This window comes from Diabrotica virgifera, chromosome 2 (genome assembly GCF_917563875.1).
Source record: "Diabrotica virgifera virgifera chromosome 2, PGI_DIABVI_V3a".
NCBI classification, from domain to species: Eukaryota; Metazoa; Arthropoda; class Insecta; order Coleoptera; family Chrysomelidae; genus Diabrotica; species Diabrotica virgifera.
The window spans coordinates 271,664,828-271,736,916 of NC_065444.1; the positions used below are offsets into that span (position 1 = coordinate 271,664,828).

Sequence of the window (72,089 nt, forward strand, 5' to 3'; positions counted from 1 at the left end):
CTATAAAATTTGTTTAAAATAGTTAACTTTTTGGTAATAGACGAAAAAAGCGAAAATTTACCATTTTTTTGATCTTCATTTGCTTGTAACTATGTATACGAGTATCATCAAAACCGGCTGCAAGAAACATATAGGTTATTATTTTAGATGTCCATACTACTCAAAAAATTTGGTTTTGCCCTGAGTGGGTTGTGTACTATATTTTTTTCGTTATTTCTCTGAACTATTAACCCTTAATTGCTACAATTATTATAATTAGTCAGTAACAATTTGTTATCTTAACATTAGATATCTAATTGAGTAGTATATGAGCAATGTTTTTACTTTTCGAACACTTTTGTAAGGGGTGGAGGGTTCGCTGATTTTTACCAAATTTAAGGCTTTTGTTGTAGGTACCTTAAACACAACCTATTTTAATTCTCTAGGTGATCCTCGGTCTGAGATATGCCTTTCAAACAGGTCAAAAATAACCCTTTTCGCCCTATATTCGAAGAGCTATATCTGCAAGCCCAGTGGACGGATTTTAGCGCACAACAGGTAATTTTTGAAGTTATGCTTCTTTAGGCACGAGGGTGAATTTTTACATTCCCTGGCGCATGCGCACACCGAGAGTATGGTATTAGTCACTACATCTTTATGTAGCGCAAATAAGGTGTGCGTGAAAAGAATATAATATTAGTGTTTTTAGTAAATATATTTATTATAATTTTTGTATCTTTGGATTTGTCTTCCTCGGGAATAAGATATTTTATAATAATAGTAAGTATATTTAAAGTATTTTTGTATACTTCACTTGATCTATTAAATTTGTCAGTATGTATGAGAAATCTTGTAACCTGTCAAAGCAAAGAGAATATAGCTCAGTAGTAGAGCGTGTGACCGGATATCGAGAGGTCTCCGGTTCGAATCCGTGTGTTTTCTATTTTTTTTTATTTTTGGTATTGTTTTAATAAAAATTATTAGAAAGTAATAAGTAAAAATAAATTTAATCTTTAAATAAAATACAAATAACCTGTTGAAAGTATATTCATTTCGTTGAAATCATATAATAGAAGTATAAATTCTTAGGTGCGTACAAAATACACACACATTCTTTTTTTTTTGTTATAATGTCAACTTTTTGATGAAATAATATGCAAAACCGCAAAAGATAGGTTTATTTTATTGATCATAAAGAACAGGATGATCCTAAGCGGGGGGTTACAACTACTGGAAAAGGGGGTTACAACTACTGGAAGGTCTCTGAGGGGTATGGTGTTAAGCGTATAGAGCTCAAAGTCCATCCCAATGGGGGGGTTTATAAACCCCAAAACCCCCCCTGGTTACGCCTATAATAAAGAACAAGCTCACAAAGTTTTGGTAATGATGACTATTACTATTTTGGTAATTACTTAAAAACATTGAGAATGAGTGAGGCAGGAATAAGTTAATAATTTGATAAATTCAAGAAGATAGAGTGTCTTCATGAATGTACAAGAATGGCTGAGCAAATATGGCAATCGTATACTAACATACATTTACATAAATTATACAGGCATGAGAGCAAATAATACTAACATGCATTTTGGGTACCGTTTTTAAATTTTGTGTAGGTTTGTGTAAAGTTCGTGTTAAGTATTTTAGAAATTATTTTTCGTAAATATGAGTCTACTGTAATATTTTGGATCACATTGCTTCCGCAAAAACTTAAAAGCTAATTTATTGGTTATTAATGGTATTTTTATTCACGTCTTTTCTTAACCTTCCGTGACTAACATTTGGTCTGTGAGACGCACCGCTTATAGTCCATTCTTTCACAGTTTTTGCTCTGAATTTTAAAGAACCGCTTGGTTTGACATGAAATTTGGTATACGTATAGCTTACATGTCAAAGAAAAAAAGTGATATTGTGCCGATGTGTGCTTTTGCCCTGGGGGTGACTTGCACCCCCTCTTGGTGGTGAAAAAATATATGTCCAAAATAAGTCCGGAAATGGGTAAACTGACTAATTTTAAGTAACTTTTGTTCTATAGAGCTTTTTCGCCAAGTCAACACTTTTCGAGTTATTTGCGATTGAATATGTTCATTTTTCAACAAAATAACCACAATTTTGGACGGCTTTTCGCAAATAACTCAAAAAGTAAGTACTTTGTCGAAAAAAAAAACGTTCTTAGCAAAAATATAGCACATAAAAAAGTAAAAAAATGGTGTACGCGTCTGGATCTCGTAGGACCAGAGTTATAGCCAATGAAAAATAGATAATAAAATTTCATATTCACCAAATTTCAAATAGCATATTTCGACGTGAAATATCCAAAAAATTAAGCACTTTTTGGGGAAAACCCATTATAACATTTTAAAGTGTTTAAAAAAAGCTTTATTTCTATTTTTACAAAAAGTTGCTAGCATTAAATTTAAGCAAGTTACGCTCAAAATAAAGTTGGTTCCATTTGTTTTTGCAAAAAAAAATCGGGAAGACCACCCGCTAATTAGCAACTTAAATGAAATTATTAGTTACCGATCCACAAATTATTTTACTTATGTTGTGTTTATATGATCTGTAAGTTTGATAGGGTCAAAGTGCTTATTTCTGAAAAAATTTGGTTTCAAATTAAAATTTTTAAAAATTTAAATTTTGAAAATATGCTTTTTTCAAAATAACTTAAAAATTGTTCGCGATACCAAAAATCTCGAAAAACAAGAAAAGTCAGATCTGCTTTTCTAAATATCATGTATTTTTTTGTTTTTCTGTTTGACAAAAATTGATTAAGATTTGGTGTTTCTAAATTTGCATACATTCGTGATCAGTGACTCGTTCAACCCCTTTTAACTACAGCCCTTTCAATAATAAGGACTTTCAACCGATGAAACTTACAGATCATATAAACAATATATACACGAGTCAAGAAACTTGTGACGTCGTAACGATTAAGTTCGTTTAAGATACTAATTAGGGGGTGATTTTCTCGATTTTTTTACCAAAACCAAAAGGGACTAACTTTATTTTGAGCGTAACTTGTTTAATTTTGATGTTAGAAATTTTTTTTATAAAACAAAAATAAAGCTTTTTTTAAACACTTTAAATAAGTTGTAATGCATTTTCCCCGAAATGTGCTTAATTTTTTGTTATTTCACGTTAAATTTTCCATTTGGAATTTGACGAATATGAACCTATTTTTCATTAGCTATAACTCTGCTTTTACTAGGTGTACAGACGTGACATATAAACCATGTTTTTAAATTTTTTACAGGCTATATTTTTGGTAAGAATACTTTTTCGACAAAATACTTACTATTTGAGTTATTTACGAAAAAACGTCTAAAAGCGTGGTTATTTTGTTGAAAAAATGAACATATTCACTGTCAAATAACTCAAAAATATTGACTTAGTGAAAAAACTCTATAGAAGTAAAGTTACTTAAAATTAGCCGGTTTATCCATTTCCTGACTTTCTTTGGACAAATATTTTGTCACCCCCAAGAGGGGGTGAAAACCACCCCCAGGGCAAAAGCACATATTGGCACAATATCACTTTTTTTTTCTTTGACTTGTTAGCTATGTGTATGCCAAATTTCATGTCAATCCAAGCGGTTCTTTAAAATTTAGAGGTTTTGCAATATTTTACCGTTAAAGAACGGACTATTAGAGGTTTTACGATTATATCCAAATTGTTCGTTATGTATCTTCGCCGCCATCAGTAGTTGCCTGATTCAGGGGCCTGTTTTTAGTGTTGAAGTTTGAGTCTTCATTGTCAAGTGATTATGCAATTATTGGCAAATTTTGTCTAAAAGACCGACGTTGGATGTGACATGCTCAATGAAAAATATAGAAAATATAACAAAAAAACGTACGAACAAGTGCTGGTAATTTAGTAACCCAATTGCCAGGAGTAAAAGGTGAAGCTAAGTACAAAAAAACAGCAGTGGAAAAATTGAGATTTTTCTTCACAAATGAGATGTGATATAATTGTTTTATTTTCTTTGGTATTTTGCTAATATTTAAGAGGTTTAATAAATTAAAAATAGGTATCATTCTTATTTAATTTCACTCCTTTAAGGAGTAAACACATCCCTACGCTTGAAAGTGTGTCACTGGAAACATTTTTTGTCGGTCTCTGACACCGATGTTAGCTTTAAAGTCCAGAAAACCTATGTTGGTTGTAGAATGTTAATCTAAGGTTATTGTAAAAATGTATTAAAGAAATTGCAGTTTAAATTTATTGGCGTTATTTTACTTTAATACAACCTATCCTTCGCATACCTATTTCAAATGTATGGATTTTTCTATCATTGCAGTGGTCTATGTAGGACAAAAAATTTTATGTCGCATATTTTACATAAAACCACATTAACATACCAAATAAATTAATTGATAAAAGTCAATTGATACACAAAAATATTATCATAATGGCTATTATTTTTATATGTCAATGTAAAGACATTGCAATTTGGAATTTGGAAAACTTCAAGGAATATCTAGTGGTATATACAGTGCTCAACAATTTATAAGGATCTAATTATTGTTGAAATAAAGCAACATAAAACTATGTTCTGCAAAATCCAAAAAAACGAGGTAATTGGCGTACAAAACTTCTAATTCTAATATTTTATTGCACCTCCTCGTGAACGGATTAAACTTCAGATGATCCAACACCAACGTTAGTTTTCTTATTATAGCGGTCCAGATATATGTCCTATGAAGTTCATATTTGGTGACCGAGCTGGTATTCTGTCAATACTGTGATCTTTCGTTCACAAATCTTGCACGGTGGGGACGAGCATTGTCGTCAAAAGGACAAAACTTTCTCAATACATAATTGGTTTTACAGCCATATCTCAATATCTCTGAGCCGTCATCGTAGCATTTGTCAGATCCATGAAGTCGGTGCGGCCGTCATAATAAATACCACCCCAAACGCAAATACAGCCTTCCCCCAAAGCAGTTGTAAGCACAATACCGTTCATTAGATATACCTCTCGCCACGTTGCCTCCAAACCAAAATGTGAACATCGGAATTATTTATATGAAATATGGACATTCGTTGATTGTCCAGTTGCATTGTTCTTCTGCTCTGGTTAGTACTGGATAAGATGAACATCTTCTGGCTCTTAAGCCAGTGATAAGCAACCTTCTTCTGTTTGGTTTAAAATCATTCTTCCCGTGGAGTTACACATTACGCAATTCACATTCTTTCAGAGGAACGATTATATGTATAGTTGTTAAAATACTTCTTCTTCTTCTTGTGTCACTCCTATCGGAGATTGGAAATCATCAAGGCTACCCTGACTTTGTTTACAGCTGACCTAAAAAGTTCATTAGTGGTGCAGCCAAACCACTCTCTCAAATTCCGCATCCACGACATTCTTCTACGGCCTGGATTCCGTTTTCCTTCTATTTTTCCTTGCAGTATATTTTGAAGTCATGCGTATTTATGACCTCTCATCAGGTGACCCAAATACTCGAGTTTTCTTCGTTTTATCGTTAACAAAATTTCTGGGTCTCTTCCTATCCTTCGTATTACTTCAAGATTTGTGATTCTTTCAACCCAACTTATCTTCAGCATTCGACGGTAGCACCACATCTCGAAACTTTCAATATTTTTTATGTTGTTCTGTTTGAGAGTCCAGGCCTCTACACCGTATAATAGCGTGTTAAATACGTAGCCTCTTAGCATTCTTAATCGTAGAGGGATGCTTATATTTGTGTTGCAGAAGAATTTCCTCATCTTTATGAAGGTGGCCCTGGCAATTTCGATACGTCTTTTTATTTCATTGTTTTGGTCTCCAGTTTCGTTTATTAAAGTTCCCAAGTATTTATAACTTGATACTTTTTCAATTTGAGTGCCGTTTTTACTAATATGTGCTGGTTGTGTCCTGATTTTACTGAAGACCATATACTTGGTTTTTTGATATTAATGTTTATGCCATAATTGTTGCAAGCAATATTTATGTTTGTAAGTAATCGTTGTAATTCTTCTACTGTTCTTGCAACTAGTACAGTGTCGTCTGCGTATCGAATATTATTTACAACCTCTCCATTGATTCTTCCATGTACTCCATGTACTTCTCTCCATGTACTTCTTGATTAACGTCTAGGCATCTTTGTATAAGAACATTCAAACCGAAGAGAGCTTCTCGAGTACCTAGTCCTTTTCTGAACCCCATCTGTGTATTACTAATATCTGACTCCAACTTTTGATAAACTCGGTTGTGGATGATTTTTAGAAATATCTTTAGTAGATGGCTCACTAAAGATATTGTTCGATGTTCTGAACATTCTTTTGCATTAGATTTCTTTGGCAGTGTAACGAATGTAGACAGCAGCCACTCTTGAGGTATAATACCAGTATTGTATACTGTGTTAAATAAGTGCAATATTATACCTATTGATTCATCATTCAAGAGCTTTAGTAATTCAGTAGGAACCTCATCGGGTCCATTTGCCTTTCCCGTTTCGGAATTTCTAAGTGCCATTTCTAATTCACATTTTAGGATTTCAGGTCCCGTTTCACCATTTTCCTTGTCAATGTTATTTCTGTTGTCCTCAAACAATTCTCTTATGTATTCATTCCATCTATTAATTTTTTCTGTTAAGTCTATAATAATATTTCCGTCTTTGTCCTTAAGCAAACTTATTTGATGTCTTCTTTGGGTTCCTGTAAGTTCTTTTACTTTTTTATGCATATTGAATGTGTCATACTTTCTTTCATAGTCTTCCATTTAAACACATTGTTCTTTAATCCATGATTCTTTGGCCTTCTTTATTATTTGCTTTATGTTCTTATCAACATCTCTGTATTTTTCTGAATTATTCTTCAATTTGCGTCTTTCATCCATTAGTTCTAGTTTGTCTGGTGTCATCCACACTTTATGTTTATTTGGAGATTTGGTTAGGTGTTTCTTTCCCGTAGTTCTTATTATAGTGTTTATATACTTCAGTTTTTCATCTATGTTGTCTGTTCTGCGGATTTGGTTTTCTGCTACACTGAGGCCGGTATTGATTTCTTCGCGCACTGTTTGTCGTCGGTGTTCACTTTTAAGCTGACTTAAGTATAACGCTGGGATGATTGTTTTTCTCATTTTCTTTGGTCTAGCTTCTAGCACAGATACTACTGGATTATGATCTGAACCGATATCAGTTCCAGGGTAAGTTTTAGTAGATTTCACGGCATTACGGTATCTTTTTGTCACCATTATGTAATCTATTTGGTTTCTGATTACTTTTTCTTGTGTGTGTTGAGGTGACGTCCACGTATACAGTCTCTTTGGGGGTAATTTAAAGAATGTATTAGTTATTATTAAATCTTCGCTTTGACAAAACTGAACTAAACGATCACCCCTTTCATTTCTACTACCTAAGCCGTATTCACCGACATTTTCTCCAACTTTACCCTGACCTACCTTGGCGTTCAGATCGCCCATTACTATGTTAATGTGTTGTCTCTTTGTAGTTCTCATCACCTCTTCTAGGTTATTATAGAATTGTTCTATTTCCTCTTCGTCTTTGTCTGCTGTAGGAGCGTACACTTGTATGATGTTTATTATGTTCTTCTTATCTTTCAGTTGTATTAACATCACGCGCTCTGAGAATGGAGTAAAATTTGCTACAGCATCTTTCCATTTTTTTTGAGATGATGACATCGATGGGTTGTGGTGTCACTTCCGGCATAATAAAACATACCATGATTAGTTGTGGGGCATTTGCCATTTCCTGGCCATTGTGTATCGCTTATGCCTAATATGTCTATACCCAAACGATCCATTTCCAACACGGCGTTATCTAATTTTCCCGAAGAGAATAAGCTCCTCACATTCCACGTAGCAATTTTTATGGTTGTCTTTTTCTTATTACAAGGGTTTCGCAGGTTTACGACCGAAGAAGCCTTGTACTTATCTATTTGTCTTCCTCGGCCGGATCTTGGTATCTGATGTCCATGATCAGTATTTCTCCTTTGCATGTCCACCATGATGATTACTACTAGGGGTACTCTATGAGTCCTTAATGCAGTGGTTCCCCGTTGCCTTCTGCATCCTTATGCCGTTGACCATTCTGTAGGGTTCATCCGCCTTCGAGACCGATTTCTCAGTCTCAGGACAAAAGAGTGCCCTAACACTTACTAGCTCATCCACCCGAAGCTGTTGGCTAGTAAGTGGAGATTGCTTATACCGGCAATCGCTCGGTGGTTACCCTCACTTAGTTTAGCCTACAGACCAATGCAGTTGCCCAGGGTGTGGCACTTGGAGCCATAACTGACAGTTGGATGTTTATGAGGACCAGTTACTTCGAACCATCTCCCGTATATTACGCTCGATGTAGCCGTTCTCATAAAAGGTACTACCTCTATAAAACACCCCAACACCCCTATTAAAATACAGAACGATATAAATATTGGTCGTTAGTATTGAGCAAAATTGTAAGAACGGTTTTTAAAATCGGTATAAGAAGAATTTACTTAAATGAATAAATATGTTTTGGATATGAACCAGAGGCGTAGCTACCGCCGTATCAATTATACGGGGCCCCCGACTTTCAGGGGCCCCAGCTCGGCATGTCGAAACAAAATTCCATTCAAAAAATTGAACAAAATATTCTACAATTATTTCACTATTAAAACACTCTGAAACAGTGTATATTGTTGGGATACAGTTTCGTGTAATTGATTTTTTATCTATATATAAACTATATTTATGTTCAGGTACTTATCTATTTTCTGCCTCTCGTCGTTCTATAATAACAGAGCTTTTTTGTTTTCAAGCTACTTTTTATTGTCTATTCACCGTTGGCTGTGTGTGATACATTGTATAATGTATGAAACATTGAAACACTGTGTATTGTTTGCGTACATTTTCGTGTAATATGTTCTTTATCGATAAATTGTCTTTAGGTATATCTAGGGTTGCTCGCCGTTAAAGAACAGAGCTTCTTTGTTTAGAGGTCTTCCCGTTAGAGGGCGTTCTAACCTTACTCCGGTATAAATAGTTTTATTGTATACCGAGAACTACGGAAGTTTTGATTTAAATTTGTCTTCTTGCATAGCCTCCTTGACAAAAGGTAGACCTAGAAATAGCGCTATCGGGGGATGGCAGGAGACGGATTTAAATCAAAACTAAACCGTCTATTTTTGTATTCTTTGTTTACGCTCATTTTGTCATTTTTAATGTCCATTCACTCTTGGCTTGAAAAAACTGAATCTGTTTTAAAACAATGGGTCTCAATAATTCAAATCTATTTTTCGACTTTGGTTTATTAGAGTTTATTAGGTTTATTATTATTATCTATATTTGGGTGTTATACGAAAAACTTACTAGTTCCCAAGATTGTATTATGCAATTTGCAATTTATGTAAATTTTGTAATATACAGTCTTTAACAATTTTATAAAATTTTTGTCTTTAACTGTTAAGCCTTTTTGACAATGGATGAGTACATTGTGAGGTATTCTAGTAATAAAAGGTACTCTTGCTTTAAGTCGGACACACCGTTTTCTAGAAATATCGATTTAAAAATTTTTGTTTTTTTAAATTTGAGAAAAATTTTCAAAAAAAACTATGAAAACAAAAACGAAAACTGGTACGTTTATTTCGGAGATGAATAGGTTTCATCAATTGCGCATTATAGTACCGGTCATATACTTCCGTTTTGGGTAGGTCAACGGTTATTTTATCGCATTATTCTTTGTGTCTTTAATTTTGAAGCATATTTGACACTATATTAGTAAATTATGAGGTATTCTAGTAATAAAAGTCACTCATGCTTCAGGTCGGTAAAATACATTTTTTTAATTTTTTCAAATTTTATTCAAATTCAAAAAAGAAAAAGTTTCAAATCGATTTTTCTAGAAAACGGTCTATCCTACTGACTTAGAGTAACTTTTAGCACTAGAATACCTCACAATTTAATAATCCAGTGGCAAAAATGCTTTAAAGTTATGCGATAAAATAACCGTTGTCCTACGCAAAGTGGACGCATATGACCGGTACTAGAAATTCGCAATTTATGAAATCGATTTATCTCTAGACGATAAATAGACGTACCAGTTTTCGTTTTTCTAAATAGAAGTGTTCTAGAGGTATTTACAAAAAACTAATTAAAAGACACCATCTTCAAAGAACTCCAGCTCCCTTGGGAAGCATTTTCGGAGTAGGTGATTTGAGTTAAATCTTAATATTTTGAGCTACACACACCTATACATGCTATACAAAACTTAATCTACAGTAAAATATTTCCAATTATTAATGAAACACACTGTATTGTTTTGTTTTATTTCATTATCTTTTATTTTGTAATAATATTGACGATTTATGTAATTTCAGTAAACTATATTTGTTATAGTTTCTTTTCCTACTCTTTGTAAGCTTTGTCCATAAAATGGTAAAATTTTGGGTGACAATAAAGCATATTAAATATGCTTTATTGTCACTGAAAATTTTCTATTATATTCTATACAAGCGTTTTTGCTTCTTTTGTTGAACATTTTTTTAGCATTATGCCATATCAGTGGTGGAAAAGGGTCCCGCGACAAACTTTGATATGGGGCCACTGTGGGACTAGCTACGCCACTGATATGAACGGCTGTATTAGTACAAGATCTATGCAAATATGCGCATATGCGGATGATGTTGCCATAACTAGTCGCAACAAAAGGGTATTAAGCGAAAAATCTATAGAGCTGAAACAGGAAGCTGCTACGTTTAGTCTATATATAAATGTAAATAACAGAAAATAAATGGAGTGCACAAAGTCGAATCAACACGAGAATCTGAAGGTAGGCAACCATACCTACGAATCATCATCATTCTCTTTGCCTTATCCCTATGCTGGGTCGGCTTCCCTGATTGCATTTCTTCACACAATTCTATCTTGGGTCATATCAATGTTAATCCCCTCTACCAACATGTCCTGCCTTATCGTCTGCCCCAGGTCTTCCTTGGTCTTCCTTTCCTACTCCTTCCAGGAATCTTCACTTCAGCTATTCTTCGTATTGGGTGATTAACGTATCGACGTTAAACCATCTTAACCTATGCTCTCTCATTTTAGCATCAATTGGTACCACACCTAAACTTTCCCTAATATACTCATTTCTAATTTTATCCTTCTTTGTTATTCCACTCATCCATCTGCCCAAAATTCAGTTCCGTACATCATAGCCGGTCTTATGGCTCTTTTATAGAATTTTCCCTTCAGCTTCATTGGAATTTTTCTGTCACACAACACACCACTCGCTTCTTTCCACTTCATCCATCCAGCCCTAATTTTACTGCATGCATCTCCATCTATTTCAGCATTACTCTGTAATACCGATCCTAGGTACTTAAAACCATTGCTTCTCACAATCATTTCACCATCCAAAGATACCATTTTATATGTAGTAACTTGATCTTTAAATAAACATTCCAAATACTCTGTTTTTGTCCTACTAAGTTTTCAACTTTTTTTCCCCAGAGCTTGTCTCCACTGTTCCAGTTTTTGGTCTAAGTCTCTTTCACTATTTCCTATTAACACTACATCATCAGCATACATTAGGCACCATGGAATACTATCCTGTAGTTTTGCTGTTATCTGGTCCAAAACTAATGAGAATAAATAAGGACTAAGCACCGAGTCTTGGTGCAATCCTACTTTAACCTGAAATTTATCAGTCTCTCCCACACACAACCATACCTATGAATATGCCTCCAATTTTCCCTACCTAGACTCAATAATAAATTACAACAACATCCCCATCCATGAAATACAAGGACGGATTCTTAGCGATACTGTTTTTATGCATACAAAGACTTAATGAAAAGTAAGTTACTGAATCGTGTGTCTAAGCTTAGAATCTACAAAACAGTAATTAGACCAGTGATCACATATGGATGTGAAACGTGAACCCTCTCAACCACTGGTGAAAATCAATTGAGAATATTGGGGCTCAAATTACTAAGGAAGATATTTGGACCAACACATTGCAGCGATGGTTCGTGGAGAATTAAGATGAACCACAAGCTGGATGAACTAATGGAGAGCGCAGATATTGTTAGATTTGTAATGTCTTAAAGATCAAACTGGCTTGGTCACTTAGAAAAATGCCAGATAATCGAGCTGTGAATGTAATCCAGAAATAGAACCCGCAAGAAATAGAACAAGAGGAAGGCACTGTAATAATAATAATAATAATAATATCGTATGGCATTTTTGCCGGGGAGATCCTTTCGGATAGTTCCAGCGCCAATTACATCTTTAACCCTGTTTCAAGTAACTAGTGTCGATGTACACTAGCCCAGGGGGACCGACGGCTTAACGTACTCTCCGAGGCACGGTGAGACGGCTCGTGTCATTATTGGAAATGAAAATGGTTTGTCTTTGGCAGGGATCGAACCCACGTCTACTGGCGTATGAGGCCAGCGTTTATGCCGTTACCCACGGCCGCTCACGAAAGGCACTGTAAAATATGGATAGACGACGTAGAGAGTGATCTTAAAACCATGAACATGGTTTCATGGCAGAATGGAAGATCATTGATAAGCAGGCCAAAACTCACAAAGAGTTGTAGCGCCATTGGAAAAATAAGAAGAAGAAGAAAAAGAATAAGAATAAGAAGAAGAAGAAGAAAAACAAGAACAAGAAGAACAACAAGAAGAATAAGAAGAAGAAGATGAATAAGAAGAAAAAAAAAACAAGAAGAAGAAATATATCTACACTATCGCAAAGGTTGTTGTCATGTATACTACCAAAAATATGTATTTTGTTGTAAAATATGCAATTCATTTTCATAATAGTTAACAAAATATTTATCTCCTAGGTCTAGCTATTTTTAAAATTCAAAAAACTCATTATTTGTTATGTATTAACATTCTTATTAAAAATAAAATTCACGAGGAATTTACATGTTAAGTAATTATTTATAATTTAATGTATTTAAGGTTAGTAGTCTTTTAACCTAGAATAATAATAAGGAAGAATAATAAACAGGAAAACTTTTTCCTTGTGGATTTTTTAGAATAATATGTTTTATTAATTTCGCAATAATTAAGCGTATTTTCTATTTAAAATTGCAAATTTATTCCTTCAGATTCCTTCTTTGATATATTCAACTAAAACCATAATTTTAAAATACCATACAATTGAATTAAAAAATGCCCTTTATTATATAAATGTATTTTGTTTAGTTGTTTGAAAACTGTTTGTATCAGAATTAATAAAAATGATCCGTTTAATAAGTTTAATTCTCTACTTTAGTTATTTGTGCAAAACGGGAGGTAAACATGTATGTTTTTTTGAAAAAATAATAAAAATACTAATAATAAAAATTTTGTTTTTTAGAATCGTGTGATGGGGATAATCCAAAACTTCGATATTTTTTGGGAGCTAAAAAGGTAAATTGTAAATAATATACTCGTTCTATACAATACAATAATTTTTAAGAGCGTAGGTGCAAAATTTCGCGCCAATGTGTGTTAAATGCATTTTTTTTTTAATTTTAAGAAAATTGATTTTTGAAAAATTTACACGAAGAATAAAATATTACATTATTGTTAACTTCTATAATGTTTATTTTAATTACATACAGGGTTGAAAAAAAAAGAGAAAATTTAGTGTGATTTTTATTTTCAAATATCTCATCTAAATCAAACTTTTTGGTTAATCTAAGCGACATTCGACTTTAGGTAATAATGTAATCTTTCATTCTGGATTCTTTCTCTGGAAGTTTCTCAGGATTCGAAAAAATGAATGCACTTAAAACACATTGGCACGAAATTCTACGCCTACGCCCTTACCTAGCGCCATACCTCCTATGAATGTAAACATAATTTCCAAAGTTATGCATCACACCTAAACTTATGCTCATATTCACAGCTGATTTTTTCATGAATAGATGAACAGATTCTGCTATTTTTTTTTTTATTATTTTTGGCAAATGTTTACTCTTCTACTACATAATAACTCTCCTCCTATTTGTGAAGCATTAAGAAACGTGACCCTATAACCACAAACAAATATAGAGATCGATTGCTTTGTTCACTTTGTTGTATGTGATGTGAATATACCCCATTACTCTGAATTAGCATCATTTAATAACATAGTTTTTAATCAAATTTTAGACCAACATCCAAACTATGTCACAATATACACTGATGGATCAAAAAACACTGACGGCACAGGTTGTGCCTTTGTAATACCTAAACGTATACAAAAACACTATAAGCTACATAAAAACACATCTATCTACACAGCCGAAGCAATAGCAATTCTAAAAGCACTAGAATATGTACAACAGGAAGAGGAACAGAATGCCATTATCTTCTCCGATTCACTTTCAGTTCTTAAAATTTTAAAATTCAACTTAAACACAACAAATGATATTATCTAGTTAAAGCACACGTAGGAATAACAAACAATGAAATTGCAGATGAAATTGCCAAAGAAAGCATATAAATGGGGAACAGATAAATTACCAATTAACTACGGATGAACAAATAAACATATCAAAAAAAAAATTATGAGAAAATGGTCCTACTTTTGGCAAGAATACACCTTTACAAATTCAACACGTTACACCAGACTAGAAACCAAATTGAGGAAAAAACCTTGGTACAATAAGTTCGATTACAATCGCAAAATCATAACCACTATTAGTAGAATGAAGTTTGGTCATGATGTTATCCAGCACACTTACATAAAATCAAAATACTTGAGAGTGATCTTTGTGAAGTTTGTAATAAAATCTGTGACCTGGACCACATATTTTTTGATTGCCAAAAATATAGGGCTCAATCCAATGAGCTGTTTGGAAAACTTCTACAATTGAACATTGAAAGCCCATATAACATAATGTATCTTCTTGCTTTAAACAGAAAAGAAATTTACGACTGTTTGTTATATTTCGTCAGAATAACAAAAATACAAATTTAATAATACCTTTTGCTGCTACCTTATGTCTTTCCTTAATGACCTTATCTATCCGAGGCCTACCTTTGATCGTTTATAAAATGCCCTGATCGGCCCCTGGGCGAGAAGAGTGTAATCCTTGTGTCAAATCCTTGCACTTTCTTTTACAAAATTTGTATCTGGCTGTGTGGGTTTTACCTTAAAGCCAAAAAAAAATATTTACTAAAACTTTTTGTACTTATACTACGACATGCAATACATGAGGATTCCATGTCTTATACTACACTATGATGAAATTATTTCATATGTCACAGTGCGAAAGGAACAAAGTGTTCAAAGAAAGAAAATCTGCGCAATGTACTTCTCGCTATTTAAAGAGCCTCCACGTAGACACCAAATTCGTACTTATTCTCAAGGAAATTCCACCCCTAAATATCACAGAGCCTCCAATAAACAATCTGGTCTGTATTATGTTGCGCTGTGCATAGCGCTCACTTGGGCGGTAGATAACTCTTAAAGTGTCAACCAGAATTGTTAACGTTATGTGCCTTTCCGTTTTTAAAGAATTGTTAACTTTTTTTATTGTTAATTTAAATTTGTTTCAGTTAAACACGTCATGTTAAAGAATAAAAACAAATATTTCTTTGTTGCTACACATATCAGGTACATTCAAAAAACAAAATGTTCACAAAACATAAGACTACAATAATACCATTTAGATGTATACCCATACTTATAAACTGCTCGTCAAAAGTTAGGGATATAGAAAATTCTGCTGAATTTTTATAGTAGATTTTTTCGTGAACAGATTAACGGATTCCGCTAATTTTTTTTTATTATTTTAGACTTTTCTTTAGTATTTACACAGTTATGCAAAGGTTTACACAAACTTTTTTTTATACTTAAACCGGGTGGAAGAAAACAAATGTTTTTCTTATGTTAAGTTTGAGACGCCCTGTAGGGAGGACGAGGTAAAAATAGGAGTATATATCAAAGTCGTATTGTAGTCTTTTGTTTTGTGGACATTTTGTATTGCAATTTAACATGTGTTTTAACCGAAACAAAAGTTTGAGACACCTTCTAGGGAGAAAAAGGCACAAAGGTGAGTATACCTCGATATTTTATTGTAGTCTCATATTTTGTGAACATTTTACTTTTTTAATTTCTCTGATATCTTTAATAACAAAAAAACTAGACGATATTACTCTTTAATATGTGTTTTAACTGACGACATGCGTCACATCACACATGTGAAACATAGAAAAACATATTAAAGAGTAATACCGTCTAGTTTCTTTGTTATTAAAGATATCAGAAAAATTAAAAAAATGAAATATTTAAAAAATATGAGACTACAACATAATATTGGGGTATACTCACCTTTGTGCCTTTTTCTCCCTGCAACGTGTCTCAAACTTTGGTTTCGGTTAAAACACATGTTAAATTACAAAAGGGTCTATTTTTTTTTGTTTCTAAAGATATCAGGGGCATTCAAACAACAGCATATTCACAAAACATAAAACTACAATATTATTCTGAAGTTTACTCACATTTGTACCTCGTTCTCCCTACAGGGTGTCTCAAACTTAACACAAGAAAAACATATTTTTTTCTTCCACCCGGTATAAATACAAAAAATAAGTTTGAGTAAACCTTTGCACAACTGTGTAAATACTATAGAAAAGGATAAAATAAAAAAAATAGCGGAATCCGTCTGTTCGCGAAAAAATCAGCTATGAAAATCAGCATACTTTTCTATATCCCTAACTTTTGACGGGCAGTTTATATCGTCCTCCCTTCAGGATGACTTAAACTTAATGTAACAAAATATTTTTTTCTTTCACCCGGTATAAGTTCGAAAAAGAAGTTTGAGTTAACCTTTGCACAACTGTATAAACATTAAAAAAAATATAAAATAATAAAAAGAATTAGCAGAATACGTTAACCTGTTCATGAAAAAATCAACTCTGAAAATCAATACTTTTGAGGTGATGCATAACTTTTGAAAATACATATGTGCATACATACACTGTTTTACCTAGTAATACACTTGCTTATGTAATAACCTTATACTTATTAGAACATGTCAATTTTAGGTAAATTGGGCTGCCGCAATTAAATTATGTCAAACTGTTGGAATGTCCTTAGTAAGTATTCAGAATAAAGAAAAGAGTGACCAAATTACGCAGTTTCTTGAATCAACAGGCAAGTGAAATAAAATGTCAAGTCAATATTGTAATGTTATCCTAACTTGTTAATATTATCTAAATCTGATATTTAATTCTTCCACATGGCAGAATTCAAAATATGTACAGTTAAGGGTCGTACTTAAAATATGTGCTAATGTAGTATTTATAAAATAAAATCAATTTATTAAATTGTGGTCTATAATCAAATAATTCTTGATGTATGTCTTATTATTTATACAATTTTGATCTTTCTTCATGTGAATCATTTCCGATATACATATTTTATTTAGTTTTGCTCTTTTTCTAAAATCTGTACATTTTCAAAATAAAATGCATTGTTATTTTGATTATTATTATTTGACCATTATTTTGGGTATTGAATTTTTGGCTAAGGTTTTGTTTAATTTGTCTATAATCCATGTTTGTTTGCAATAATCCGTCTATGTAGATATTGATGTGTTTATCCAATGTATGTTGAATTGTAGTCTTTACAATTTATTTTATAAACAACATCGGACTGCTGGTCTTTAGTAATAATGTTCTTAATTTTTAAAAAATAGTTTCCGGGTGTTTTAGACGATTTTTATGTCCAACATTGATATTATATTTGCATACCACCTAATTCCACCTAAGTAGGGTTTCCTTTGACTTTATCTGCTTCTTATAGTCCGATTATTTTACATGCTCTTGCGTGTACACAATTGTCTGTATGTTTGTATTGTGCTTCTATTGATTTAAAGTTTTTTCTGGTGGTTTCTCCTCTAATCTATTTTTGTAGAGTTACACTTTCATGTTCCAAGCTGTCCAGTTTGTATATCCTTTCATCTATTATTTCGTCTTCTTCTGTATCTTTTGGTTCTTGGTGTGTCAGTTATACAATTGCAAGTCTTGATTTTTCGCTTTAAGAAAGTAAGAGTTACTCTTGAAGCTTGGCCCTCTACTATGGCTGGTCCTAAATTTTTTTATTATAGTGCTGTAATGTATTATAGACTTCAGGCCTTCAAAGCATATTCTATATCTATGTAAATTTATGTATCTGATTGTGCTAGTAAAAACCAAAAAACCACTTAATATCTACAGGTTATTTTATTTTAAGGTGTGAATTACGATAGTTATGATACCGCTATTTGGACTTCAGGCAACAGGTTGCAGGATAAAGTCAACTGGTTTTGGTTAGCTAGAGAACCTGTGAGGTTTACGAATTGGGATACTCGGTACAATGAACCCAATAATTATGGGGGAAACGAAGAATGTATAAGCATCCTTAAAGACGGAGCTATTACTACCTGGAACGACATTGCCTGTAATCGAGAATTTTATCCCTTGTGTGAGAAAAGCATGTGCTGTTCTCTTTTAAATTAATAAGATGTTTTAGAATAAGTGTATCTAGTAACTTCTTAATACAGATTATACAATAATACAAGTTAATAAAGAAGTACTTTTAATAATGAGGGTATTTTCCTTTTGTATAACTATATCATATATACAACTAAATCTGCTGGTCCAGATGGATTACCTAGCGAGCTGATAAAGTTGGTCAACGAGAAAAACCTGGACATAATAGTAGAACTGTTCAACGCTCTCTATACTACGGGAATCATCCCTAGAGAAATGTTGACATCAGCATTTGTGTGTTTGCCAAAAAAAGTGAATGCCAAAGAATGCAGTGACTACCGAACCATAAGCTTAATGTCACATACCTTGAAAATTCTGCTGAAAATTATCCACGGCAGAATACACTCTAAACTGGAGCTGGATATTAGTGACACTCAATATGGGTTCCGCAATAGAATGGGCACCAGAGAGGCATTATTCTCCTTCAACGTGCTGACACAGATATGTTTGGATGTTAACCGTTCTCTTTACGTCTGTTTTATAGACTACAATAAAGCGTTTGATAAAGTAAAACATGACCGACTCATGGAAATTCTAAAAACTAAAAACCTAGATGAAAGAGATTTAAGACTAATAACACATCTCTATTACAATCAGCGAGCAATAGTAAGAATTGAAACAGAAACATCTGAAGAAATGGAAATAAAGAGAGGAGTCAGGCAAGGCTGCATACTATCACCTCCATGAAGAGGTAATGCGAGAAACTCTGGAAGATGAAACAGTCGGCATAAGAGTAAATGAAGTCTTAGTTAACAACATCAGATATGCAGATGATACAGTAATAATAGCCGATAATTTACAAGATCTGTAAATACTCATGAGTAAAATAGTAAGGTGTAGTAGGGAGTACGGACTCTCTCTCAATATCAAAAAGACAAAGTTTATGAAAATTAGTAAAAACAGCCATAATACTAACGAAATCTTGATAGTAGAGGGCCAGCAGATCGAAAGAGTAAAAAAGTACACTTACCTAGGGACACTTATAACCGAAAATAATGACTACACTGCAGAAATCAAAGTCAGAATCGAGAAAGCACGTTCTAATTTTATGAAAATGAAAAAGGTCCTATGTAGCAAAGATTTAACATTAGCTCTTAAAGTACGCCCAACAAAATGTTACGTATATAGTGTACTATATTATGGACTGGAATCATGGACGTTAAATGTAGAGACAATGAGACGACTTAACGCCTTTGAAATGTGGACGTATAGCAGAATTATGAGGGTTTCCTGGGTAGATAGAGTTACGAACAATGAAGTACTGAGAAGAATAGGTAAAGAGAAGGAAGTTGAACTTACAATTAAAGAAAGAAAACTACAATACCTCGGACATGTGATGCGGGGCGAGAAGTATGGCATCCTGCGACTCATAATGCAGGGAAAGATAGATGGCAGAAGCAGCATCGGCAGAAGACGAATTTCATGGCTGAAGAACCTGAGAGAATGGTTTGGATGCAGCTCAAAACAACTATTTAGAGCTACTGCCTCAAAAATTAAAATAGCTATGATGATTGCCAACCTCCGTAGCGGAGATGGCACCTGAAGAAGATAACTATATCATATTTTAAGGTTTGTATTCAGTGTTGTCATGCTCTTAGAGCATGTATTTCATTATTGCCATCATTATTTCCTGTATAAAGGCATCCTAAAAAGCGTACCACAACACATCATTTCGCTTATAACTATACAAACACACTGCTAAATCAGTTGTTAAAGTGCTTGTCACACTTTCAAACTAATTTAATCCAGAACGGGGTGTCAGATATGGATGTGTACTATCTCCACAATTATTCCATATATGGGGAACATATCATGAGGAGTAGGGTGGGCCGAAAAAATATTTTTTTATCCGATCGAAACGGGGTAGGTTTTAAAAGTTTTTCCGAAGTGAAAATCTATATGCACTCCCCTAAATAAAAAAAATCATGTTTCTGATTGATTTTTATTAATAGAATATGTTCTCAATAATTATTATAAAGTTTCACAACTGATATTAAAAGCTAAAATCCCCAAATCATAATGGCAATGCATTCGAAATTTAAAGGATATACTCACAACGTGACGTCATACGCGACCTGAACGAAATTAGGAACGCTACTTATCGTATCTTGGGTTATTGTATCATGGCGTCCTCCATAGCGCTTCTCCTCACAGCCTTCACTCGACAATACGTTTTGTCCATCGGTTGTCTTACAATCTGGGGACGTGTCCTGCCCAATTCCACTTTAGCAACGCGATTTTTTCGCGTCATACGTTTTCTTTTAGGTTCTACTATTTAAATTATAGGCTCCTATCGTGCCTAGAATGATTAGCAAATTTCACCTATACCGACTCTTAGTGTATAAGTCGATTGATTTGTTTCATTTTCCAATAACTATAAATCAATTTCGAGCACAGGAACATTGTTTTCTCGGTGTAGAAAAGAAGTCTGGATAAGATCTAGAATACAGTGATTTCTGGAATACCAGAGGCGAGCGTCAGGAATGGTTTTTCAACTTCCAATTCCCAAGGGAGCTGGGTTAAAGAATGGAGAATCGTTGGGGAGGGGCGGGGGGCTAAGAGGTGCCGCCACGCCGATGAGTATCCGTGATTGCTAAGACGTCAAAGAAAATTTAAGTTAATGGTATTGAGATAAAACAAAAGAAGACGATAATAGAACTTTGTTTAAATTAGTTGATGCTTGGAAAGTTTGTCGACAGCTTCTTAGTTGAGTTTCAGATCTGGTTTTCATCTCAGATGAGAAACAGAAACTGATATGACTGTTAAAATCTTGTTTCTGTTTAGAGATGTTTCATAATTCAATTATTAGAATACAACTGGTTTATATTGTACAAAAGATAACTTCAATTGGATGGACAGTCTACTTTACAAATAGTCCAGTCGTCAACACGAGAATATAGCGTATGTATTTGCGGTTTTCCTGTATCGCCTTGAACCTAAGATTTATACGCCCAAAAAATATGCAATTTTGTATCTACCAAGCCCTATAGCTGGCTTATGGGTGGTCGAAAGTCACAAACTACACCAGTTCCGAATCGGCCCTGACCCCCGCTTGAAATACAGAAAAAAAAATCAGATCGGTGTAACTTTTCCACACACATACATTTTCCCCTTTTTAAATAAAAATTGATTAATATTTCTGAGCTCGGTAACTTTTGAATGGTATAACCGATTTTCAAAATTAGACATGCGTTGGAAAGGTAATGATCAGTACTTCAGAAGCCGCAAAGATCTGACTTTGGACTTTGGATAAATGGGAAGGGCCGTAAAATCCACCAAAATGGAGATTTGATATATGGATGGGCGAGTCATTTCGTAAACTTTAAGATGGGATTTGGTCCAATTTTCAATTCTGTCATATTCAGAAAATCGAAAATTTCGTGTAAATATAGTGTCTCATGTAGGGGTATTCTGCGCCACTGACGAGAACTGCCGTTCTCTGTTAATAAATTTTCAGATTATTAACAGGTCTCTATAATCGTATTTAACCATATACAAATATGTTGTGGTGGATTCGACAAATATCCAAAATATCTCGATAAACCTTGGCTTATCGAAAAAGTAATAAGAGGCAAAAAAGTTTTAAAAACATTGTGTTTAACTAATGGTATAACAATAATGGTATAATAACTAAAAAAACACCATAAAATCCTTTATAAAAGGTATATTTGTTAAAATCTCTATACAGGGCTACATCACAGAACAGAACTAGTTTTCAATCGGTTGACCGATTATCATCAGTGTTTGCCTTGACCTTACAATTAACAAAGTTGAGCTTGCTATAATGGTTACAAATCTCCTTTTCTTAAGAACACCTTCCAACGTAAAATTTTGAAAAAGGAGATTTTTGTAACCATTGTAGAAAGCTCAACTTTATTAATTGTAAGCTCAAGGCAAACACTGATGATGATCGGTCAACCGATTGAAAACTAGTTCTGTTCTGTGATGTGGCCCTGTATAGGGATTTTAACAAATATACCTTTTATAAAGGATTTTATGGTTTTTTGTAATAAATGGTATACAGCCAACTACAGGAAAAATTTTTCCTCGTGGGTATAATAACTCTGGGATAGTAAGGGATAGTGATGCGCAATACATAGCCTCTCCTATTCAAATGTCAACCTCACCTGCCCGTGAGATGATCTCGATCATGATCATCCGGTACATCCTGCTAGATAACAAACGAGGCGCTGACGTCCGAGTGATTGCCGGTATAAGCAATCCCCCACTTACTGACCAACAGCTTCGGGTGGAAGAGTCGGTAAGTGGAAGGGCACCTTCTTGTCCTAGAAATGAGAAATCATTTCTAAAGGCGGACGAACCAGGCATGGTCAACGGCGTGGAGATGCATAAGGCAACGGGAAACCAATGCATTAAAGGCTCATAGAGCATCCCTAGTTAATCATCATGACTAACAACATAACCAAACACTCTACTGATCATGAAACTCGGAAAACAAGATCCGGCAGAGGAGGAAACTCACAAGACTGCAAGGCCTCCCCGGTCGTCAACATGCGAAAACCTTGCAAAGTAGCGACGTGGAATGTTAGAAGTCTACATCAAGCTGGAAAAGTACATAATGCCGTTATTAAAATGGAAAGGCTGAATGTAGACATTTTAGGAATCAGCCATGTCCAATGGCCCGACTCAGGAAAGATGAAAATCAACAATAAAACAATATACTATTCAGGAAGTCAAGACGGTTCACACAAATATGGTGTCGGGATAATACTAAACAAACACATGGATAAAGCTGTAGTAAATTTCATTCCATACTCCAACAGAATTATCCTCTTACAGTTAAATCAGAGTAAACCCAAATTAAACATAATACAAGTTTATGCTCCGACTGCGGACAAACCAGAGAGCGATATTGAAACTTTCTACGAAGACCTACACAATATTTTAAAATCCATTAAAACGCAGGATGTTACAATTATAATGGGAGATTTTAACGCAAAGGTTGGAGACGAAAAAGTAGAAGAATGTACAGGAGGATATGGTCTGGGCAACAGAAAAGAAAGAGGTGACAGGCTTATCGAATTTTGCCAAAACAATAATTTTGTCATAACTAATACATTGTTTAAAATGCCAAAGAGAAGACTATATACCTGGAAGTCACCAGCAGATCAAGAAGGGAGAATTGTAAGAAACTAAATAGATTATGTATTGATTAGACAAAGATACAAGAACGCAATTATATCTTCAAAAACCTATCCAGGTGCCGACATAGGATCAGATCACAATCCAGTTGTGACCAAAATTAGGCTCAAAATGAAAATAATAAAACGCAGAACAACAGATGTAACAATCGATACAAGTAAACTAAGAAACCCACTCATAAAACAACGCCTGACAGATGAAATTAATAACCGTTTAATGAATGTTAAAGAACAAATCCAGCAAAATACTGAAACAGAGACAAAATGGCTATTAATAAAGACAGAAATAGATAAATGTCAAAAAGAAATTCTTACACCAACCAGATACAAAAAGAAACAATGGATGACGGAGGAAATCTTAGATTTAATGGAAGAAAGACGTCAGCATAAAAACAAAGATAATCAGATGTACAAAAATGTGGATATACAAATAAAATCCAAAATTAAACAGGCTAAAGAACAGTGGTTAAAAGAACAATGCGCAGAAATAGAAGAACACCAGAAAAGACATGATAATTTTAACACACATAAAAAAATTAAGGAATTAACGCAGATCAACAGAAAAAGAAAACCGGGAATACTAAAAGATACAGATGGGAAACTTGTGTTGAGTACTAACGAAAAATTAAAGAGATGGACAGAATACATAAATGAATTGTTCAAAGACAATAGAATAGAGCAGATGGAAGTCGAAGTAGAAGATGATACGGTTTTGAAGATATTAAAAGAAGAAATTAAATCGGCATTAAAAAACAGCAAAAATGGTAAAGCAGTAGGTCCAGACCAAATCCCAGTAGAAAGCTTAAAATGTATAAATGATGAAACCTTAGACATTATCGTAGACTTGTTTAACACAGTGTACAAAACAGGAAACATACCATAGCAATGGTTACTCTCAACCTTTTGTGCTATCCCTAAAAATACAAACGCTAAAGATTGCAGTGAATACAGAACAATATCATTAATAAGTCACATTCTCAAATTATTCTTGAAAATAATACATGGTCGTATAAACAAAAAACTAGAAGAAGGAATAGATGATAGTCAGTTTGGGTTCAGAAACGGACTAGGAACCAGAGAGGCGTTATTTGCTTTTAATGTGTTAGCTCAAAGATGCATGGACATGAATGTGGATGTGCATGTTTGTTACGTTGATTTTGAGAAGGCTTTTGACAAAGTAAGACATGAAAAATTAGTCCAAATTCTAAAGACAAAAAACATAGACAAAAGGGACTTACGAATAATAACAAACCTTTACTGGAATCAAAGAGCACAAATTGTAATAGATAACGAACCCAGTCCAGAAATTGAAATCAGGAGAGGAGTTCGGCAGGGATGTATTATGTCTCCATTACTCTTTAATGCATATAGTGAAGCCATTTTTGAAGAAGCATTGCTATCTCAAAGTGAAGGAATAATAATTAACGGAAGATCTATTAACAACATAAGATATGCAGCTGACACCGTGATTATAGCAAGCTCTGCTGAACAACTCCAACTACTACTGAACAAAACAAACAATTTCTGTAAAGAATATGGACTAAAAATGAATATAAAAAAGACCAAATACATGATAATAACTAAGAAAACAAACATACAAACAAGCATATATTTGGGAAATGTACCGATAGAAAGGGTTGATAAATACAAATACCTAGGAACCTGGATTTCAGAGAAAAATGATCAAACAACAGAAATAAGGACCAGGATAGAAATAGCAAGAAATGCGTTTGTAAAAATGAAAACAGTTCTCTGCAACAAAGACCTTAGCTTAGAACTGAGAGCAAGAGCTTTGAGATGCTACGTGTTCTCGATACCACAATATGGACTTGAAAGCTGGACGCAAGAACACATAAATAACCTACAGTCATTTGAAAGGTAGTGTTACAGAAGAATGCTTAGAATAGCATGGACACAGAGGAAAACGAACACGGAAGTACTGCGAGAAATGGGTAAAGAATGCGAAATAATAAACACAATAAAAATAAGAAAGTTACAATATCTGGGACACGTAATGAGGGGACCGCGATATGAAATTCTAAGACTGATAATACAGGGAAAGATAAGAGGCAGAAGGAGTATAGGAAGAAGGAGAGTGTCATGGTTAAAGAATTTAAGGGACTGGTTTAGATGCAGTTCTATAGAACTCTTTAGAGCAGCGGTGGATAGAGTAAAGATAGTGATGATGATATCCAACCTCCGAGTAGGAGACGGCACTTGAAGAAGAAGAATAATAACTCTTCAGAATCTTAAAAATGAATGTTTAAACTACAATTTAAGTAGTAAACCTAACCTACTTGATAACCTCAAAAATACTATTTGGAATATGAGTTCTTAAGCCTTGAATATGCGTACTTTCGCATTTTTTAGATTTTAAATCACTTATAACTCGAAAACTATCAATTTTTGAGAAAAATCACAAGATATCTTTCTTGTTTAGAACGACCCAGGAAATTTAAAAAAATATGTTCCAAAGCAAATAAAGGTGATCTAAAGCAAATAAAGGTGAAAATTGTTTAAACAATTTCTGCCCAAAAATTACGCCCGGCACCCTTTAGATTTCTTTAAGGGGGACATTTTTGGATAGGAATCCACAAAGAAACCGAATCAGAAATTTTTTCAGACGGGAGCGGTCTCACCACATGGACTAACTCAAGCAGAATTTATAATAGATATTTTTTTTAATTAAAACCACTCCTGGTAATAGTTGATTAATATTTATTTGACATATATAATTAGTCCAGAGAAATAAGGTTTTTCTCGTGACACATCCCCCTCCAGGCCGAAACCAATTTTTTTGAGTAGTATGGACATCTATATTATTAACCTATATGTTTCCTGCAGCCGATTTTGATGATATACATAGTTATAAACAAATGAAGATCGAAAAACGGTAAATTATCGCTTTTTTCGTCTATTACCAAAAAGTTAAGCACTTTAAACAAATTTGAGAGTAAGAAACTCATAAATCGTATAAAAAACTTCAATATGGCATTCTCTGAATATGTCCAACCTTATTGGTTGCTTAGAAAATTGCAAAATAAATCATAAATATTGAGTTTTTATAAATATTCGTAACTTAGGTAAAAATTAACTTAGAATCTTTTTATTACGCGGAATGCCGAGACTTCTTGTACTTAAATTATATTTTAAATTTCAAAGCAATTGGTCAAATAGTTTAAAAGTTATTTAATTTATTTTTCCCAAATTCATTTTTTTTGCAACACTATAAGTCAGAAAATTATGAGGTTACAATAATACTTCGGACAGTTTATGAAAGAAGAACATTTATACTATTACCTTAATTAAAAATAAATGACAAAAAATCATTTTAAACAGTGTAAAATTATTTTGCAAAAACATGTCCATTTTTTGCTTACTTATAAACAATTAGAATAACTTTTTAACCGTTACCCGTAGAAAAATTATTTTTTCATATTTAGAAAGACTGAATTTTTATACACATTTAGAAAGAAAAACAACTGTTCTAGGACATTTAGGAACAAAGTTAGCCCCCCCATTTTTTTAATTCACATGTTTTTGCAAAATTATTTTGCAATATCTATAATTATTTTTTGTCATTTTTTTTAAATTAAATTAACACTGTAAATTTTCTTCTTTCATAAACTATCCAAAATATTACTGTAACTTCATCATTTTCTGACTTACAGTGTTGCAAAAAAAATTAATTTTGGATAAACAAATTAAATAACTTTTAAACTATTTGACCAATTGCTTTGGAATTTAGGGTGTAATTTAAGCACCATAAGTCTCAGCATTCCATGTAATAAGAAGGTTCTAAGTTAATTTTTACATAAGTTATGAATATTTATAAAAACTCAAAATTTATGATTTTTTTGGCAATTTTCTAAGTAACCAATAAGGATAGACATATTCAGCGAACGCCATATTGAAGTTTTTTATACGGTTTATGAGTTTATTACTCTCAAATTTGTTTAAAATGCCCAATTTTTTAGTAAGAGACGAAAAAAGCGAAAATTTACCGTTTTTTGATCTTCATTTGTTTATAACTATGTATATCATCAAAATCGGCTGCAGGAAACATATAGGTTATTATTATAGATGACCATATTACTCGAAAAATTTGGTTTCAGCCTGGAGGGGGATGTGTCACCAACACGATATTTTTTTTCCTTATTTCTCTGAACTAAATACTTATAAAGACTTTAGTTGTCGTATATTGTGATTACGCTATGACCTCTTCATCCCTATCATTTAGTTTAACAATCTTTCAGGAATTAAACCCTGAATAGTTTCTCCAAGCACCCCGCCTGAAGGCTCAACCTCCATAGCTTTTAATCTTGAGCATATCATAAAATTATGAAGTAAAGGATCTAAGGGACCCGAAGGGGGTCCCGCAATAACCTCGTGGGCGTCTAATGATTTCAAAACTTAAGGGCTGACCCTATTAGTGAAATGAACGAGGAATATAACTGGAAGGGCACGCGGCGGTTATAATAATAGTTAAGGCTCAATTTTCTCTAATAGGAATTGGTTGGGTTTCTATTACAACCTCAATATTGCCGCGGTTTATACCGAATAGTCCCTCAATCTGTTCTTAATTCGAAAATTGTAACGACTATTGCACAAAAAAATTAAGGTAACACGTTAATTGAAATATTTTTAGAAGATCTAACAATAAAACACTAAAAAACTTTTGTTTTGAATACTTCCACAAAGTTTATTATAAGTTAATGTCACTACAGCTGTTTCGGCAGAGTGCCTTTCTCAACTGACGTATTTTACTGTGCACTTTAAATCTAAATGAATAGGTTGAAAATTGAAAAACCGGAGGGACCGCAGACGTTCGGATACAATTAGCGTCTCTTTGGAAAGACAATGACGTCGACTTTGCAAAGTAACAAGACACTCAACACACACACTACACATTACACCTGAGTTAGTGATAAGTTATACAATTACGTGGCTAAGGGTTCTAGTTCTAAACCAAGGCCAGAATCAGATCAGAGAAGAGGTTGAAAATAGGCCAGGAACCGAAGCTTTTCACCTCGCAATTTTTACAGAATGGATCGATTTGCTTGGAAATATGAGAATAAGTAGTGGATAGTCCAGTGATCAAAATCTATAAGATTGCGAAAGGCGCTTTTACCATGAGGGTGGTTGCCACCCCATCTCGGGGGTGGAAGTTTTTTAGTATATTTTGACAGCAAAAGTTGATAAAAACATTCATTCTTAACAAAAAATGTCCTATACATTTTTTTGATAAAATTAATAGTGTTCGATTTATTCGCTATCAAAAGTGTTAGTTTTGTATGGATAAAATCAATGTTTTTCGATATACTCATTTACGATTCACTCAATTTTTGCCGTGGAAATTTTTTTTTCAAACCAAGTTCTTGGGAATTAAATTACCTACAATTTTATATCGAAACATTTTTTTCGTATCTCTGATGCTTATCTTTCTATTCTGAAGAAAATGTCATTTTTACTGAACTACAAAAATTCGTTATTCGTTTTTACTTCAGTTTTTTTTAAAACTAATCATTCTGAGCCAATCAAACTTCTAGAATATAATAAAAATAAATAAATTAATAAGAAAAATTAAGGCCAATGACTAAAAACACCGCTAATTTACGTTATTATGCTTCCAATTGGATTTCCCCATTTTTTTTTCAAAAAAATATATTTATTTTTTAACCGTAACTTTTCTATTTTTTATTTTAGAAAGTTTGGTAAAAAACAATTTTGCAGGTTTTTACAAGACCTATAAGTCTATTAATATTAAATTTTTGTAAAATCCTCAGTCACAAAAAGAGGTGACTTTGAAAGAGTTGGTAAAGGTGGTTTTTGCATGCTATTACAAGTTTTAATTGTCAATAGCTCACTCAGTTTTTGCCATAGAAAAAATTTTTTGCAAATCAGGTTCTTGGAAATAAAATAAGCTACAATTTCATATTTAAACATTTTTTCGTATCTGTGACGCTAATCTTGCCATTCTGAACAAAAGGCCATTTTTTCCAAACTACAAAAGTTCGTTATTCGGTTTTAACTCCATTTTTTTTAAACTAATCATTCGAAGCCGGTTAAACTTCTAGAACCTATTAAAAATATATAAGTAAAAAAGACCAAATAAGGTTAATGACTAATTTTAGTAAGGGTGGTGATTAGGGGATTACTTGCGATCACGTTTTCGCTGAAAAAAATGGGAACTGATATTATTTCCATTATAAGTCACTTAATTTTTGAGCTATATACTTTTTTTATTTCTGGAGATAGATATTTTTAATTAATTTAAAACTAATTTAAAATAAACTAATTTAACTAATTTAACTAATTTAAAATTAGTTTGAACAAGTATCTTCGAAAAATGCATAGTTTTTCCGTCTTTTGACTTTGAAACTACAATATTTAGCATTTAACGAAGAAGAGCCAACATATAATAAAGTATAGCTCGATTACTATTGGTCTTAAAGAAAATAAAAAAAACGGTTTTGTTTATTTTTTTGAAAAGGTATATTTTTGTTAAGTAAAGTTGTTTTGATAAAACGAAAACTGTTTGAGTTATTAGCAAAAAACTGATTAAAAACATTGATTTTTTCGATATAAAACTAACACTTTCGATAGCGAATAAATCAAAAACTATCAATTTTATCAAAAAAAATATATAGAATGAACGTTTGCTTAGAATGAACGTTTTTACCAACTTTTGCGATTAAAATATAATAAAAATTTTCCACCCCCGAGTGTAGGTATAGATTTTGATCCTTGGACTATCCACTAGTTATTCTCAAATTTTCAAGCAAATCGATCCATTCTGTAAACACTGCGAGGTTTTGTCCTATTTTAAGCTTCATTACTTGGACTAAAAGTGAAGTTATTTGTCTCAAGTTGGTCATTCAGAGTTTTATCTGTATTTTTTAATTAAATAATTTCCATAGATTCTAATAAATATGGCTTAAGGTCTTTATTTTTACTGTAAAGAATTTGAAACTCTTCATTAAAAGAATGATTATGATCTAGACTAGAAGGTGAAGTGCGTACATAGAATATGTTTTTCTATCATTGAAAGCCCTTTTTTGTTTTACTAAACGTTTGTCAAAGTTTCTGTCAGTTTGACCGATGTAAGTGTTTTGTCAGTCAGCACATGTCAGTGTTTATACACATACACCACTCTTTTTCTCTTATTATCCTTCATGTATTTGCTTAAGTTTTTATCTGTTCTGAAAGTTGGTGTTTGCTTTCTTTTTTATGTGTTTGGCTATTTTTTGTTGATATCTTGCCTGTAAATACAGTGGTGCATACAAACTGTGGTACATGTGGTAACTGCCCAAAAACTTATATCGGCCAAACGGGCATAACCTTTGACAAACGTATAACAGAACACAAAAGAAGTTTTCTGTAGCCCTAACTCTGGACGAAAATTTATGTTACTCTTTTTTGTGTTATCAAAGACAGTTTAAAAATGGTCATGGACACTCAGTAGCGCCGTATGCTAAAGGATTAAATTTATAAAAATTAAAAATGAAAAATCAATAAATCTGAAAATTGTTACAACATTACCACGAAATTGGTTCTAATTGAGTGTCCTTGTTAAGGTAATGTCCTCTTATAACATTTATAATCAAACAAATTATTTATCTAGAAACAAGTTTCCCTGCTCTGAAACGCGATTTATCGAAATGCACGATCAAAAATTGTATTATACAAACATCAGTGACATAGTTGAAATTCCAAGGACATCATTTCGTTCATTTCCTGCTGTAACGCAGCAAACAAACGCTATTTAGACATTCAATACCGTCAGATCATCTGCAAATGCTATGCATTGGTGGTCGTTTTTAGATATCGTTTCTTGCATGTTTATACTGCTTTTCCTGATTATTCCTTCCTATGTTAGATTTAATGCAGTTGTTGATAGTGGGTCTCCTTGTCGTAATCCTTCCTTGGTTTAAAAATTTTGGATGTATAATGTACACCCTCTTCAAGCTATTTCGTTTGTTGTGTTTTCCATCGTCATCTTTACCATCCTGACAATTTTACTTGATATCCCCAATTCTTTTAACAGTTCGTACATCTGCTGTCTGTTTGCTGTGTTGTAGGCCTGCTTAAAGTCGATGAACAAAGCATATAGTACTGTTTTATGTTCGTAACAGGTAGTCTGTATTTCTTTTAAGGCAAATATTTGGTCAGTCGTTGATCTGTTGTTTCTAAAACCTGCCTGGTATTCTCCCAGTATTTTTTACGAATATTGGCTTAGCTTTTTCCTTATACTTTGTGCCAAAATTTTGTAAACTATTTCTAGTAGTGCGATGCCTCTGTAGTTTTCGCATAGCATTATATCACCTTTATTATATATAGGTCATATCCTTGCTATGGTCCACTCTTCTGGCATTTTTCCTTCTTCCCATATTCTTTTTATCAAATCATATATCTCTTTCTGTAGTCTTTTCCCTCCTGATTTTATTATTTCGGCCGGTATTTCTGTTATTCCTGGTCTTTTCTTATTTTTCAAGCTCTTTATTTCGTTTTTTATTTCTTGTTCTGTGGGTATTTCTATTGCCATCTGATCATCTTCAATTTCATGGTTTGTTTCCTTTTGTACTTCGCTCTTATTTAGCAGGTCTGTGAAATAGTTTTGCCAGTTTCCCATTATTTTTTCTGGCTCATTTAGCAACATCCCTTTATCATCTCTCATATATGCGTTGTTTTTCTGATATCCTCTTTCCAGTTTTTTGCTTTCTGGTAGAATGATCTTATTTCTTTTTTTGAATTATTTTATATTTCTTTCAGTTTGTTCTCGTTGTATTTTCTCTTTTTGCTTCTACAAATAAGCAAATTTACGAAATCAACGACAAACGTATAACAGAACACAAAAGAAGTTTTCTGTAGTCCTAACTCTGGACGAAAATCTTTGTTACTCTTTTTAATGTTATCAAAAACAGTTTAAAAATGGTCATGGACACTCAGTAGCGCCGTATGCTAAAGGATTAAATTAATAAAAATTAAAAAAGAAAAAATCAATAAATCTGAAAATTGTTACAACATTACCACGAAATTGGTTTTAATTGAGTGTCCTTGTTAAGATAAAATCTCTTATAACATCTATAATCAAACAAATTATTTATCTAGAAACAAGTTTCCCTGTTCTGAAACGCGATTATCGAAATGCACGATCAAAAATTGTATTATACAAACATCGGTGACATAGTTGAAATTCCAAGGACGTCATTTCGTTCATTTCCTGCTGTAACGCAGCAAACAAACGCTATTTAGACATTCTCTAACGGTTTGCTTAACTCAACAAAATGCCAGAAGAGCGACATAAAGCACAAAAACAACAAAACGACGCAACGAACGGCGACAATAAAAGTCATAAAGTTTATCTATGAAGTACAAGAACTATCTACAACAATTTCCATTCAGTGAATAATGCATGTGTTGAATATTCCCTGGAAAACTTTTACGACTCACTTAGAATTCCTAAATGTTTTCCTTCATAGTGAAAATAGCTGTGAAAATGAAAATTGCTACATGAAAGCTATGGTTGGGTACAAATTCCCATTCGAATGATACACTGTTGCCTGTTTAGTAGAAAACAAATTAAATTTTATATCCACCCACGTTTTATTTATGTGCACAGAAATGCCGCATACAAAGGACAAAATCCCTAATTTTCGTAAGTAAGGGACTTTCCATTAAGATGACTAAATCTCGGATTATAGGCAAAATGCCTTTTTTTGCCTATTTTGCCTATTATAATTGTTTATTGTACTTTTTGCCTTTTTTCGTAAATTCCGCCTATTTGTGCCTTTTTTAAAATTTCATGGTACTACCCATGATATTATTCTATTACTAAACCATTCTATAGTAAAATTTTGGGTCAATAATAAAATATCAATTTTATTAAAATATCAGTTTGTTTATACAACATATTTCTAGGAAAATGTACCTGATCGAGACTTGAGGGTTAACTATTTGGAAATTCCTAAGCTTTATTAGTTTATTATCAGTTGTACAGTCGGTTACTGTATCATAGTTTAGTCACAAATTGCTATATCCTAGTTTAGTTTTGTTGCGTATACCGGAAAGCAAAGAATACGTTTTAAAACGTTTTATACATTTGTGTGAAAAGATGATATCTAAATTAAGGCTATGGATCGCACCTTATCCGGAACTTTCTCTAGAAGGAGATGGAGCATTTTGTAAACCATGCGGCAAATCAGTAAGTTTTTTCTCTTTTTTCCTCGTCCCACAACATAACTAAATTCTAAAGCGGTTTTAGAATTCTAATTATTTTTTTTTTATTATTAGATTTCAAGTAGAAAAAAGTACTTTATTAACCAGTATTGTGGAACCCCACTTCATAAACGTAATTTGGAAAAATTAAATTCCTCTAAGTTAGCCCAAATATCCCTGCGGGATAGTTTAAGCAGTTAAAAAAAAAAGGGGGAAGACGCATTTAAATTTGATTTATGCCAGATGATGATTGCATCCAACATTCCTCTATATAAAGTTAATAACCCTAGTTTTAAATGCTTTTTCGAAAAATATCTTAATAAATCCTTACCGGACGAGAGAATATTGAGAAAACATACTGTAGAAAAATGTTATGTCGAATGTATTTGAAAAATTAAGCGGGAGTTAGAGGGCAATTTTTTGTATATTATCGTAGATGAAACGACAGATGTATGCGGCAGGTATATAGCTAATTTAACGATTGGAATTTTGAACGAAAACTTTGCGAGAAAACCTTATTTAGTTGCCGTCAAATAATTGGAAAAACAAACAATTTAACAATAAGTCGATTTATACAAGATAGTTTAACAAACCTCTTTTTACCCAACCCTATACCAGTGAATAAAATAGTTTTAATGCTTTCAGATGCTGCGGCATATATGTTAAAAGCTGCTGTTAATTTACAGATTTTTTATCCTAATTTAATTCATTGCACTTGTGTAGCCCACGGGGTAAATAGAATTGCTGAAGAAATAAGAAATCTGTTTCCGTTGGTAAATAATTTTATAAATTTTATGAAAAAAGTTTTTGTCCAGGAGGGTCGCGAAGCCTTACTCGGGGGGTCGTCGACTGAAAGAAAAAGTTGAGGTTATTAAAACACAATTTTAGTGGGAATGATGTGCTTGTTTGTTTTTCAAAACAAATTGTGGTACTATTTTTGAAAGGTTCATTTTCTAATTGCAGTTTATTTCTCTTTTATGTTTTAATGTCTACCATTGAAGAAAATGTCAGTTCACACAAGTATGCAGTGACGAATTGCACTAATAATTTAAGAGCTTCCCTTGCCAGCTTTGGATATTGGTGTTTTATTTTTATCCAAAATACGTCACACTTTGCGAATAAAAATCCATTTTAAGCATACCATCAGCAGCTAGATCTAGAAGACATTCTTTCATTTTTTTGTTGACATCAGTCAGATCTATTGATGTGTCCAACAAAGGGTTTAGAATCCATCTACGTCTATTGTCAGCTTCAGAGTGCAACTCTGGAAAGTATGTCAAAAGTTGCTCTTGTAAATTATGCAAGCTCTGTATAATGCAAGTAATGTGAGCAGATACTGCAAAACTTTGGTCTGTTGCATTATCTTCATCAATCTTCTGAACACATCAAACGAAGTTTTGAGTTAAATGCTTTTACTTTATCTTTAGCAGTTAGAATATTCTCTTCCCATTCCTTGAAGGTTCTTGTTCAAATTGTTAAGTTGGCTAAAAAGATCTGCCAAAATTATAATTTCAAGAGCCAATAGGGTCAGAAAAACCGTTAGCATATTTAGATTTTGCACCTTGTAAGAACATTAAAAATTCAGCTCTCAGTTCCAGAACTCTTGTCAACGCCTTTCTTTTGGATAGCCAACTGACCTCTGTATAATAAAGGAGATTTTGATGAAGCGAGTCAATATTTTCACAAACGATTCTGAATAGCCGGGTTTGCAAAGCTTTACCTTTGATAAAATTTACAATTTTTAATACCTCCTTGAGCACGTTATTTATATCACCTTAGAGCCTGTCGATGAAGAAAATAGTGTGTCCAGGATATGATTGGCACTAACGATTTTATTTTGCAATGAGTACGCTATTTTTGCACCATTCATAGCTTTAACGCCATCGCTACACATAGCGATATATTTTTCCCAATCAATATTGTAGTTGCAAGTTCTTTCTAAAAACATATCGTACAAACACTGGCCAATAGTGTTTGCAGGAGGTGCTCTGCAAAATAAGATTTCTTCCATGAAATTGTCATCGGCTTCAAAGCGCCCAAATACTGCAAACTGTGCACAGTCGGAAACACCTGTAGATTTGTCAAATTACAAAGCAAAATGTTGGTTATTCTTTAATTTTTGGTCCACGTGAATAAAAGATAAATTTACCAAAATAGAAAAAAATTATTACCGAACGCATTTATATTTTAAATAAATTATTTCCTTAGCTTTCTATGACACCAGGGGGTCGCCAGGAGATTTCAACCTGTAAAGGGGTCGCAAAATTAAAAATATTGAAAAACACTGCCCTAGACCGACAAGACTGGAAGAAATTGGAGGAGACCAATGTTCACCTGGACGCAAAAGACTGCATTAGCAGTCAGCTCTTATGGCAACTACTACATAGGTCTTGACAGAGTTTATATGGAGTTTTGGTATCTTTAATTATTTATAATTTAATTTATTTGATTTCTCACAATAGAGCCTATTCTGTGGTTATTTCCTTTAATATCCTATGGATATTTTCTAATCTTCCCAAACAGGCTAATGAATTATACAGACTGGCCCCTACTAATTTTGTCATTTATTTTTTTTTTGGTCCGGTTTGTTAAAGTGTGCATATTTCTTTTGCTTATCTCATCTGGTTTTTGGTTATTTGTAATTAGGAATATACTAACTTTCTGAGTTTCATGAGGTACATTCTCTTCGATATTGGTACATAATTTTTAAAACATCTGGCAATTTCTTAGTTTGAAATTATGCCTATCCATTTTCATCCCTTTCATTTGGATTATACATTTATTCTTAACGTACATTTGTAACGTACCTGACTTGTGCTATTCGTAACAATTCTTAACACAATTATTTCTATTCTTTTTAACCATTTTGAAAAAATGTGGAAATCCAGAATTATTCCTGTCTGTCTGTCTATCTGTAAACACACCCCCTAGTCCAGTCGGGTTAGACGAATAACAGGCCCTAACCTTGCATTAGGAGTTGCCCCAAAATTTATTTTTTTAATCTGGAGGGTTAATATTAGTATAAATTTAAAATCTTGACTGAATTCCACCGTTGCGGTAGCCGCCATCTTGATTTAAAACGAGAACCGTTTTTGCTCAATATCTCCGCCATTTTCAATTTTGACAAAAAGTGTACAATCTGAAATTGTTGAAAATGCGATTTTCTATAATTTCATTTATTATAATTTTTTTCGTGCGGTCGATATTTTCCGAGTTATGAGGGGAAAATAGTGACAGTTGGAGCATAATTATTGAATTATTAAATTATCTCGTTTATTATTAATTTTACAACAAATATGTACCCTTCTGAAGCTATTTCCTTGTGGCATTTTTATGATTAATTATTTATATGGGAAATAAGCCACAATTAAAATGAAAACATAATTTTATTAACGTTTCGACGCCCAACTCGGGTGCCGTTGTCAAAATACAAAATATTACTGATATTTTGTAAATATAATATAAAAATATCAGTAATATTTTGTATTTTGACAACGGCACCTGATTTCGGCGTCGAAAAGTTAATAAAATTATTTTTTCATTTTAATTGTGGCTCATTTCCCATATAAATAAATAAATATGTACCCATTCAAAAATGAAGAGAATTAAATTCTACACAATTTTGATCTCTTCATTTTTTACTAAAATTAATATTTAAGGTAGTACGTATGCGGTAATAGCGCGAGCGTAAACCGGATTGATTTTATAGCAATTGTTTTTGTTCAGTATCTACGCCATTTTCAACTAAAATTGTTAAAAATATAATTTCATACAATTTCCATTCAACAATTTTTTTCATGCGGTTGATATTTTCCGAGTTACATGGGAAAATAGTAAAAAGTGGTGGGGAGAGCCTAATTATTGAATTGAATTTTGTTTCCGAGCTGACCCAAATTTTATAATTCTATCCTTTAGGAGAGATCAATAGTAGTGTAAATTTAAAATCTCGACTGAATTCTGCGGTTGCATTAGCCGCCATATTGATTTTCAATGAGAACTGTTGTTGCTTAATATCTCCGTCATTTTCAACTTTTCGACATAAATGGTGGGAAAGAAAATTGTTGAAAATAAAATTTTCTACAATTTCTTTGGCACAATTTTTTTATACGATCAATATTCTCCGATTTAAGGGGGAAAATAATGGAAGCGGAGGGGAAGCATAATTATTGAATTATCTCATTTATTATTAACTTTACGACATAATTGTACATAAACAAAAATAAAGAGAATTATATTTTATACAACTTTGAAACTTCCAATGAAACATCAATAAAACTAACTATATAAAAGACATAAAAAGACATTATATGCATTAAGTTCACTTAATTTTATTAACTAGCGGGTTTTATTGGTTGAATTTGTCGGTCGATATTTTAAGTATTATGTCAGCTAATATATCGTGATGTTTCAACAATTTTTTTTTTAATTTTGAAACCTGTTGGGGGGATTTTCCCATTTCCCCCTTGTGGATCCGCCACTGGTTCTCCCGAAAAATTGTAGTAAATCGTAATTGCAACAATTTCAGTTCTTACACTTTTAGTCGAAAAGTTGAAAATGGCGGAGATATTGAACAAAAACAATTGCTACAAAATCAATCAGGTCTTACGCTCGCACATTTACCACATACGCACTACCTTAAATATTGATTTTATCAAAAATGAACGGCAACAAAATTGTACAAAATTTAATTCTCTTCATTTTTGTATAGGTATTGTATATTTGTTGTAAAACTAATAATAAACGAGATAATTCAATAATTCAATAATTATGCTACAACTGTTACTATTTTCCCCTCATAACTCGGAAAATATCGACCGCACGAAAAAAATTATAATAAGTGAAATTATAGAAAATCACATTTTCAACAATTTCAGTTTGTACACTTTTTGTAAAAAAAATTTAAAATGGCGGAGATATTGAGCAAAAACGGTTCTCGTTTAAAATCAAGATGACGGCGAACGCAACGGTGGAATTCAGTCGAGATTTTAAATTTATACTAATATTGACCCTCCCTAAAGATTAGAAAAATAAAATTTGGGGCAGCTCCTAATGCAAGGTAAAATGCTATCCCGACTGAGCTACCCTCCGTCATTAGATAAGATAGGATGACAAATGAGGTGTCGAAAGAAACCTTATAACACAGGAATGGTATTAAAGATGAAAATTTGACCTTGGTCTTCTGACTTCAGAGTTGCACCCGGAAGTATTATTTTAAAGTCGCCTACATCTTATTAGCTATATATTATTCGACGCGCCTTAGGAAGATGCAAACAAATATATCCTTTTGGTTTTTATATTATTTTTGGTTAAAGTATTGTAACCAGAAGTGCAGTGTAGTTATAGGCGCAGAAATAGTACATAAGCAATATTTCAATCAGCACGTATTGAAAAGTAGAGCTTGAATGCTTAGTTCCGGTTTCGACGTCATTTCCGGTAAACCCTGCTGTCCTGTTCGGGTCTATTTGACCCAAAAAATAATTTATTTATTTTACAAATTCTTGCGCGGCGTAAAGATTTGCTCTTTCGTGACTTTATTACCTAATATGAGGTCTTTCAATTGCATATGAGATAAACAATCGACTTTCTGATGTTTTTGATAAAAATGAAATTAGTACCAAGGGTACGTTCGGGTCAATATGACGCGCGTATTTAAACCGTTAAAAATTACCTGTGTATGTGTGTTTAGTTGGCAGTATTCTATATTGGAAGTACATAATGTGTGTTTGTCAGCCGGATACGTCTGTAAATAAAAACAAAGTTCTGCAATCTAGAACTTGTAAAATAGACTGTAGTATAGCTGGACGTTGTCGCAAACTAAATTATAAATGGTACATGACAATTAGACCGAAATCATTAGACCGAAAGCAGTAGACCGAAATCATTAGACCGAAAAGTACTTTACCGAAACCTCACTAGACCGAACAGCATTAGACCGAAACGGTAAATAAATTTAAAATGTTTGCAGTAAATTATGCTAAGATTTTGTATATCTGTCTTTTTGTTTATTCTATTTTTTTTTGTATTATTTTAAATATAGACTGTGTAAATTGTTACTTTGTACAGTCTGATATGAAATAATTTTCATCCGTTAAACAAATTAGTGAAGGTAAAAATAAGTTAAGGGTAGAGTGACGTTAACACCATTTTAACTGTTTATAATAACCGTCCAAATAACATTTAGTTGTAATTACATTACTCTTATCTCTTTGACTGCGACAAGTAAAAAGAACTGCTTTTCGGTCTTCTGCTGTTCGGTAAAGTGCTTTTCGGTCTAATGAGTTCGGTCTACTGCTTTCGGTCTAATGATTTCGGTCTCTTTACAGTAAACCATTATAAATATGACCAACATGGACGGACAGCATGTCATTGGAACCAACTGGAAAGACATGAATACAATTGGTTTCCAAGCATACATTGTTCTTTTATTTTTAGTTCGAGTATATAAGTCCTATGGTGAATTAACTAAAAGTTTGTGATATGAAGAAACGGGTTATAGTATATTTCAATCAACAATGTCGCTTGATATATTTACACAAACAAGTAATACGTTTTAATAACAAAACTACTAGAAAGGATAGCAGACGTTTAGATAAACTTGTTGCAATACGTGAAATTTAGGAAACATAGGTAGAAAATGTACCAAAATTTTTTAACCCTGATGAAAATGTTACCGTCGATAAGCAACTAGTTGCCTTTCGAGGCGGCTCTCCCTTCAAGTGGTACATTCGAAGCAAGCTAGCTAAATATGGCACAAAAGTTTGGGTTTTATGTAATTATGAACAGTAAAACTTTTTATGCTCTAAAATTGCAGATCTATACAGGAATACATCTAGGATGTGTGACTTGAGTAGTAATTTGAAAGGCCACAATATTACGTGTAATAACTATTTTACATCGTAAAATTTAGGATCATTTCTTCTAAAACAAAGTAGATACAATGCCGGGGACTATAAGTAAAATAAACCGGAGCTTTCAGCAAAAGTCGCGAATAAAGAAGATCATAGCTCGTCTTTTTTGTTTCACGCAAGATACCACTGTTGTTGACAATATTCCTAAAAAATAATAAAAATGTTGTCCTTATGAGTACTTTGCATCATAAATCAATGCATCGTGCATCACTTTCATCAAATGATAAAGCCCCAAAATATTTTAAATTACAATTCCAATAAGGGAGCAGTGGATACTCTAGATTAGCTTGTTGCCACGTATACATGTGAGAAGAGATAAATCGCTGGCCAATGATTCTTTTTTAATATCTGCTGGACATTTTTGCCTACAATGCGTTCGTGTTATTGCTATCAAGAAATATCCAATGGAATACCAATAATCTGGCAAAACGGCGAATTTTTCTTAAGAAATATTCAAATAGAGAAGATGGAAATGCTAGTGGACCGTCTATGCACAATCTAACTCCGCCTGCTAAACGAACACGCTGTAAACTTGCCATAAAAATGATAACAAGACTAATTTTTATGTTGTATATATCACAAACATATTTGTAAAATCCATTATTTTTATTACTGTCCCAGTTATAAACTGAATAAAAATTTTTGTAGATATTTGTTACTAGCTTCTTTGAAAGAAACAAATAAGTTTTATTCTTGTTAATAACGTTTAATTTACATTAACAACATAAATTTTGTTTAACTAGCCATAATTTCTTGTTAATAAAGTTTTATTTATCACCATTAGCTTATTTTATTTCCATTAAGGAGCGTAAGCCATAGTTGGGTCATAATGACCCGAACACTACATTTGTGTAGTTGACTCGAACGGGAGAGCAGGTTTAAAAAGTTATAACCGATAGTTTGGTAAAATTGATTCAAAATAGTGAAATCTTATATCAGTCGACAAAAAGTTACACGAAGAGATCAAATATCCACTTCCGATCCTAATTCAGGCCACGTTGGGTGAAAACCTAGGACTTGCTAATTCCAATTACTTGTTGATAGTCTATTTATCTCCTGTATTGCATTTCCAAGCTAACCGGTCTTGTGTAGCGAATAAAATAACATATTTATAATATACCTACACTAAATGTAACAAACAACAATTTGGTTTACCCGTTACCAGAATGTACTTTCGTTCTTTACACATAAAAGTACTGCAGGACGACCTATTTTACAAATAAATTATCCGTCTAATAAACTCCCCTGGCGTCGACACTCATACACGCGCGAAACATTGTTTTGCTCAAAACAGCCGTTTTTAAAAATTACCTATTCATAAAAGAGGCCAAAACGGGCCTAAGCGATCCCAACGTACGCATATATGTGTACTCGTTTACGTGTACGCAAATGTTATTGTGCCTGTGGCCCGAAAAGAAAGGGCGAAAAAATGTCATCACAATAAAAGACCTCTCGCATGAAAATGTAAACTTTATTACCAGGTTTAACGATTGCATTCAGGTGTGTAGGGATATAAAGGTAAATTACTTATATTTTTGTTTGTAATTATCCCTTATTTGAAACAACAAAATTTTGTTTTTTTTTATTGATAAAACATCATCATCATCAACGACGTTACAACTCTTCGTAAGTCTTTCCTGCGTTTACTGTTGTCCTCCATGTTTATCGGTCATGTGCCACTTTTTCCCATTGTGTCACTACCAAGCTCTCTAAATCCTCTCTGACTGCATCTTTCCACCTTTTTCTAGGCCGTCCTACAGACATGGAGTAACAGAGGAAGTTTTAATTGTGGAACAGGTTAAAAATTTGGAACGTCAGACTACGAAAATGTCCGATGTATTTTGTCGGACAGAACTTCCAATTTATTTGTTACCCTTTCATTTGACTCTCATGCGAAAATCTTATTACCTGTCAATTACTGTCATTTGACATGTTTGCGCCCAGTTGGTGACAAATACCAGTCTGATTTTTGCATGAGAGTTTAATGAAAGGGTAACAAATCGATTAAAAGTTCTGTCCGACAAAATACATGGGACATTTTCCTAGTCTGACGTTCCAAATTTTTAACCTGTTCCACAATTAAAACTTCCCTTGTTCCAGTGTTCGCGTACATCAAAGTTATGACTAGACACCGTTAAGCTATTAACAAAACAAATTTTCAGCTTGCTATTAATCAACTTTTTTTTGGTACGTGGTATCCAGGCCTAGATGAGAGAATGTCTCGTATTCTTCTGATACAAGATTAATTGATATTGATGTGACAGTTAATATTAATAACAGCTTTTCTGGATGAAGAGATGGTAGATTTTTGATCACAAAGATATGCAGTGATCTTAATTTATTTTATAATTAAAAATTTTTACCATTTATGGTAGGGGAGCGAAGTATGCTAAATGTGCAGTCACTCAAGCGCTTTGGGGACCACTTCTTGTGAACACTTGAGAAGCGCTTCTTGTGAAGAGTAGGTTTAAAAACCAAAAAAAGTTAAGTAAAGATTTCCGTTTTAGTGGGGATTTTCCATTTTTAATTTAATTCTACATTTCCAATAATTGTTTTTTCTGATCTATCCATAATTTGAAAAAAATTTCGAATAAAAGTTACTTATTTTTAAGTAAAGAATCCAAATCTGGAATAAAAATTTGGGGTTTCTATTTAAGATTTTAAAGTAACCCCCACCCAACCCCCCTCTGAGGTCGTTTTGGGTACCATTCAATAGATTTTTCAAAACTATTGATTAAGTGTATCTTGCACTTTTTAAATCTAGTGTTTATTTTGCTAAATTTCGCGGGATTTGTATTTAAAATTTTAAATTTGCCCCCCACCGCTCTCCTTGGGGGTCATGTTTGGTATCCTTCAATATGTTTTTAAAAAATATTGAACACGTATTTTTTAGTTTTTCGATCTAACGTTCATGTCGTGAATTATTCGCTTTTTTTTTGTGAAATATTTTAACTCACCCATTTCCTTACGCCCCGCTAAAATCGTCAGATCTTTTAAATATACACTGTTTTGCATGTCCTTAACTTCCCTTATCTTAATCTGACAATTTCGAGTATTTTTAAGGATAGATTTCTTTTTCGGGCCCCCCTTAACGAACTCCCCTGTGTTAAGAGCTAATATATGGTAGAGGTACATCTGCAGGGTACCAGGTTTCTTCCGTATGATATTCTGATGCGCTCGAGTAACTGCAAAAATACCCGTTTGGGCTCCCTACCATTACGTTTGAATCCTTTTGTTATTAAAGCATTTTCTGATAATATCCCTAACTTTTGACGAGCAGTGTATTTGTTTCTCTTTGAAGTATACAAAAGCAATACATATCAGATGTGTTTACAGAATGTATTTATTTTAAAAAATTACGGATAAAGTTGCTGCAAAAAATACAAAATACAAAAGTGTATCTTTTTCATAAGATTCTTGATTAAAACTTTTAGCAAAGCCCCAGAAAAGAAAACCTCTCTTATAAAGTACCTAAAAATAAGTTTTAAACAAGCAATTGCCGTTTTTGATGGTCCAATTTTGCTACTCAACTATGTGAAGAGTTCAAATTACCGCTTCATTAGCGTCTGGCGAAAATGAGAAAGTTCTCTGACTAGGAAAAATGCATCGAGCAATGCCATTTTCCTTTTTAACTAAGAGGAGAAACTTTTTAGTTTTCTCATTTGGATAATAAACTATTTGTTTTTGTAAAAAGGTAGTTCCGAAACAGATTGAAAGATTAGATATGATGAGTTCAAAAGGTTAACTGATCATATTATCTAAGTAAGGGATAAAATTGAAGCTTATTGAAATTCATGAAAAAGATCTGAGTTTACTTTCAATCTGTTTTATATTACATTGGGTCCGATTTCTTTAATATTGAAGATTTTTGTTATTTTTATATTTGAGATTTTTTTTATGTCTTAGGCTTTGTATTTAAGATTAAAGAGGCTACAATTGTTTGTGTAACGCTATCCATCCAATGGCCCTATAGCCCAATTCGACTCCTGCTTCCTTCACTAAGCTTCTCCAAAGATCTCGATCTGGTGCTGTTTTTTGTTGGCTTGCTTTTCCATGAACGTGGTTTTGGGAGATTTTTGGTCCCATTATCTACTTCGGGCTTCCATATCTTTTATGGACTTTCAGTTAGCCATGCTCCTTGCATTCTTGCGTTTAAAATTTCTTGGTAATGCTGTTCCCATGCATCCAGACCAATCTCCTGCCCACTGTGAATACAGTAACCAAGTATATTGTGCTAGTGTTAGTTTCCTATATTGCTCGTATATTTCTTTATTATAAAAGGCGTGTGGAAGCCAAGGGATACAAGTGCATTTTTAGTAGTTTTGAGAAAATCAAGTTTAAAGTTTAACACTTTTCTTAAATTCTACCGCTTGTTTTTCAAAATAGTTGGTCATTGGCTGGTCTTGTTAACTTCAAAAACTTTTTAGTCCAGTCGGGTTAGACGAATAACAGGCCTAACCTTGCATTAGGAGCTGCCCCAAATTTTATTTTTCTAATCTTTAGGGAGGGTTAATATTAGTATAAATTTAAAATCTCGACTGAATTCCACCGTTGCGTTAGCCGCCATCTTGATTTTAATCGAGAACTGTTTTTGCTCAATATCTCCGCCATTTTCAATTTTTTGACAAAAAGTGTAGAAACTGAAATTGTTGGAAATGTGATTTTCTATAATTTCGTTTATTTTTTTCGTGCGGTCGATATTTTCCGAGTTATGAGGGGAAAATAGTTACAGTTGGAGCATAATTATTGAATTATTGAATTATCTCGTTTATTATTAGTTCTACAACAAATATGTGCCTATAAAAAAATTAAGAGAATTAATTTCTACACAATTTTGATTTCTTTCATTTTTTTGCTAAAATTAATATTTAAGGTAGTACGTATGCGGTAATGGCGCAAGCGTAAGACCGGATTGATTTTATAGCAATTGTTTTTGTTCAATATCTACACCATTTTCAACCAAAATTGTTCAAAATATAATTTCCTACAATTTCTTTTTAACAATTTTTTTCATGCGGTTGATATTTTCTGAGTTACATGGGAAATTAGTAAAAAGTTGTGGAGGGAGCATAATTATTGAATTGAATTTTGTTTTCGAGCTGCCCCAAATTTTATAATTATATCCTTTAGCAGAGATCAATAGTAGTGTAAATTTAAAATTTCGACTTAATTCCGCGGTTGCATTAGCCGCCATATTGATTTTAAATGAGAACTATTGTTGCTTAATATCTCCGCCATTTTCAACTTTTCGACATACATGGTGGGAAAGAAAATTGTTGGAAATGCAATTTTCTACAATTTCTTTGGCACAATTTTTTTATACGATCAATATTCTCCGAGTTAAGGGGGGAAATAATGGAAGCGCAGGGGAAGCATAATTATTGAATTGTCTCATTTATTATTAACTTTACAACATAATTGTACATAAACAAAAATAAAGAGAATTATATTTTATACAATTTTTGAAACTTCTAATGAAACGTCAACCAAACTAAGTATATAAAAGACATAAAAAGAGATTATATGCATTAAGTTCACTTAATTTTATTAACTAGCGGGTTTTATTGGTTGAATTTGTCGGTTGATATTTTAAGTTTTATGTCAGCTAATATATCGTGATGTTTCAACAATTTTTTTTTTAATTTTAAACCCTGTTGGGGGAAATTTTCCAATTTCCCCCCTTGTAGACCCGCGCCACTGGTTCTCTCGAAAAATTGTAGTAAATCGTAATTGCAACAATTTCAGTTATTACACTTTTAGTCGAAAAGTTGAAAATGGCGGAGATATTGAACAAAAACAATTGCTACAAAATCAGTCAGGTCTTACGCTCGCAAATTTACCACATACGCACTACCTTAAATATTGATTTTATCAAAAAAATGAATGCCATCAAAATTGTACAAAATTTAATTCTCTTCATTTTTGTATAGATATGTATTTGTTGTAAAACTAATAATAAACGAGATAATTCAATAATTAAATAATTATGCTACAACTGTCACTATTTTCCCCTCATAACTCGGAAAATATCGACCGCACAAAAAAAATTATAATCAATGAAATTATAGAAAATAGTATTTTCAACAAGTTCAGTTTATACACTTTTTGTCAAAAAATTGAAAATGGCGGAGATATTGAGTAAAAACGGTTCTCGTTTAAAATCAAGATGGCGGCTAACGCAAAGGTGGAATTCAGTCGAGATTTTAAATTTATACTAATATTGGCCCTCCCTAAAGATTAGAAAAATAAAATTTGGGGCAGCTCCTAATGCAAGGTCAATTGCTATCCCGACTGGGCTATTTATTTAACCCGGGACTAGTCGCGCTCACTTCTGTAACGTGAATAGTCGCGTGTTAGATTCTATCTCAAAAAACGAATTTAAATACGGATTTACAACAAATTTTTATTTTATAATATTTTTATTTACTTGTTATGTTAGGAATGTTATTTCTAACAATTATTAAAGCTAATTGGCTCTCTCCATAGCCATAAGTTCCACAAAAGAAGTAGAAGAAGAAGGAAAAAAAATAAGTAAAAAAAAAATTAAAAAAAAAATTCCTACGTATTACTTACACCCTTCGTCGAGGCACTTACGAAATTTTTTCAAAATTGCAAAATTGTTCATCAAGTTATCGCGAAAAAGGATAAAATGTGAGATTCTATCTAACTGCGAGACTACTCGCAGGTTAATAGTACAGCTATATCAGATTTAAAAAAATTTAGCATTTTATAAGATAGTTTAGAATAAAACACAGCACTTATACCCACTGTATTCCAACTAAATACTTGTACTGTACTCTGTACTTGTATATTTATTCTTCTAAATACAATTTGATCAATAAAACAAGTAATCTTTGTAAAAAAATTAAAAATTGGCATAAAAATGCAAAAAGTAGGAAACAACACTAGAAGTAAACTTAGCTATAACAGTTATAGACTATTAATATCTATCATATACTATTTATATTAATAGTCATCTTCGCTTTCGAAGTAGTTATCTGATTCGTCGAGATCTTCCTAAATATTATCCAGAGTGCCTTGATATGTGATTTTTTGTTCTGTAAGACAAATTTCTGTAGAAGTTAAGCCATTGCATGGTTCATATTCCCGGTACAGTACCTTTATATCGAACCTGGCGAAGTGTGTCTAGATTAACAAAATCCTGGTCTTTCATCCTAACAACCATAAATTTTGAACTGGTCTTCATCTCTATCCAGTGTTCTGGTACAAAAATTTCTCTTTCAGTCTTTCTTTCTTTTTCCAAGTACACTTGGATCGTGTCAACTCGCATTAACTAAAATATGATGCAATGATTCGCGACATTCTTAAAATCCTATATGACGTCAATAATTAATGACGCACTGAAATAAGGGTATGGTATGAACTTTAACACATTGTACCACTAATCTAACAAATATTAACGAGTTGGCTGCCAAACGATATAACTAACACTTGTTTGGAGGCCAAGTGATATAAGCGTACTTATATCGAATGGCTGCCAAATGATAAAAAACTATTTTTAGGAGTTAAGTGAAATGCCCATAGATGTCGCTACTGGTTTTAAATTCACTTGTGCCCTTTGGCAACAACATTAAAATGGGTATCAATTATCTATTGCTGTACTTATCTCCAACTTAAACAAAATTGCACTTATACCCCTTGGCCACAACATTAAAATGGGTATTAACTATCTATTACTGTACTTATCTCCAACTTAAACAAAATTGCACGTATACCCCTTGGCTTATAGACGCCTCATATCTAATTCGCCAGTGAATATTTTTAGTGATTGGGCTCGTAATATTTTTCTTTCGAACACGTCTAACGATTGGCAGATTTCTGTTGTTATCCAAGCTTACTGGAAGTGCAGTTTATCTAGTTCCTTAACGAAAAGAAGTCTCCTGAATGTACTGTTCTAATGACCCTGTACAATGATTTATTGTTTCTCTCAAAATAGCCTTTAATTTCGACGTTTACTTTCTCTGCGGAGCAATATCTCTTGCTACGGAGCACTGTTTTAGATCAGAGAAAGGTGATAGTCGATTGAGACCAAATCTGGCTACACAGGCATTTTGCCATAGTTTTCATCAACTTTTAACACGGTGCATTGTCTTGGTGAAACAACAATTTTTTTTCAACAAATTAAGTTTTTTTCCTTTGCGATTCCGGTCTTTATGTGTCCCAATAAAGTAACCCAATAAATTAGTCACTGTTTATTTTTTCTCCGTGTTTGAAATAGTCAATGAAAATAGTACTCTTTGCGGGTCCAAAAATACAGATGCCATAATCTTTCGGGTAGTTTGGATCCATTTTTTATCCATTGCGAGATAGGTACTGATGCAAAAAACAAATCCGACTTATTTCGATCAGTCATGTCCAAATAGCGCCGAGATTCATCGCTACTTTTATGTTTTTGGTCTGGTGTGAGAAAACGCAGCACCAATTTAAAAAACACAGATTTCTCATATTTAAATGTTCATGTATAATAGTTAAAACGGTCCTTTGATAACTGTGATTAGCTTTCTCTTTAAACTTCACTTTGCCACGTTTCATCATAATTTTCAACGTTTTTTCGTTGCTTTCGCGAATAACTGCAATATTTGGTATTCCGTATTTGGTATTCCGAAGCGCTCAGCATCATTGATATCGTGACGTTTGCCTTTGAATTCAGTATATGTAATAGCGTTTAATGGTTGTAGTAAATGTAGCAGAGTCTGGGTAACACTTTATGAGTCCTTTCTCAGTTTTGATGTTTTTTTTTTTTCATTAAAAGGTACAAAAGATACTTTACTGAGTAATAGCTCAACATAGGAAATTGTAAAAAGTAGCGTCACTTAGTTACTTCAAGCACTGTAACTCGGTAAATAATATTCCGGATCACATGAAATTTCGTAAGTATACCTTTAAATGTTAGGTTTACCATATCATATGGAAAATTCATTAGAGACGTCATCTCATGGTAGGGCCGAGGACTTATTAACCTTCCGCAACTAACATAGGTTTTCTGAACATCAAAGCTAACATCGGTGTCAGAGACCGACATAAAAAAATGTTTCCATTGACACACTTTCGTGTGTCAGGGTTGTGTTTACTCTATGAAGGAATTAAATTAAACAAGAATGATACCTACTTTTAATTTATTAATCCTCTTAAACATTAGCAAAATACCTACCAAAGAAAATAAACAATTATATGACATCTCATTTGTGAAAAACAAACTAAATTTTTCACTGCTGTTTCTTTGTACCTAGCTTCACCTTTTACTTCTGGCAATTGGGTTACTAAATTATCAGCAATTGTTGGCACATTCATTATTAGTTAATATTTATACATCTTTTTTTCATCGAGTATGAAACGTCCAACATCGGTCTCTGAGATAAAATTTGCCGATAATTGCATAATCACTTGACACTAAAGACTCAAAGTTCAACACTAAAAACAGGCACCTGAATCAGGCAGCTATTGATGGCGGCTAAGATACTGTAACGTTATAAACGTCTTATCTTTGTTATTTTATTTTTAAATAATTATTTTGCTTTATTTTCTTCTATTTGTTTTACCAGTTTTCTTCGTTAAGAACTCGTTGGCGCCCTCTTTTATTATCCTCTATTTCCTATCTCTACTTTCATCTAAAATCAAAATCATCATACGGAACGTACTTCATATATTCTTACTCTCTAGAGATATCTGTCTTAATGCGGAACATGCCTGCCGCTTCCTACGTCCCACTGTCATGGCAGTGACACTTCATCTCTACTCCCTGGCACAAAACTGAAAATGGAAGAGAAGAATTATTCCTTAAAAGGGCATGTAATTTGAAAATTAGAATTATTTTCCATCAACACTTATTCTCTTGGGGTGAGTTTTGTATTCTAAGTTTTTTATAGTCTACATTTAATTTTTTATAATGATTTTTTTTGCCTAACCTCGACGTTACTCTCCACGTGTATTAGTATCTTAAATTTGAATATTTCATTTCATCTATTGATATGATTTTAGTAATCAAATTATTTAACTATTCCGTCACTAATAATTTTATTTTATAAAAAATAAAACACCCTTTCGAAAAAAGCTTTCGATCACCCTACTCTTATTAGAACAATAGTCCCACACGAACAGTACACGTCACAGATCTGGTTTTGACCTTAAAATAATCAGTTTGCAACTGCACAATCAAGTTCTAACATACACAATAATTACTCAATATATTTACGATCCAAACGTTGTCAATCTTATATTAATAATAAATAGAATTCTTTAATATATTGTTATATTTCTATTTGATATAAAAATTAAATTTTGATAATTATAAACAGAATTCAATTTAATATAAAATATTTTCAATTTTCTCAACCACGGGCATATAAATTTAGAACAACCTGTATACAACAAATTGTTATATTTAATTTTAAGAAGTGATTAAACGAAACTCGGGACAATGCGCTTAAAATAAAACTCAAGTGAAATCGATAATAGGTCATTATCGTTGTTCGCGGAAGGTTCGATCATTAGCCGATGCTAAATAAGACTTAGTGGAAGTAGATAATAGATCATTAAATTTTGTAATTAGTAGAAAGTAATTTTAGAATGGGAATTAACTATTTTTCTTTTGAAATCCATTAAGCATATTTAGAAAGATTAAGAATTGGTTTTGAGGAATACTGCGAATGAGAGTTGGTGGTGGAAGTTTGATTTGTGAATCTGGAAGGGATATTTAGAAAGTAGGGGAATGAATGACAAATAGAGATCAGAATGTTTTGAGCTGTCGAGAAGTGAAGTCCAGTAGTAGACGGTAGTGTACGGAGAGTGAGAAAGCCGGTGTAGTTCCGTGAGTGTGGAGTATCTATCGTGGAACGAGAGGTAGGCCAGGTTGAGAGTAAAAGAACCTCCTTGAGCCAAGAGTTCCCGGTAGCTGATTGCAGTTTCGAAAAAGGTAGAACACAGCATCACGACAGAAGCAGGAAACGAGAGCTATACGAGCTAGTTTCAGAGGAGAACATTACTGGAAGCCAGGACGAGGTTTTGATTGCAGCCAAGGATAGCAGAAAACGGGTCTTGTGTGAAGACATTCTCAGTTCACCAGAAAAAGGTCAGTCTCATTTGTTTGGACATGAATGTATGGGTTTTTCGTATTAAATACCACATTTAAAATTGAAGAAACATAATCAATAATATCAGAAAAGCTTCATCAAACTTAAATAGAATTGTTGCTAATAAATCATAATAGTTAAATGTTAATAAAAACTTTCAATTGGAAACCAAAAGGAAAAAAGATTCCCATGTGTAAATGTTATGTTTAAGAATAATAAGATATAGCAAATATTAAGCAGTGATTGCCATTTAAATAAAATAAACAATATTTTGATTACAATTGTAACCCATATGTGTTATTATTTTACTCTTTTCTTTCCTATCCCGATTAGGAACCATTGAGAAATACTTAGAAGCCACGTATGTAAGTAATTAATTTTATAAAAAGCCCTGAGATTGAAAACATATTGATATGTGATCTGGTAAATTAATTAGATTATTATTAATGCATTGATTAAATTAAATGACATATAAAAATATTATCTCATATCAATAATCAAGATCACATCAACTGTCGTCCAACGTGGAAAGAATTGTAAAGTATTTCTAGTGGCAAATTTGAAGGATAGAAAGAGTAAAGCCGGTATTTGAAAATTTATATGCCTGTGGTAAAAAGTGAGATACTTACATTTGATAACATAAAATTTTAGATCTCTTTAGGTACAAATTTTACATAACTGATTTAATATTTTATTTTTACGATATTTACATTTGATATATTTATTGACAATTTATAATATTTGGGTGAGAAAAAGTCGTCTTGGTAACATACTAGTAAAATTTCATATTTGGCGGGGACAGTACTTCTTGAAAACAAATGTCTGTGACAAGAAGCCAAAGCAAAGACAACAAAAAACAAAAAGAACATTCAGACCAAAAAGATATTTTAGACACGACAATCATGGCATCAGAACAGCAAGAATTATCAGGAATAGATAAACTATTACAACTGATGCAACTCCAGTCACAAAAACTGGATGACAATCAAAGAGAAACATCAAAGAAAATGGATGAATCACAACAAAAAATGGATCAAAAAATGGAGGAAACACAACGAAAAATGGATGAAACACAACAAAAATTGGATCAAAAAATGGATGAAACACAACAGAAAATGGATGAAACACAACAAAAAATGGATGAAACACAACAAAAATTGGATAAAAAAATGGATGAAACACAACAAAAAATGAAACAAGCAATAGAAGAGAACAACAAGAAAATGGAGGAACGCATAGAAAAGGAAGTAAAAGGATGTTTAACAACAATGAAAAACGAGATGAAAGAACAAGAAATGAAAATTCAAAATAAAATAAAGGAAATAAAGAATTGCCAGAAAAAAGAAAGGGAAAGTTTGGAAAACAAGTTGCAAAACGCTATTCAAGCAATCAGAGAAGAAATGGAAAGAAAGATTGCGGAAATCAATATTCAACAAAATGTAGGAGAAAGAAGAGAAATGGTTATACATAGCACAGATGACGTGAAGATAAGGTTTGGCGGGGATGTAAGAAGATTACACCCAGTGCCGTTCATAAATAGCCTGAAAAAGAAAATACAGCACATCGGAAATTTCGAAACAGCAAAAGAAACTATCAGAAACCATCTAAAATATGAAGCAAGCCTATGGTTCGATTGCAAAGAAGAAGAATTTGACAGTTGGCAACAATTTGAACAAAAATTTTTGAATTATTTCTGGGGAAAAGTCCAACAATTGGAAATTAACAAGGAATTGCAAAATGGGAAATACAATGATAGGATGGGTATATCAGAAAGGACATATGCATTACAAATTTACTATAACGCAAAACATTTACAATATAATTACTCATCGGAACAATTAGTCGAACTGATTGCAAGACATTTCGAAGAAACGCTGGAAGACCATATCACATTGCAAAACTACAAAGACATAGATAGTTTATGCCAATTCCTACAAATAAGAGAATCACGTTTAAGAGAAATAAAATCAAGAAGGTCGCGAGAAGATTACAGGCCCCGAGAAACACAGGATTACAGAGATAGAAATCAAAATAGGAGGGGCTATACAAGACGAGATTTTAATCCCAGAAGGGAAAACGAAAATAGAGACAACGGAAGAGGAAATTATGAACAAAGAAATAGGCAATGGAATGAGGACAGAAATCGAGAATACCAGAATAGAAACATCACACGCTCAAATCAAGAAAACAGAAATAATGGTAGACAAAATGAACAGGGATATCGAGAAAACCGAAACAGATCCGACAGACCAAGAGAAAATAGAAGAGAAGTAAATAATACCCAGACAGATGAATATGACGGAGAGAGACATTATGACGAAAATATAAACAACGATGAGCAAACGGCGTTTTTTCACGACGGCGCTCACTAAAAACCAAAAATCAAACAGGAATCTTTTGTAACCCCAAGGAGTTTATTAAATTGGCAAGAAACAACGAAAAGAAAAATGGAGTTAATTTAAAATTTGTGGAGGGATTTATCAACGAGAAACCAATTAAAATTATGATAGACACTGGATCTGAAATAACATTGGTCAACAGAAAACTAATAGAAGAAGTTAACTTAACAAATTTAATTTACAAAATACCTAGGGTAAATTTAGTGGGCGCAAACAAACGGACATTGGCAACTATAAATGAAGGCATACGAGTAATGGTACGACTGGGTAAGAAGATGTATGCACTACAATGTGTAATAATGCCAAACATGTCACATGACATGATAGTAGGAGTTGACGAATTGGCAGAAAAACATGTAGTGATAGATTTTAAAAATAATACGATGAATCTAACAGAAGAAAAAGAAGAAGAACAGGACAAGGAACAGGAGAAACAAAATACGGACGAATCAGGTAAAGAACAAACAGTGGAAATGAATTTGGCAACGAAGCAAGGACAAAGAAGAAAAGGGAGAAAAAGTCAGCAAAAGACAAAAGAAAATGAAACCTGTGGCTCCCCAAAAGAAGAGTTGAGCCCAGAAGAAGAAAAATTGAGAGTATCAAAAGCAAAAGAAAACTGGGATTCCTCAAAAGAAGAGATGAGCTCAGGAGAAGAAGAAATAAAGCTAACAAATGAAAGCGAAAAAGATATAATCGAAACAGTGGCATTTGAAGAGGAGGCATATGAAAACGAGGATGCAGAATGCACGGTAAAAGTATGTGAAAAATCTGAGGAAAAAGACAGAAGATTGATATGGGAAAAAGGGAAAGACAACATAATAGCCGACACTCTAACACAGGATGAGGACACTGAAAATAAGGAAACAATTACTCTACAGGTGGGACTAATTAGAGTAATACAAGAAGAAGGGGTATAAGACGTAGATTAAAGTAAGGAAATATACAGGAAGTTGGTTTTGCCTCGAGAAAATTTATTTAAAATTGCAGATAAATTTTATCGAATACAAGGCGGGGATTTGTTATATTTCTATTTGATATAAAAATTAAATTTTGATAATTATAAACAGAATTCAATTTAATATAAAATATTTTCAATTTTCTCAACCACGGGCATATAAATTTAGAACAACCTGTATACAACAAATTGTTATATTTAATTTTAAGAAGTGATTAAACGAAACTCGGGACAATGCGCTTAAAATAAAACTCAAGTGAAATCGATAATAGGTCATTATCGTTGTTCGCGGAAGGTTCGATCATTAGCCGATGCTAAATAAGACTTAGTGGAAGTAGATAATAGATCATTAAATTTTGTAATTAGTAGAAAGTAATTTTAGAATGGGAATTAACTATTTTTCTTTTGAAATCCATTAAGCATATTTAGAAAGATTAAAAATTGGTTTTGAGGAATACTGCGAATGAGAGTTGGTGGTGGAAGTTTGATTTGTGAATCTGGAAGGGATATTTAGAAAGTAGGGGAATGAATGACAAATAGAGATCAGAATGTTTTGAGCTGTCGAGAAGTGAAGTCCAGTAGTAGACGGTAGTGTACGGAGAGTGAGAAAGCCGGTGTAGTTCCGTGAGTGTGGAGTATCTATCGTGGAACGAGAGGTAGGCCAGGTTGAGAGTAAAAGAACCTCCTTGAGCCAAGAGTTCCCGGTAGCTGATTGCAGTTTCGAAAAAGGTAGAACACAGCATCACGACAGAAGCAGGAAACGAGAGCTATACGAGCTAGTTTCAGAGGAGAACATTACTGGAAGCCAGGACGAGGTTTTGATTGCAGCCAAGGATAGCAGGAAACGGGTCTTGTGTGAAGACATTCTCAGTTCACCAGAAAAAGGTCAGTCTCATTTGTTTGGACATGAATGTATGGGTTTTTCGTATTAAATACCACATTTAAAATTGAAGAAACATAATCAATAATATCAGAAAAGCTTCATCAAACTTAAATAGAATTGTTGCTAATAAATCCTAATAGTTAAATGTTAATAAAAACTTTCAATTGGAAACCAAAAGGAAATAAGATTCCCATTTGTAAATGTTATGTTTAAGAATAATAAGATCTAGCAAATATTAAGCAGTATAAAATAAACAATATTTTGATTACAATTGTAACCCATATGTGTTATTATTTTACTCTTTTCTTTCCTATCCCGATTAGGAACCATTGAGAAATACTTAGAAGCCACGTATGTAAGTAATTAATTTTATAAAAAGCCCTGAGATTGAAAACATATTGATATGTGATCTGGTAAATTAATTAGATTATTATTAATGCGTTGATTAAATTAAATGACATATAAAAATATTATCTCATATCAATAATCAAGATCACATCAATATATATAAATATAGATAAAATTAAAATAAAATAAAAATAAAATCTTTAAAATCAACACACATTAAAATTGTAAAATTGTAAATAAGTCATTCACTAATTTGATTTACACAAACATAATAACAGACATAGATTTTCTGGTTAACTTACACCAATTATCTCATCACCCTCAAGAACTCCTAAGTCCCATATATTTGTTTACCTTTGCTGCATCGTCCGTCTATTCCACCATATCCCGTTAGCATAACTTTAAAAGAAACATCATGGTAATGAAAACTGAGTTGATAGCACCTTGTATCCGAATGTAAGTACGACACGTTATGATTGCATGAGTATATATGGCATACTTCTGCGCATGTTGTTGCGTTTGAGGGAAGTTTTGTACCACCACCTCCATGAATGCTTGCATGTGCATTGGTATGCTATTTCGCTACTTTTATGTATGTTATTCAACATTGGCTTGATCATATGGATCTTTAGCATCTTCTACAACCAGACAATGTGCTAATTCTGGTTTTTATTTGTAGCATTTTGTAACTTGTTACCTTTGACCTGAAGATGCTCTACAAATTTTAAAGAGCGAAACCGGTCGTCGGAAGTTATAATAAAGATTGAGAGTAAGTCTGACTTTTACTTCATTTATTTTATTCCTTCGCCAATTACTACTCTTTACGATTATTTGGCAAAGACTTGTTTTTGGTTTTTAGGATGGTTGCATCCCTGTTTGCATCGGGGATGCACCTTTAAGGCGAAGAATAAGACCATGACATCCAGACTACAGCACCCAACATCTTCAGCTGCAGGGACCTAGGGCCGAACATCTGCCAAAGTCTACAAGAGGTCAACAGCTGAACCATTCGACATCAAGAAGTTACCATCAAACCAATACCAAAAGCCATAAGTATAATCTACGAATTGTTAGTTTTTGGCAAGAATTCGAATATATTTGTTAATTCACTTAATAAGTCACATTTTTATTATATTTATTTTTATGAACAATAAACATGATTAGTTAAAAATGTTGTTTTATTTGCTTCAATCCGAATTTTCATAGTTCATTTCTAAGAATAGGAGAAGACGAACATACACCTGACAGACTGAGCTAAGCTAAGGGTGTAGTGATGGCTATCTTGGATGATTGAAGTAATATTTTCGAATATTATTTCACTTAGCTGGGATTTCACAGGCGCCCAACGTGGGGCGTCTGTGATACATAAACACATAACGAACATTAGATACATAACGAACCATTTGGATATAATCGTAAAAATTCTAAGTGGTCCGTCTCACAGTCCGAATGTTAGTCACGGAAGGTTAACTAACTTATTATTATATTTATGTATATTTATAGCGCAACACCCAATATATTTTTTCACTACTAATTAGAGTACGTAACTACTCAAAAGTTCAAAACAAAAACGCAATCATACTACACAGCACAAATTTTATGAGATTAATTTTATAGGTTACAAAAAAATATACGATACTTTTTAAAATATGAAATAGTAGCCTCCCCGTCCATGAAACAAAGGGTACTATATTACAAAATATTTACGCCTGCCTTTCATATCGACATCGACATGTGATGATGCATAAAGCTCATACTCATATTCCAACGTTTCGGCGGCCAAGTCACTTTATTATCCAACTTGATGGGATTCGTAAATGAAGCGTACAATAATTTTGTATTAGGTTTAACAATGTGAGACGTAATTTACGGGAGTACGCCATTTTTACATTATTTCTAGGTTAACTTTTAAACTGCCGTGAACAAAAAAAGTAATACGCGATAAATACAAAACAATTTTTTTTCAAATAAAATAAGAATCATATCTACAAATTTAGCATAGAAACGCTTAATTGAAATAAAATTTAATAATAAATGATTGTAGAATTTAAAAATTAATTGTAAAAAATTTTTAAGGACAATATAAAGAAGGTTTTGAGCTGAGTAAATATTTTCTGAAATGAAGACAAAGCAGTTATCAACATCACGTTACCAGTGTAGAATTTCAGGATTTTTAGTGATTTAATTAAATTCCAAGTGATTTCAAAAATCATTAGCTAAGAATTTCTAAACTAAAAGTTGTTTATAAAAGTTAATTTTGAATATAAAAAAAATTGAGGCTAACCTTTCAATTTCTTTCCAGGTTTACTTAGAATGGTCTAATGTGTTAATATGTTTTCTTAATTTTATACTAATTTCACTAGAAGATTTTACTTCATTGTAAAATTTTTTAAATACTATGGTATTCAGCCAAGCAATTTGAACTTATACAGGGTGTCTGCGTAACTTGGAACCATATGGGAAACTTTTTTAATATCAATTTTACGAAAAAAAGCCATTCTTTATAAAGTGCTCTGCATAGTCTAGATCCTAAGATGCAATCATCAGATATCAAATTTTGTCAACAGTATACGAGGTATGTCAAAAAATATGAATTTCGCTCAAGAGCAAACTACCTTTATATTTCAAAATATCAAAAAATTTTATTATGAAAAGTTATTTATAATTAAAAACCATATTCAAATATGCAATAACAGCCTTCTACTTAAAAAAAAATTTTCTGAAATTTTCTTAAATTACCGATTCCGAACATCATTTTTATTTATTAGACATGTAATAACTCTTTTATTAATAATTTTAGGAAAAAAAGTTATCCTTCATAAAAATCTGTGCATGGTCTAAACCTCAAGATGCAACTATCAGTTATCCAAGTTTGTTAATTTTATACGAGGTGTGTCGAATAATATGAATTTAGAAAGAATTCTAGAATTCATATTATTTGACACACCTCGTATAAAATTAACAAACTTGGATAACTAATGGTTGAATCTTGAGGTTTAGACCATGCACAGATTTTTATGATGAATAACTTTTTTTCCTAAAGTTATTAATAAAAGAGTTATTACATGTCTAATAAATAAAAATGATTTTCGGAATCGGTAATTTAGGAAAATTTCAGAATTTTTTTTCCAAGTAGAAGGCTGTTGTTGCATATTTGAATATGGTTTTTAATTACAAATAACGTTTCATAATAAAATTTTTTAATATTTTGAAATATAAAGGTAGTTTGCTCTTGAGCGAAATTCATATTTTTTGACATACCTCGTATACTGTTGACAAAATTTGATATCTGATGATTGCATCTTAGGTTTTAGACTATGCAGAGCACTTTATAAAGAATGACTTTTTTTCGTAAAATTGATATTAAAAAGTTTCCCATATGGTTCCAAGTTACGCAGACACCCTGTATAAGATTATTCTGTAAGATATTATAATGGTATCCCCGAAGACGTTTTGTTTCGATTTAAGAGTTCAAATCAAATGATCTAAAAGTTTGTGTAGTGGTTTTTTATATTAAAAATATTTTCTGGGTAAATTTTTGAAGTTCTGTATGGCTTTTAAATACCTGAAAGAGATTATTGAAAAAACATGGATTTTTTAATTTGCAATTAATTTTATTTTGTAAGAAATTTAACTGTAAAACTTTCTTGCATTTACAAAATTTTCTTAAAATGTACAGTGGTAAGATATAAAAACGAAAAGAACAAATGAAACTTTTCTTAATTTTCTTAAAATTGTTTTATGGCAATTGGTAATGGCTATTATCCCGGTGGACGTATTTTATAAAGTCATTTTATTAAAGTGTTTCATCTTTGTTCGCTATTGTGCTCAATATTATGAATTGATTGGATCAGTATGGATTGATGAACTCAACATTAAACAGCTTGAACATCATACCGACTATTACGAACATAAAGATAAATATAGAGCGGTATTAACAAAAGAAAAAAAAAAAAAAAAAGGTAAACAGTAAATGACGAAAATAGAAAATAAGTTTCCGTTCGAGAGAACTACAACTAGACTCATGGAGTATAATGTAGTTCTAACAATTATATTTGAAAATAAAAATTACAAGGACATATAAACAAAGACTAAAAGTTTAAATAATATTAGGAAAAACCATTTTTAAACATAACAAATGCGACAATGTCACTGAAAATGATAAACATCAAAATTCTTCGTAAATAATAATATATCAAAGACATGACGTATCGCTTATCCTTGTTTATCTTACTGTGTAAAAAGAGACCTAGTATAAAAATTAGGTCGTGAATAATTTCATACACCTACAAAGATCCGTTGGAACAACTGTATCTGTGTACTTTTTTAGTATTTAAATTGATAGAAACATTATATCAGTTACTTCTAGAAATCGCGTTGATCTGTTTTTTATATCGAATAAACAGATGAAATTCCGTGAATCAATTATAATTCTCGCAAGACTTGGCTTCAGTTGTAATATCGCGATTAATTAAAAACTGTTTGTTAGCGAAAGGATATCGTAATTAGAATAGCAAACTTCGTTATTGGCAATTCAGAAAACTGCAGGAGTTCTAGTCTCATACATTTCACAACATGCAAACTAAGACTTGCAGGAATGCTTTAAACCTCATTAAAGTTGCGCTCTATTCGCGCCACTTAAACGTTATACCTGACTTGGAGAGGAATCTTTGTTCTATCTCGTTTTCGGGAGTACACTTGCAACTAGATTAAAGTAAATAGGATTTTCGCAGGTGTTTCCGTGTGTAATTGTTGCGAATCGGGAAATTTCCTAAATTTAATGAAAATAAACCGTAGACGTAACGAAATTCTTAAAATAATCTTATTTATTTTTCAAAAAAGTAATTTAACACATAAATATATATACATTTACGGGGGTCTTACACCCTCTGACGCATCCCGCATTTCGATCTCCACCTTTTTCGATAGGTCCATTCTTCCTCATTTATGGCTCTATCTCTCATTATTTCTCTGATTCCTTCTCTCCATTCCAGTGCTGGTCTTCCTCTTCTTCTATTTCATAGAGCATAGTTTAATGCCTGTTTTGGCCATCGTTCATCATCCATTCGCATTACATGCCCGTACCATAAAAGCTGTTTGTATTCTCTTGTATCTACGGTATTGTAGATTCTTCTTGTCCTACTTCTTATTTCTTAAGTCTAGATATCCGACACGCTCTTCTCAGATAGTCCATTTCTACTACTTCCAGTTTTTTCTTTTCATTCAATGTCATTTGGCAACATTCAGATCCGTACGTCAAAATTGGTTCTACAACCGACTTGTAGATTGTCATTTTGGTTTGTAAACTAATTTTAGGAGACCAAAGTAACGAGTTTAGTGTTTGTACTACATTTCGACCTTGTTGTATTTTCTGCTGGATGTCCCGTTTCGATGTTCCTTCCTTTGCTATGACTGTCCCTAAGTATTTAAATTCTTGGCATTGTTTTATATCTCTAATCGGGAGTTCTGGGTCTCTTTCTTCGTCTTTTATTCTAAGGTATTCTGTTTTGTTTATATTGATTGTGAGACCCCAATTTTCGTATTCTTCGGTTAACTTTCGAATCATGTAATCCATGTCTTTCTCATCATTTGCCATAATCACTTGATCGTATGCGAAGAAATGATTTTTTAGTTACTTGTTTCCAAGTTATATTCCCATTTCTGTGCATTTTCTCCTCCAGTTGCTTAATGCTTCCTGAATATAGATTTTACATATGGGTGGGGACAAATAACATCTTTGTCTTAAGCCTTTTGTTACAGCAAACGGGTCTGAAATTTTATTTTCAATTTTAACGACACTTTTTGCATTTATGTACATGTTCGCCATGGCGTTCATGTATGCCTTACTTAGGCCTGCCTTCGTCAATACTTTAAATAATTGAATGAATTAACCCTTAAAATACTATGGTTGCCATATGGCAACCATTGAAAGCAGTGATCTAAATAATTTTTTCAGTAGGTTTCTCTATTAAAAAGCAGATGGCTCATGCAGTTCTGAATAGTAAAATACGTATATTTTAAGGTGTAGTACTGAAAGTTCAGTCTTAAGTTAGTGTTTGTTTGATTAACATCGTTGTGTATATATCCGATTTTTGTTGGTGCAAGAAAATGTACATCAGATTTGTTTAAGTAACTTTTTAATACCTAATATAAATTATTTTTTGTTTAGTATACGATTTTATTTATAAGAATATACTATATTTTAAAAATGTTGCATTAGTTTGTCTTTTTCTTTTAGTGTGTAATTATTTTAGGGCGAGAAAAACTAAAATTGCCATATGGCAACCAGAGTCTCTTTCAGTACCTATTATTTAATGTTTTTATTTTATTTCAGAAGAGGCTTTACTCTTGAAGAGGCTGTACAATAAATATATTATACACGGCTCACTAAAATAATTAGTTACGCCCCTGTACTACTGATTACTTAAAATTCAAGTAGTATTTATGTAACCTTTCTGGAAACTCCAGGTTATTGTTGAGACTCGCATTTGAACCCCTCGCCGGGGCAGATCGTCAAAAGCTTCCTAACGAGAATCATCTCTAATCTATCGACGCTCCCGCTATTCGTAAAAAGGCCGCATTTTACCGGCTTTTTTTGCTATCGTTTTATACCGCTCAGATAATTCAATCTGCTCAGTATTATCGACGATGATTTATTTAGCGTATTAGTGAGTGCCTTACAAATGAACCAAATGGATTATGGAATTCAATCAGAGCTCTGATGTGACACGTCATCAAGGAATAAAACTGTAAGTACTCTACATGTATGTGAACATAACTTATTAGTCGTGATACTGTATGCATTTTGAACCATATACCTCTCGTAGCAAATATTCTTTGTGCCATTTATGCAGATAATACTTTAAATTACATATGAAAAATCGTTATCTACTCTTAACCAGCTTACCTATGGGAATATACTCTATAACCGTACAATAAGTATAGGTTACTATTGTTAAGGATACTTTACGTATTGCCTAAACATTTCTGTTCCATCGAGCCGTATCATATTAATTATTTATTAATTAAATCCTCAAGGTCCTTCGTATTTGCATATTTTGATAATCTCTATTCTGAGAATAACGGTTTTTCATTTATAGTGTCTTTCTGTTGCATTTGGAAATTTCCAAGCCACGCCGCCCCGGCACAAAAATAAAATATTCCTCTCTTTCTGCACTCAAATTCTCAGTATTTAACCCAGCACGTCTCTACAATAGCTGGTAGGTTGTTAAGCCCGGTCTACACGTGCAATTTCAGAAACTACTTGCTTTGTTCAAATAAAGGAGTCGTTTTGTTTGTATGAAAAAATATTTGCATATATTACATTATTTTATTTTCGTAAATATATTTTTCTGTTTATAGTATACAAAAAGTGTACTCATTTCTTGGCTGATAGTACGGGTGTTATAATTTTAACATTGTTTGTTCAACCTTTTGATTTAAATTAAATTTATAATTTTGAATCCGATTAAGCCTGGTTCACAGGTTACAAAAATTATTAAAAATAATTTTGTTTTCTTGCATAAATTGTAAGTTTTTGCTACATTTAGCTTCGCTTAAGCTCATTTTACACTTCTAGAAAACTATAGAAAATAAATAATTGTTTTTTCCTTCAATTTAATTAATTTAAATACTTGTTAAGGGTGTCTCACACTTGCTGAAAAATACCCATTTTGGAAAATTGCATATATTTTGAAATTTTATAGTTTTGCATTTCATATACTAATCTGCGCTCATACAGGGTGATACTATTAAGCCAATCTCACACTATTAAACGTGTAATATATAATATATTGTACATATTCTCTCATTTTCGCATCGATTTATAGGTTTAGACATTTGCAAATAATCTATCTAATCTCACATTCTCGCAACATGGCTGACCGATCAAAATATAACCGACAGAGGCTCACCGCAAAACTTGATATAACCAAGTTGGCTGATTCGGTTCCCACAACTCTTAATTCTCTAAACAAATATAAAATTCGTGAAATAATTTCACAACTCAAACATTCTTACGGACTTTTCCGCGATGCTCAAAATGTGCTGGAGACGATCCCCGAGGAACCTACCCCCTCTACTGATTCCTCTGTGGTTTTTGATAAATATTTGGATACAATTTCTCTATTGGAAGAAAGGTTAGAGGTCATTGAAAGTTCTAATGTGACTGCTACCCCCTCCCTCCAATTTGACCCTAATTCTTCTCTAACCTCACAGTCTATGGCTAGGCAACGAACAGTAAACCTCCCTCGTATTCAGTTAAAACCATTTAGTGGCTTAGTTACTGAATACAATTCATTCATTGAGACCTTTGATACAATAATAGGATCTGATACTACATTAAGTGATCTGGAAAAACTCATTTACCTCAAAAGTTTTCTAACTTCCGAGCCTTTGACGCTTCTCGAGCATATCCCACTCACAGGTGACAATTACAAAATAGCCCGGGATAACCTGACACAAAGGTACGCCAACTCTAAATCGCTTATCAAAACTCTCATCTCTCAAATTCTTGATGCGCCTCCTATTTCTGGAAACGCAAATCACTCACAATTAAGAAATTTTCATACGGTCATGTCAAATAATTTCAAGGCCCTATTGAACTTGAATAGGCCCCCTTCAGATCTCTTGCATTTACTTCTCATACATATCGCTACTCAGAAACTCGACGCACCTACCATTAGGGCTCTTGAGTTCCAATCCGGTGGTAGCCAAGCTACCCCTGATTTTGTCCATTTTCTAGGGGAAATCGAGACACGCGTTGTTCATCTTGAGAATATTCAATCTCAATCAAAACCAAAATCGACTACTACTTCCAGACACTCTTTACACCTAGCCTCAGACACTTCTACCAGTAACCTTTCGCCTCGCTTAGGTCCTAAGAAATGTTCCTATTGCAACGACTCTCACTCGATCTACTCTTGTCCTCAGTTCAAGCAGTTGAATTCTAAAGAACGTTTTAGTTTTGTCAAACAAAATAAATTTTGTATTAATTGTCTTGGGTCTCACATGCTCGATCAGTGTAAATCCAAATTCTCTTGCATAGTTTGTAAATCTCGTCATCACACGTTGCTCCATTTCGACAAAACGGGTCATAGTAACCCTTCCGCGGCTGTTGGCCAACACAACTCAAATAATCATAATAAAACCGCTATCTCAAATAACTCCCATACACAGGGTAATTCACAACAGGGGCCCTCACATGTTAGAGCTCCTGAAACGGAAGTTAATCTTCAAAATTCGACTCCACATTCAATGGCTCTATCTGCAGCCTCGCTTGATAATCATTTGGTGTTATTAAGCACACTCCAGGTCTATCTTGTCGCTCCTAGCGGCAAGAGGGTCTTCGCAAAGGCACTTTTAGACTCGGCCTCACAGGTTTCATTTATTAGTGCTGACCTCGTAAAGGAACTGTCACTCACCACTAGAGATGGAAAATTACGGATCAATGGAATTAACTCCACCTCATCCTCGTCTCAATCTATTGTAGATACAACAATTTTCGCTGTCGCTAACGACGTTCCTTTTGACATCTCGTGCTCTGTACTCCCAAAGATAACAAATCCGCTTCCTCAAATTTCTATTTCGGCGAGCAAACTAAACATACCCTCAGAGATACCATTAGGTGATCCGATGTTCCATGTAACATCCCCAATTGGTATCCTGCTCGGTGCAGACCTGTATAACGATATCATTCAACCTGAAATAATTCGTTTGGGAAAAGGTCTTCCCGTTCTTCAACGCACTCTACTCGGGTACACGATATCAGGGTCAGTTCCAGACTTTGCTCTTAAGTCGAAAAATACTAAAAAGGCTTTGGAATTTTATTCAAACTCTCTCGTTACTTGTTGTTCTCATAACACTCCTTCCGCCGTAAATGAGCCGGTAGTGTCCAACGAGGAACTATCCGATCATTTACAAAAATTCTGGGAGCTGGAAGAAGCCGCTCCTCAGAACACCGATCTCATTAATGATCACCCCGCTGAAATTAATTTTGTAAAACATGTTAATGTTCTCCCCAATGGACGATATGAGTCCACACTCAATCTCAAACTCCCTATCGAAGATATAGACATGGGAAATTCGTTTCTCTCGGCAAAAAGACGTTTTCTCAGTCTCGAGAAACGTTTTCAACTCAACCCTGATTTATTGGAAAAATATCAGGACATTATATCGGAATATCTCAATAACGGACAAATAATTCAAGTGCCGTTAAAAATGCTAAATGACTCAGGTAAACCTAATTACTTTCTCCCTCACTTTCCCGTTTTCAAATCCAACTCTACTACTTCCACTCGTATAGTTTTCGATCCAAACAATAAATCGTCTACGGGAATCTCCCTCAGTGACGTCATAGACAAAGGTTATGTCGTCCAACATGAACTTTTTGACATTCTCGCTAAGTTTCGTCAGTTTAAATTCGCACTAGTAGGCGACATCAAGGCTATGTTCCTACAAATCGCCATTTGTCCCACTGAAACATTTCTGTTAAATTTTCTCTTTAGGGACAATATTCAGCAGCCTTTACGGTGCTATCAATTTCAAAGATTACCCTTCGGGCTCCCAAGTAGCCCATTTATCGCTCAAAGAGTTATCAAGCACATCGCTGACAACAACAAACATACCCACGAACTTGCTACTAGTGTTCTGCAAGAATCTATCTATATGGATGACCTGATCAGCGGTGCTGACAGTCTTCATGAATTAAGTTGTCTTTTCGAACAATTAACTTCTTTGCTAGAAACCCATGGTTTCCTCCTCCACAAGTGGAACTGCAGTTCTTCAGAATTTCTGTCTCAACACAATTTAAATCCCGTCTCTGAAGTCAGTCTTAACTTCACGGGATCTGATAAAGTCTTAGGCATATTCTGGGATTCAGAACGCGACCACTTTTCGTTTAAAACTCCTATCTTCAAATTGGCTAATGTTGTTACTAAACGTACTATTCTCTCCTACATTGCTACTTTGTATGACCCGCTAGGATGGTTATCCCCTGTCCTTGTGAACGCTAAGCTCTTGATACAGGAAATATGGTCCCAGAAATTGGACTGGGATCAACCCATTGACTCACCCATCATTATGAAAAATTGGCAAAACCTCTTATCGACATTCAAAACTATAGAAGAGGTCAAGGTACCTCGATGCTTACTTTTACAAAAGAAAGTTGTTGATGTTCAATTAATTATTTTCACCGACGCATCGGAAAAAATATACAGCACTTGTGTGTATCTCAAAGCGACATACTCAGACTTTTCTGTATCGTCGCGGCTTATCGCTTCTAAAAACAAAATTTCTCCGCTAAAAAATAAACTCACCATCCCCAAATTGGAACTTTGTGGAATAGTGTTGGGAGTCACTCTGGCTCATAGACTTTTTCACATCTTCAAGAAAAATTTGAGTATATCTTCATCTCATCTCTTTGCTGACTCTACAATTGCCTTGTCTTGGATACTTTCTAAAAAACACATTTGGAACATTTTTGTACAAAACAGAATTCAAAAGGTCAATTCCTTGTTGGAAACTTTTCCTTGTGATTTCCATTTCGTCAGAAGTCACGAAAACATCGCTGACCCCGCTTCCAGAGGGATAAATGTCTTTGATAATCCCCAGACCACCGAAGACTGGTTATGCGGACCTAGCTTTATTAGAGACAATCCCATCGATTTTTCTCTTCATCAAATTCCTCATTTTCAGGATGATCTTCCTGAATTAAGGAAGTTAGTTGTCTCAAACATAGCAACAAATCACGAACTCAACGACACCTTTGAAAATCTATTCGCTAAATCTTCTTCTTTTCGTAAAATTCAAAGAATTGTCGCTTATCTTTTTAGATTCATCAGTAATATTAAAAAGAAAATAAATAACTCTCCACGAGATACGGATATATTGACGCCACCCGAAATGGAGATCGCTGATCACGCGATCATCAGGTATATCCAAAGTATCTACTTTAAAAAAGAGATTCTTGAATTGAAAAATGCTAAACTCGTGACCAATAAAGCCATTCGTAAACTCAACCCCTTCCTACAACATAATGATGGGCTGATTCGTGTGGGAGGACGTCTCCGACACGCCCCCATATCGTATAATCAAAAACACCCCATTCTACTTCCTTCTAAATGTCGAGTTGTAGAACTAATCTTGACTCAAGCTCATCATAAGTTATTACATTCAGGCGCGCAAACAGTACTTTCGTATGTCAAAATGAAGTACTGGCCAATTGACGGATTAAGACAGATTAAACGCTTAATTCGTAAGTGTGTAAACTGTTTCCGATTCATGACACCCAATTCTGTTCAACAGATGGCAGATATGCATCCCGATCGTGTACTCCCCACTAGACCCTTCCAAGTCGTCTCAGTGGACTATGGGGGGTTCTTCTTAATTAAGTCCTCACATTTGAGGAAGGCACCGCTTTACAAAGCATACGTAGCCTATTTCATTTGCATGAGCACTAAATGTGTTCATATCGAACTCGTCACAGGATTAAGCGCAGAAGCCTATATTCTTACTCTGAAAAGGTTTATTGCCAGAAGATCCACGCCCAGTATTATTTGGAGCGACAATGCCACAAATTTCCATGGGGCAAAAAATGAAATGCGCGAATTCTATGATTTTTTCTTAAATCAAAATAATTCGGAACAGATTAAGGAATTCTGTACTCAAAACTCCATAACTTTCAAGATGGGTGTTCCCCGCAACCCCCATCAATTCGGCCTCCATGAGGTAGGAATAAAGAGTGTGAAGTATCACCTCTATCGAATTATAGGAAATTCCCACTTCACCTTTGAAGTGTTTAACACAGTATTATGCCAAATCGAGGCTATTCTAAATTCGAGACCCATCACTAGGATGTCGTCTGACGCCAATGACTTCGCTTTCCTATCTCCAGCTCACTTCTTAGTTCAAAGAAGTTTAACCGCGCCCCCTGAACCAAGTGTTTCAGAGATACCTGAAAATAGGTTGAATCTTTTTCAGCGTATTAGTAAAATTCAACAGCAATTTTGGAAATTGTGGAAAAAAGACTATCTTTGCCTCCTGCAGCAAAGAAATAAATGGACCGACCCTACTGACCCTGTCAAGATCGGGGATTTGGTTCTGTTGAAGGAGGATGGTACTCCTCCACTCTTATGGCCAACTGCCAGGGTAATAGATGTATTGCCTGGTAAGGATGGTCTAGTTCGTACTGTCAAGATTCACACTACTCACGGTGATTTTCTTCGTGGTATTACGAAAATCGCTGTGATTCCCCTGGAAGATTAAAATCTATCCCTAGGGGGAAAACTTATCGTTTTCCTCCATTTTATCGTTGTTACCCCTTGTGTATATAAACTCTAATTTCTTCAAACATTTCTTATCGTTGTGCACATCTTTGCCAATCCCCTCTCTTCGAGGTGATATAGGCCATCTCTCTCGCCTGTCGCCCCCGGCAATATGTACAATAAATATATTATACACGGCTCACTAAAATAATTAGTTACGCCCCTGTACTACTGATTACTTAAAATTCAAGTAGTATTTATGTAACCTTTCTGGAAACTCCAGGTTATTGTTGAGACTCGCATTTGAACCCCTCGCCGGGGCAGATCGTCAAAAGCTTCCTAACGAGAATCATCTCTAATCTATCGACGCTCCCGCTATTCGTAAAAAGGCCGCATTTTACCGGCTTTTTTTGCTATCGTTTTATACCGCTCAGATAATTCAATCTGCTCAGTATTATCGACGATGATTTATTTAGCGTATTAGTGAGTGCCTTACAAATGAACCAAATGGATTATGGAATTCAATCAGAGCTCTGATGTGACACGTCATCAAGGAATAAAACTGTAAGTACTCTACATGTATGTGAACATAACTTATTAGTCGTGATACTGTATGCATTTTGAACCATATACCTCTCGTAGCAAATATTCTTTGTGCCATTTATGCAGATAATACTTTAAATTACATATGAAAAATCGTTATCTACTCTTAACCAGCTTACCTATGGGAATATACTCTATAACCGTACAATAAGTATAGGTTACTATTGTTAAGGATACTTTACGTATTGCCTAAACAGAGGCGTTACAAATGCCGTACACGGACGATTTAGATGTGGGGGGAATCTACATTGAACCACCAGACACAAATGAATTGACCGATGAAGATTCTGCTGATGAGGATAATGGTGGTATGATAGATAATTTACCAGCAAGCCAATTACGAGTTCCAGCCGAGATTCAGGTTCGCAATTCGAACGAAAAGGATTTTGCAATGGAGAAAATAGACGCTACCAAGGCATATTTTGTATTTTTACGACAAATATAGGTGATAAAGTTTTATCGGAATTTTGCCGCTACAGAAAGTAAAAAGGTTTTCCCAAAAAGAAAAGAAAAATATTTTAGTTCCTAGACCATATGTTTTCGGTAAATACAATTTAGCAATGGGAGGGACAGATCTCATGGACGAAAATATAGCCAGGTATAGAATAAGTATAAGGGGTAAAAAATGGTGGTGGTGCATTTTTTCTTGGCTTATTGATGTATCGATACAAAATGCGTGGATTATTTACAAGAAGTCTGGCCACAACTGTACACAGCTACAATTTAGATGTGATATTGTAAAAGTAGCTTCTGCTAAGTTTCGATATCCACCAAAAACTTTAGGTCGACCATTGTTAAGCTTATCATCCAGCACTAATAGTAGAGTTAGTGATCATATTAGGTAATTTGTGGTATCTACTCCGGAAAATAAGAAAAAGAAATGTGCAAATAAAACGTGCAAGTCTATAATGAGAACGATGCGCTCTAAATGTAACGTTGGCTTATGCCCAGCGTGCAATGTGCAATTTCACACTAAATAATTTATAGTTTTTATTGTTATTCATAGTTGCAGTAATTTTTTATGTTTATTATAATATAGATAGTAGGAAGGACTACGGTTGCCATATGGCAATCTTCTTTTTTTTATAAAAAATACTTAAATTGTTTAATTTTTTTATTATAATTTTAATATTTGTTAAAAATAAAACATAAATCACGACCATTTTTTCAGTTTTTTAATAAAAACAAAAGTCCGTCCTTTAAGGGTTAAAAGACAGACGTACTCTCAATCGTTTATTATAACTTCCGACGACTAAAAAAAATCTTTAAAACAAATCTTTAAAACCATTAAAACCATCATTTTTTTTTTAAATTGTGTATATGACATTCACTAAAGTTTACTTCACAAACACAATAACAGGCACAGCTTTGTTGGTTGTCTCCCAACAACTATCTCTTCACCCTCAAGAATTCCCAAATCCCATAAACTTGTTTACCTTTGTAACATTCTCCGTCTATTCCACCATATCCCGTTAGCATAACTTAGGCAATAATATCATGTTAATGAATACTGAGGTAGTAGCTCCTTGTATCCGAATCATTTAGTGACTTGTAACCGTTGACCTGAAGATGCTCTGCATAGTTTAGAGAGCGAAACCGGTCGTCGGAAGTTACAATAAATGATTGAGAGTACGTCTGTCTTTTACTTCATTTAAAATGAACTCTCACATGCAACCCATTCAACACTTCAAATAATCTTTTTAAGGGTACTGTATCATAGGCCTTCTCTAAGTCAACGAACACTAAATGAGTCGGTAAATTTCTGGCTGTTCGTTTCTCTATAATTTGTTGAAGTACAAATATATTATCAACACAAGATCTGCCAGCAC

At 33.3% G+C, this 72,089-nt stretch overlaps 1 protein-coding gene across 1 annotated transcript; it reads left to right on the forward strand.

The window, feature by feature from the left end:
• Positions 1–13,115: 13,115 nt before the first annotated feature.
• On the forward strand, positions 13,116–18,485 carry LOC114331401 (perlucin-like). The gene is made up of 4 exons (XM_028280981.2): positions 13,116–13,218; positions 13,283–13,335; positions 16,945–17,053; positions 18,134–18,485. Exons 1-4 carry the CDS (start codon positions 13,164–13,166, stop codon positions 18,397–18,399), a joined length of 483 nt encoding a protein of 160 aa, XP_028136782.1. The 5' UTR covers positions 13,116–13,163; the 3' UTR covers positions 18,400–18,485.
• Positions 18,486–72,089: the final 53,604 nt, after the last annotated feature.

Excerpts from the sequence above, each read along its gene's own strand:
- LOC114331401 (XM_028280981.2), top strand. The coding sequence starts at position 13,164 with ATGATCCGTTTAATAAGTTTAATTCTCTACTTTAGTTATTTGTGCAAA. Across the intron at positions 13,219-13,282 it reads TTATTTGTGCAAAACGGGAG|AATCGTGTGATGGGGATAAT; the intron begins GTAAACATGTAT and ends TTTGTTTTTTAG. Across the intron at positions 13,336-16,944 it reads ATTTTTTGGGAGCTAAAAAG|GTAAATTGGGCTGCCGCAAT; the intron begins GTAAATTGTAAA and ends TGTCAATTTTAG.